This window comes from Prionailurus bengalensis, chromosome B1 (genome assembly GCF_016509475.1).
Source record: "Prionailurus bengalensis isolate Pbe53 chromosome B1, Fcat_Pben_1.1_paternal_pri, whole genome shotgun sequence".
Lineage (NCBI taxonomy): Eukaryota > Metazoa > Chordata > Mammalia > Carnivora > Felidae > Prionailurus > Prionailurus bengalensis.
In genome coordinates, this window is record NC_057344.1 from 206,119,895 (window position 1) to 206,179,863 (window position 59,969).

The 59,969-nt window shown below is 63.5% G+C and overlaps 4 protein-coding genes and 3 long non-coding RNA genes across 11 annotated transcripts; 3 read left to right on the forward strand and 4 right to left on the reverse strand.

The window, feature by feature from the left end:
* Positions 1-7,629: 7,629 nt before the first annotated feature.
* Positions 7,630-22,851, reverse strand: FGFRL1 (fibroblast growth factor receptor like 1). Of its 3 annotated transcripts, XM_043573217.1 has the most exons (8): positions 21,900-21,962; positions 21,523-21,631; positions 21,220-21,314; positions 11,100-11,372; positions 9,912-9,992; positions 9,535-9,816; positions 9,096-9,449; positions 7,630-8,981 (listed from the first exon to the last, which is right to left on the reverse strand). In XM_043573217.1, exons 3-8 carry the CDS (start codon positions 21,296-21,298, stop codon positions 8,539-8,541), a joined length of 1,512 nt encoding a protein of 503 aa, XP_043429152.1. In that variant the 5' UTR covers positions 21,299-21,314; positions 21,523-21,631; positions 21,900-21,962; the 3' UTR covers positions 7,630-8,538. The 3 variants fall into 3 exon arrangements, with proteins under 3 accessions (XP_043429152.1, XP_043429153.1, XP_043429154.1); XM_043573218.1 differs by lacking the exons at positions 21,523-21,631; positions 21,900-21,962 and adding an exon at positions 22,830-22,851; XM_043573219.1 differs by lacking the exon at positions 21,523-21,631 and having other exon boundaries at positions 21,900-22,000.
* A 448-nt stretch (positions 22,852-23,299) lies between these two features.
* On the reverse strand, positions 23,300-35,427 carry LOC122479155. 2 transcript variants are annotated; one of them, XR_006296243.1, is made up of 2 exons: positions 33,961-35,427; positions 23,300-24,089 (listed from the first exon to the last, which is right to left on the reverse strand). It is a non-coding gene; the product is annotated as an uncharacterized LOC122479155 (long non-coding RNA). The 2 variants fall into 2 exon arrangements; XR_006296242.1 differs by lacking the exon at positions 33,961-35,427 and adding an exon at positions 33,800-33,954.
* Positions 32,289-35,520, forward strand: LOC122479156. Its single transcript, XR_006296244.1, has 3 exons — positions 32,289-32,397; positions 32,534-32,695; positions 35,421-35,520. It is a non-coding gene; the product is annotated as an uncharacterized LOC122479156 (long non-coding RNA).
* A 3,518-nt stretch (positions 35,521-39,038) lies between these two features.
* Positions 39,039-54,137, reverse strand: IDUA (alpha-L-iduronidase). Of its 2 annotated transcripts, none has more exons than XM_043573214.1 (14): positions 53,866-54,137; positions 52,972-53,112; positions 42,633-42,718; positions 42,337-42,444; positions 41,969-42,064; positions 41,670-41,872; positions 41,380-41,559; positions 41,058-41,274; positions 40,523-40,735; positions 40,321-40,442; positions 40,119-40,244; positions 39,957-40,033; positions 39,449-39,549; positions 39,039-39,300 (listed from the first exon to the last, which is right to left on the reverse strand). In XM_043573214.1, the coding sequence occupies exons 1-14, from the start codon at positions 54,018-54,020 to the stop codon at positions 39,194-39,196; spliced, it is 1,932 nt and encodes a 643-aa protein (XP_043429149.1). In that variant the 5' UTR covers positions 54,021-54,137; the 3' UTR covers positions 39,039-39,193. The 2 variants fall into 2 exon arrangements, with proteins under 2 accessions (XP_043429149.1, XP_043429150.1); XM_043573215.1 differs by having other exon boundaries at positions 41,058-41,160; positions 53,866-54,112.
* LOC122479158 lies at positions 44,204-46,844 on the reverse strand. The gene is made up of 2 exons (XR_006296245.1): positions 44,590-46,844; positions 44,204-44,303 (listed from the first exon to the last, which is right to left on the reverse strand). It is a non-coding gene; the product is annotated as an uncharacterized LOC122479158 (long non-coding RNA).
* Positions 48,477-59,275, forward strand: LOC122479154 (sulfate anion transporter 1-like). Its single transcript, XM_043573220.1, is given in 3 exon segments — positions 48,477-49,962; positions 58,709-58,739; positions 58,742-59,275. Coding segments are annotated over 3 exon segments (702 nt in total). The 5' UTR covers positions 48,477-49,344; the 3' UTR covers positions 58,795-59,275.
* On the forward strand, positions 49,958-53,304 carry LOC122479152 (sulfate anion transporter 1-like). Its single transcript, XM_043573216.1, has one exon. It carries the CDS (start codon positions 50,577-50,579, stop codon positions 52,101-52,103), a length of 1,527 nt encoding a protein of 508 aa, XP_043429151.1. The 5' UTR covers positions 49,958-50,576; the 3' UTR covers positions 52,104-53,304.
* Positions 59,276-59,969: the final 694 nt, after the last annotated feature.

Genomic DNA, 59,969 nt, shown 5'->3' on the forward strand with positions numbered 1-59,969 from the left:
TGTGCCTCGTTCTGGGCCCGCTCCCTGGCCGGGCCACTGCCCTTGCCGGGCCCCGTAGGCAGTGCTCATGTCTGTAGCTACGGCTCCTCCAGCCTGCGAGGGCCCAGTGAGCAGAGGGCCGTGGGCACCAGCTACAGGCCCGGGAGCCTGGGAGTCTGTCCCGGGCCGTCCTCTCCAGCGGCCACCGCACGGCCACCGCACATCCAGGGACATCAGCCGGGATGTTCTTGGCCGTGCCCTCCGCATGCCTTTCCCTATGCAGACCCTGCCGGTCGCCAGGCCATGGCTCATGGCTGTCCATCCTCGCCCCCCCCGCCCCCGCCCCCAGCCTCAGTTCCCCATGGCCTGTGACGGCTGCTGGGCCAGGAGGAAAGCCCCTGTTGTCTGTCTACGGCCAGGTCTCCTGGGTCACTGGAGGAGAGGAGGGAGGCAGACACACTCTGGTGCCACACACCACGACATTCTGGGCCCCATCGCTGCTTCTCCCAGCAGCATTTAATGAGTGCCACTGTGTGCAGTTGTGGGCACCAGAACCACAGCCTTCCTGAGCCCGAGGTTGGGGGACGTCTGGCAGGGGACAGACAACCTAAGGCAGCCAGCACCCCTTCTCCCAGGAGGTTCCAGGGTCCTGGGGCTGCGCGCTGCCTCGACAGGCAGCCCGGCCCTGCTGGCCAGACACCCGCGCTTGGGACACTGGCGGGGCCGGGGGACGTGCTCCAAGGCCTCCCCCAGAACACCCGGGGCCAACGCTGACCGTGTCTGAGCCCCAACCAGAGGAGCCGGAGGGGAGGGGAGGCGGGGAGCCTGGCCACAGCCAGCTCGGCCGGCAGAGCCCGGGGCCCCGGGCACAGCACCACCCCGCCGGGCCGCACAGCCTCCGCGAGGCCTCGGGCGCCCTGCCACCAGCCCCCGCCCCACTGTTGGTTTAGCGCCACCACACCACCACCGTCAAAGGGGCTCTGTGGCTGCCCCGCGGAGCCGGGTGCCGATGGTCTTGGAGGGGCTCCAGGAACGAACAGTGGAGAACGGCTTCTAGAAGAGAGTGGAAACAAAATAGAGGAAAAACTGTGAAGGAATAAGGAATTCGCCTCTGCGGAGCCCTGCCCATCCCGCCCCCCTCCGTGCCCAAGGCTGAGTCAGAGCCCTGGGGTGGCGGCCAGGCGCGGGGTGGTGGGCGGTGCCTCCCCGGGGCCAGGCGGGGGTGGGGTTGTGCCCCGGGACTCCCACCTTCCTGCCCACACGTCAGAGGGTCAGAGCCAGACACCGGCTCACAGAGAGGCTCTGAGAGGGCAGGGGCTCGCGACCCCCAGAGCCCGTTGCCCCGTGCCCTCGGGGGCCTGCCCAAAGCTAGGGGGTCCCCAAGTTCCGGGGTGACCCCCCCAAACCAGGGCCCCGGGGCATGGCCCAGAGGAGGGTCCGGGCCAGGCAGTCGCAGCAGCCCTGGTGCCGCCCCAGTTGGGGGTCTTCCTGGGAGGCTGCTGGGTTGATGCTGGGAAGGGTCTGGGGGAACGGGGACAGTCATCCCAGGGAAGAGTCACACGGGTCTCCAGGAACCGGCAGAGGCTCATGGTTTTCCAGGAAGGTCGAGAATCTGGGTAGGACCCGCTGCCCCCACCCCCTTAACTCAAGCTTGGGGAGTTGGGCGCCCAGAGCCGGAGTCGGGCTTCCTCTCTTGCCAGGGCCTCCCCCTCCCCCCAGTAGCTCACCTGCTCTGTCTCCCTCCGGGGGCGGGGCGGGGGGGGTGGGGGGGGTACTGCCTTCCAGCAAAGACATCTGCCCACTGCCCAGCCTCCTCCATTCCCTCACCTCCCCTGCTCTGCCACCCTTGCCCCTCCCTTCAGGAAGCCCCCAGACCCTGCGCCCCCCAAGAGGCAGATGGAACCTCCTGGAGTCCTCAGCCCATGCGCACGGACCGAGACACCCCTTCCGGCTCCCCTTCCGGAGCCCAGGGCCCGGCTAGGCGGGAGCACAGCAGCTCGGCCTTCTCTAGGACCGCGCAACCCCCTTCCATGGCTCCCTGAGGGCCCAGCAAAACCCACCACCCACCCCACCCCCGCCCCTGCGATTCAGGAAAAGGCCGGCGCCCGCCCCTCCGGCCAGCTGTTGGCAGCTGTCACCACCTGCCGGCCGAGGGCCAGATGCCCCCCGCTCCCGGCTGTCGCAGGCAGTGGGAGTGGGCACACAGCTGTCTGGGGGTGTGGGAGCCTCAGGCCCCACCACTCCCTTACCTGGGGTTAGTGCAGACCCTTCGGGGGTCCCCGAGCCCCGCCTGGGATTGTGTGTTTCAGCTCAGCCACGGTGGGGGATAGACATCTGGCCCGGTCCGGTCCCCTCCCTGGAGTCACCCCCCACCCCCCCCCCCCCCCAGATCCCTCCACAGCACACTGCTCCCCCTTTGAGATGCCCGCCAGGCCAGTGCACTCCTCCCCGGGGCTTGGCTCTCCCCTCGGCCTTCCCGGAACCCCAAAGGTACGCTGCGGGCAGGGGTCACTGCAGCCTCTGGGGGTGAGCCCTCCCCGGCCAGAGGAGGGAGCAAGTCTCCAGCCAGCAGGCATGGCCAGCTGGACCCGGCCCGAGTGGGAGCGAGAGGTGATGCGTGTGCCCGGCGCAGATCCTCGGCTTCGGGGTTCCGGCTCCCAGGAAGCCTCGGGCCCCTGTGCGGGCCACAGGGCCCGACCCAAACACGCTGCCTTGTCCTCCCAGACGAACGGCAGACTCAAGACCCCCCCGAGAGGAACCAGGCGGCACCCTGAGAGGCAGACGTGTGCGGAGGGGCCCCTGACCCCAGAGCCTTGCTCTGTCCCAAGCTGATGCTGAATTTGTGCTGAGTCCCCACCCACCCACGCCCTGAGCTGACCGAGATTCCCAGGGTGGGGGCACAGGAAGCCTGGCTGGCAGGGGACACGTGGTAGACGGGCGGGGGCTAGTGCACGTCCTGGCTCAGCGGCTCCCGCCCGCAAAGCTTCGGTGCTAGGACACGAGCAGCCGGCCAGGCCTCAGCGGCTACAGCATCTGGGCCAGGCTGCTGCCCTGCAGAGGCAGTTTTGGGGGTGAGCTCCTGAGCCCACCGGGCGGGACCCCAGGCCGACCCCGACCCCGGGAAGTGCAGAGGACTGGGTCTGTGAGGCCGGGACAAGCCATCAGGAGTGGCTCCATGGGGTCTGGTCCTGGGTGGTCTCCAAGGAGGAGCCCAGGTGGGAGGCAGATTCAGTACTCCAGACCCCCTTGGGCCCGGGGCAGGCACCAGCTCCTCCCCAGGGTCCCAAAGCACAAGGGCCTGTGCAGGGTCGGGGGGGGGGGGGGGGTGGGGGGGGGGGTGGGTGCTGAGTCTCACGTGCAGGCAGCCGCGCTCCGGGCTCAGAGAGGTGGGGCTGTGCGGCTGCAGTGGATCTGTGGAGAGCTCAGCAGGGCAGACGTGGGGCGGGGGGCGGGGTGTGCCCTGGGTGGGGCCTCAGGAAGGACAGAACAGACCTTCACAAGGTCCAGCAGGCAGAGCTGGGCCATCAGTGCGGGAGGCTGGGGCTGCCCATGGGTCAGGCCCAGGCTGGGGAGCGGACACCTGAGGGACTGCACCAGGGGCCACGGTGAGGGGCTGGCCCAGAAGCCCCCACCAGGCCTCGTGAGCGTCCGTGTCATGGTGACCACACCTACCTGCGAGGGAGCCAGACAGCACGAGGGCTCGGTGCGGAGCCTGTGGCCCGGAGGCCTTGCGCATGTACGGCAGTCCCGCTAGGCCCCCAGACGCCCAGGGGGACGGGCCTTTCCCCCGGGGGTGGCCCTGCCTCCACCAGGTTGGGGGTGGGGGGGTGCGGCCGCCTGCAGACCAGGTCTGTCCCTCCTTCACTTCTGCGGCAAACCGGCCCTGCTCCACCCCAGGGAGCACTCGGACCCGCCCCCTGTTCCAGAGGCCACGCCCACCGGGAGCCCAGGGTGGGGGTTGGAGGTCCGGCAGCGAGCGGGGTCCTCCCTGGGTCCTGCCTGCCCACCAGGGCTGGCCACCGGCGACAGTGGGGATAGGGCCCCCCATCAACACCCCAGCCACCGCCCTGGGCAGGACCAGTACCCCTGAAGCAAATATTTCCTCAGAGACACCTCATGAGACCTAAAAATAAACCTTGGACCCGAGGACCCTACATCACCCAGGCCCCCCCAGGAGAGTTTCTAGGCCCCGGGTTCCCCCAGGCCTGGGTGGCCGTGTCCAGCTGGGCACATGCTGAGGTCAGCACAGGGCACAGAGGGCGCCCCTGCCCAACAGGCCCCACCCCCGCCCCAGGCCCCGCCCCTGCCCAACAGGTCCCACCCCCGTCCCGCCCCCAGGGCCAGCTCCCCCACGTGATGAGCAGCCTGCCCCCCCACCCCCACCCGGCCCTGGTCTCCTAGGACTCCCAGGAGGTTCTCACGCCCTGTGCTGGTGCCGAGTGTGGGGCAGGGTCTGCTCTCCTCCCCACAGCCCAGCTGGGGGACCCAGCTCCCTGAACAGCCTTGGCCCTGTCTGTACCTCACCTCGCAGCCGCCCCTGCCCCACAGGCCGGCCTGTCCCTGGGTGGCCTGGCCTTGTGCCCTGGGCCTGGGCCGACATGCAGCCCCTGGTGAGGCCGGCCCCTGCAGCGGGTCCGCGACCTCAGAAGCCCTACACAGCTCAGCCTCAGAGGCTGGCAGCCTGGCCGTCACCTGTGGGCCCCTGACCCTGAGCCCTGAGTCCCAAGCCAAGGCTGATCTGTCCCCATCCTGTGTCCTGACTGTATATCCCCATGTTCCCGACGCCTCTCCTGCGTCCCGGATCCTGCATTCCTGTCCCCGGTCCCCTGGCCTGACCCCAGGACAAGGCTCTGATCTCCTGCCAGGCCCTCCCGACCCATCCTTGTCAGCCTGAGGCCCCCACTCTGGACAGCTGTGGGATGAGACTCCCCTTTGAAGCCAGGATGGCGGGAAGCATGCGGGGGGGGGGGGGGGTCACACCCAAAGTGTTAGAGCGTGAGCTGCCCTTTCAAGGTCTCTGGCTTCACGGGAACTGGCTTATCACCACACAGGAACGGATCAGAGGGAAGGGTGCTGGTCCGGCTCAGTACTCAGGTCCCGCCTACCCAGTACACCGGCACCCCCACCCAGGATGCCGGGAGCGTCCTCCCGAAATGGCCCGTCAGAAGTCCTCATCCAGCCTGGCTCGGCCGGGGTCACTCTGAGGGTGTACCTGCCTGCAGACGGGGCCCCGGAGAGCCCCACAGAGCTGGGGGCACCAGGCATGGTGTTCTTGTAGTGGTCCCCATGGCTTTGGCAGTTGCCCACTGCCTTTCTGGCCGTGCAGGGGTGGGCAGAAGGGGCAGGGGAAGCCCGCTTCCGCACCCACCCCTTCTCTCTGTTCCCAGGGCCCCATCCTGGGTGGGGGACCCCATCCTTAGCACCAACCGAGTCTCCTCCGTCTGCATCAGGCTTGCGAGTCCCCAAAGGGCCATAGGACACCTGCAGAGACACAGGTGTGGGCTCGGCTGTAAGGGGAAGGGGGCGGAACGGCCAGGCTCCCAGAGAAGCCCACTGCTGGCCAGTCAGCAAACGTCTGCTTGATGAGGCCCGGCCCTGGGACCCCCGGGCTTGTGAGGCTGCGCCCTGTCTTTCACACACTCTGCAAGCCACAGCCCCTGCACCCGGGACCAGTGCCTACTGTCCCCAGCCCGCCCCCCCCCAACCTTGACCTACCGGTCTATCCCCACTGCTGTCCCATCGGCTGTCCCTGCATGGGAGAGGACACCAAATGGAGGGGACAGTAGCCAGGGTCAAGGGGCATCCAGGTGGGCACTGACGTCCTCCCAGGAGTGGTGCAACATAGAGCTGGAGGCAGCCCCGGGGCAGGGGAGGGGCGCCCATGGCGGGGGCTGGGGGTGGGCGAGGTGGCCCCCGAGAAAGGCATGGAGGGGGGGTCTGGAGCCACACGGTTGCCTCAAGAGCAGGCAGCTGAAAGGCCCCAGGTCATGGCGCACAGGAGATGTGGACATGGGCTTTGGGTTGACAGGGCGGGATCCCCTGCTCAGCCCAGCTTCCCCACGTGTCACAGAGCGAGCAGCCCATCAGTGCCTGCCTGGCCTCGGAAGCCCCGAAAGGGCCCTTGGGGTTGGGGAGCCCAGGGCTGCTGGTCCCCGTGAGAGGGGACAGCAGGGTCAGGCAGGTAGTTAGCCCTCAGAACTCCCTGGAGCAGATGACAAGGGCAGTTCCTTTGGGAGCCCCAGGCTGGGAAGCACATGGACACTTTTGGCGGTCCTGGGGGTTGCACCCTCACTGGTGCCAGGGTGGGACTACTCACCCCCACGGCCTGTGGGTGTCCCGTAGCCTGAGTTCTCCCCACCACCCAGGGTCCACTCTTTCCATGCCTCCCCTGCCCCCCCCCCGAAACCCACCCAGGTGACGGCCCCCACTGCCCCCCCCATCAGGGGAACATCTGTTGTCACCAGCTGTGGTTGTCTGAAGCCCCCACGGTTCCCCCCTGGTTGTTACAGCTGGGCTCCCACAGCTGGCTTCCCTCGGTCACCCAGAGGCCACTAGTCCTGCCCCAGCCTCCATCACTGCCTGTGAATCAGGATCAGCCCAGTGGGTCTTCCTTCAGGGCTAGGCTCCCTTGGGGACAGAAGGAGTGGGGTCCATCCTCGGGAGGCCAAGGGATTGGGTGACATCGAGGGCAGGAGGCCCCATCCTGCACTGTTGGGGTCGCAGTGGAGAAGGGCCAGAGGATGGGGCCTAGCCCTGGGATGCTGGAGAAGAGGGGCCCCAGAACCGCCTTTGGCTGGGGAAGGGGGAGGGGAGATGGGGCAGGCTTGGCCCTGACTTTGGGGGGGCCCAGCCGCAGGGAGCCGGCGGTACCTGGGCGGGGTGGCAGGTGCCCGGCCCGCAGGGCAGGGCAGAGTTTGCTCTTTGCTCTCTGTAGCACCTTGGACACCGGCGAGGCCTCGTTCCTCCTGCCACACCTTCCAAGGAGCACAAAGCACCTGACACGGGTGCCTTTTCCTAAGAAGGTACAGAAGCCCTGGGCCGGAGGCAGCGAATCCCAGCCTCAGTTTCCCCATCTGGAGAACGAGACCATTGTTCACAACCTGGCGGTGGCCGGCGGAATCGGGACTGTGCCCGATAGGCAGCGGGCACCCAGACGGAGGTGACGAGGCCCCGGCCCCCCAAGGCCACCAGCTGAACCCCCAGAGCATAAGCCAGAGGGTCACAGGGGCCACACTGGCAGAGGGGATGCTCCCCGGGCCAGGAATGCAGGACTCTAGCTCCCCAAGGAGGCACCTGCAGGCGTGAGGCAGTCAACGCTGCAGACACAGCAGCCAGAGTTCCGGTCGGGGGAGCTGGTGAGAGGCCCCAGGGACCCCACAGTGTCGGCCCGAGGGACCCCACAGTGTCGGCCCCAGGGACCCCACAGTGTCGGCCCCAGAGCCTCAGGCCAACTCGGGGACTCCCGAGAACCTTCTTTGCTCCTGCTTCTGCGGCCCAAGCCTGGTGCACAGACACACGTGCGTGAACACGGACACACGTGCACAGAGACGCAGACCTACACACACCTGCACACACTCAGACACACACCTGCACACATGCTCAGGCCCACAGACGTGCAGACACACACATGCCAAAGACAGAAACGCCAGCTTAGGGGAAAGGATGCACCTTTTCTTGTTTAACAAAATAAATTAAATATACGAAGCTTCAGCTCAAAATCTATATAAAATTACAGAGGTCTGGGGCTGCCACCGGCAGTGGGACATGGGTGTGTGGCCCCCCGAGGTCGGGCCATTCGGTTGGCCATCAGGCCAGGTGCATCCCGGCCCAGGGACAGGCCGGGTCTGTGGCGCCACCTTCCTTCCAGCATTAATATTATTATCTTAATTTCTTAAATATAAATATCGAGGGCCCTTATCTCTGGCAGTGTGAGGCCAGGCGGGGCAGGGTCACCCCGGGGCCGGGCTCCGGCCTCTCGGGACGCGGCGGGGACCGCTGTGCCTGACCTCCTGGCCCAGGGTCCCCGGGGCGGGGAGGGTGGGGAGGGGGACTCCCGGACACCCAGACGCGTGGTGGCAGAAATAGCCGCCCCCCCCCCCCCCCCCCCCCCCGCGGAGGCCTGGGCAGGGACGCAGGCGGCAGGCACAGGGCAGGGGGCGGGAAGTCTCGGTTCGCGAAGCCAGGGTGCCTCTCAGATCTCCTGCCAGGCGCGGGGAGGGGTGGCTTGACCGTGGTCCCTGTGAAATCCTCACAGGAGCCAAGGGATTCCTTCATCAACTAGCACGCTGCTACATGCACACTGCAAAGTTACAAACACGGGCCTTCCCCAAAGCGTCTCGGTCTGAGGGGGTGTGTGTGTGTGTGTGTGTGTGTCCAGAGCCAGGTCATACGTGTGTGTGTGTCCTACACACCGGGCACCCGGGGTGCTGGCCGCACCTCCTGCCTGTGGTCCGTCTCCCTCGGTGGCCCTGTCCCCCAGCCTGCCCACCTTGACCTCCACGTGCCCACCCCCACGGCACCGAGAGCTGCCGCGGGCCGGCGCCCCAGAGGTGTCGCCGTCTAGCACTGGTAGTGGATGTGCTGGTGCTGGTGAACCTTGCCCTCCACGTGAGAGTGCGTGTGCGTGTGCGTGTGCGTGTGCACGTCCGTGTAGAGCTTGGGGTAGAGTCTGGGACCGGCAGACGGGCCGGGGCCCAGCAGGTGTTGGGGCCCTGCCGGAGTCCCCAGCTCCTCACACGGCCCCACACCGGGGGCGGTGCCGAGGGCGGAGGGCACAGGAAGGTCCTTGTCCCCACCACGGTCGCGGGCAGTCGCGGGCAGACGGTGTGCGGGCAGAGGAGGGGCAGGCACGGGCGCACACGGCTTCTTCTTGGCCTGGCAGAGCCACAGGAGCACGGTGCCCAGGATGAAGACGGCGCCGGCCGGGATGCCGATAACCACGGGCCACGGCAAGCTAGCGGTCGAGGACGAGGGGGCCACGGGCGGCCCTGGTGGCTTGGGGTCTGCAAGAGGGACCGAGGAGGGGGGTGGGGAGGGGAACGGCGCCACGGGTCCCGGCGACAAGAGGCCGGCCCGCGGCACGGAGGGGCCCCGGGGCCGGGAGCAGGCGCACGCACCTGGCAGCACGGTGAGGAAGGCGCTGCGGAAGCTGTAGCCCATGGTGTTGGCGCCCAGGCAGATGTACATGCCCGCGTCGTCCTGGCGGGCGCGGGTGATGAGCAGCTTGTTGAGGTAGGAGCCGTCGGGCCGCGACCACACGTCGCCCGTGGGCAGCACCACGAACTTCTGGCCGCCCACATCGATGGTGGAGTTGTAGCGGCCCTCGGTGCCGTACTCCACGCGCTTCAGCCATTGGATCACCGGCTTCACGTCGCTGCGCACTTTGCACTGGAAGGACGTGGTGCCCCCGAAGTCCACCGTCGTGTTCACGGGGTGCGTGCCCGTGAGGACAGGCTTGGAGCGCGTCCGCTCTGCGCGAGGACACAGCGCGTCGGCACTCGCCCCGGGCACCGCCAGCTCCCCGCCACCCCCCCCCCCCCCGGGCCTGGCACTCACGGATCACGTCCACCTTGTAGGTTGCGTTGATGGCGCCCGCCCGGTTCGACACGCGACACGTGTACTTGCCGCTGTCCTCGGGACGCAGGTTTTTCAGGCTCAGCGTCCACTTCTTCCTGTGCTCGCCGGCCTCCAAGCCCGTCAAGGCCTGGTCATCCTTCATCCACATGATGTCGGGCCGTGGGTGCCCACTGGCCACGCACTTGAGGCGCACGGAGCTGCCCACCGGCCGCGCGATCACCCGGCGCCTCATCTTGGAGGGCTGTGTGAAGCGGGGCCGTGCTGCGGGACGGGGCGGCACCGAGGTCAGCAAGGCACCGGGCAGGCCAGCCCCCCACCCGCGCCCGAGGGGAAGGGAGACGCCGGCCCCATCTCACCCCACTGCTTGCCGGCCGGGTCCTCCTGGCCCCCAGAAGGGCCGTCGTGCCCCAGACGCTCCCTTCCCGGGCCAGTGTCATCTGCAGAGACGAGGGCACGTGAGAAGGGCCCCGGCCTTGGGCCCAGCTGGGAAAGCTCTAGAAACACAACTGGGAGCCCTTGGGAGCACACCCGCATCTCAGAATCCCAGAGACAGCTGGGAAGAGCGGCCCGCCCAGCCTACCCCCTGGGTGCAGGTGACCCCAACAGAGCTGGCCGCCCGCCCCCACCCCTCCGGCTCCGGGGGGTCTGCAAGGCCAGTGGGAGGAGGGGGCCAGCCCCGCCGGCAGCTGCAGTAACCCTAGCCCACATCAAGGCGCCGAGGCCTTGGTGAGCTGACATGGCTCACATACCACCTAGTCGTCCTCCCCTTTCAGAGGACAGTGGGGGGGACACGCACAGGGTTCCCATTCCACAGTCCGGAGCAGGGGCCCCGCGGGGGTGGGGCAGGCTGAGGAATGCCCCTCCCGTGACAGCCGCCTCCACCCAGCCCGGGACCTAGTGAGGGGGTGGCACAGGTCAGGCTCCCCCTTTGTGAGACGGCCGCCACGGCTCGGAGGGAGCCTGCCCTGGGGAGCCCCAGCCCCGGGGAGCCCCACCCCTGGGGCCCGTGGGGGCAGGGCCAGCCATGCGCCTGGTACATGTGTACCGGAGGGTGTGTCGCCGGGGACCCCGCCAGTCCCCAAGCCTGGGCCCCAGAGGCAAAAGAGAACAGAAGGCCCTGGGCGGCCCCTCTGAACTCTGAAATCTGAGCCTCAAAGTGAGAGCCGACACCCAGGGCCGTCAGCCCGCCCAGCCTGCCCTTCAGTGGGACCACCACCCTGGGGCTCCCCCACGCCCACTCCTGCCGCCCCCTAGCCAGCCTCAGTCTCCCGGTCAGCAGAACCTTTGGAAGGAGGGGGACTCCGAGGTACAGGCCTGAGAAGGAGCAGGGGCCCCGGGGCCGGGGGTGACGACAGAGATCAAGCCCCTGTCCTGGGCCCGGAGGAGGCAGGCAGGGACGGGTCTCATCCTGGGAGGCAGGGGGCTGAGCTCAGGCAGGGATGGGGCGGGGTGGGGCGGGGGGCCGGGGTGTGCTGACTCAGGGCTCACAGGGCGCAGCCCCGGCCCGGCCCGCCCCCACGCGCCCTGGCACGGCCACCACTGACCCATCACGATGAGGGTATAGTTGACGCTGAGGCTGCCGAAGCCGTTGGTGGCCTTGCACACGTAGGCGCCAGCATCGTCTCGCTCGACCTCCTTCACCTTCAGGCCCTGGGGCAGCACGCGGAAGCGGCTCCAGCCACCGTGGATTGTGCGGCCATCCTTGGTCCACATGGTGAGCGGTGGCGGGTCCCCCTCCACGGGGCACTGCAGCCTCACGGTGCGGCCCAGACGGGCCACCTGCCTCGAAACCACCTTGTCCGCCATCCTCGGGGGGCCTGCGGGCGGGCCAGAGGGCTCAGTCAGAGAGGAGGGGGCTGGCAGGTAGTCAGGGGTCCAGGCAGGCAGGGCTGCTGGGAGCCAGGGGAAGGGGGCCGTCCCCGTCGGATCCCCACCCAGGACTCCACACAGACACACCTGCCCGGCACAGACCCGGGGCGGCGGGGGCCTGAAGCCCGGGGCCCTGCTCCCAGGCCACAGCAGCTGGCGTTCACCCTGGACCCACCGCACGCCAAGCCCACGCCCACGGAGCTCCCAGGCTCTGGCTCACGCGCCCCCCCAGCACCCGTCACGTACGTTGTAGTCAAGATACAGGTTGGCTGGAGCGGGTCACCCAGGGCGCATGCTCGCAGGCGAGCGAGAGCGGCCCCTCACTGCCTCCCATACACAGCGAGTGTCCGCGCGTGCGGCCTGTGAGCGAGTCCATGCGGCACGAACAGGCGTGGCCGGTGGCCCACGTTTGCGCCCGTGTGTGCGTGGGCCCCGCCTGCCCGGGTCCGCCTGCAGGGCCGAAGGCTCTGCTGTTCCCAGTCACACCACACCGGGTGGCTCATCCCTGGGCGGGGGCGGGGAGGGGAGCAGGACCCCAAGGCCCTGGGGTCAGAGGGCGAGGAGCAAGGTGCCAGGCCTAAGTGCAAGGTTCCCGTCCGGTGGCAGCCACTGCCCACTGCGCCCCAACGGGAGAAGCCTGAGCTGTGGGCTGAGGCCATGGGGCCCCTGAGCAACGAGAAGGCCACCCTCACCCGTGAGTCTCGGGCCAGCTTCAGCACCTCTGTGCCCGAGTGCAGGGGTGGTGGGGGTGACCAGGATGCGGGGAAGGACGCTGCGGGTGTCCGAAAGAAGCAGGGCCGTCTCCTGGCCAACCCTCAGGTCCCCTGTCCCATGCCTGTGCCTCGAGCCTGGGCCAGTCTGCAGCCACAGGGGTGCCGGGCTCCGACAGTCACCCCACCCACCGTACCCGCCCCCCCCCCCAGACCAGGAGAGGCAGCCACAGGCACCCGGCTGCCCTTCCCAGCTCCGGAGACCCCACCCTCCAGCTGTGGGCAAGGGGCATTCACCCCACACTGTGGCCACTCGGGCCGGGAGGGCCAGCATCCCATCCCGGCCTCACGGAGGTGCCGGGAGGCGGCCGCTGCTCCGAGAGGCTATCGCCACGGGGCCTGAGGGCAGCATGTGTTTTTAATAAGCAGCTGGTATTCCCTCAACATGCAATTACCAGCTGGCTACCTCAGCGGCCTTTGCGTCCAGGACCCAAAGTGCTTCCGCGGGCTCTTTGGAGGCTCAAGCGGCGGCTTCCTGTCTGTCACCTCCCACCCCCAGGGGACCCTTGCAGAGCACAGCCCCTCACCACTGGTCTGCAGGTGCTGGGGGGCGGTGGGGGCTGGTTCCCATGTGGATAGACCAGGGTCCGGGCGGGGAGGGGTCCTGAGCTCCGACTCCAGCTTCGCTGGGGGGACGGGGGAAGTGGGGGACACAGCAACGCTGGGCCATTCCCTCTACGACTCCAAACAGAAAGGGGGCTAGAGGTTGTGGGCGCCGGCCTCCCCAGCCCCCACCCACAATCTCGCCCACGCCTGCTGCCACACGCCACCCACCAAGCCCACACCCAGACTTGCAGCAACACTTCTTCCCTGCACCCATATTCTGCCTCCACTGGGGTCCCCCTGCTCCTGCCGTGGGGCCCCTAACCGCGCACCGTGGGCCCCAGGCCATCTCAGCACTCCCAGCCAGCCCCCTCCTCACCAGAACCCCAGTATCCCTGGAAAGGGCGGGAAGAACAGGGAGGGCCCTGAGACCCGCCGCCCCCTAATTTCTCAACTGTCTGCGGGGCCCCCCAACCGCCCAGGGTCCCGGCCTCGTTCCCAGGCAGGCCCTGTCCGACACCTGTCACTCTTCAAAGGGGCCTCCCAGGCCGCACCACCCCCACCCCCCAGCCCCCCCGTGCCCTGGGCCTCGCAAGCTGACACCTGGGCACACAGACGTGTGCACACACAGACGCACGAACTGCCTGGAAAGTGCAGGGGGACAGAACACTGCCTGGCCTGAGGGGCAGTGTCCCTCTCCACCTCTGCCTGTCCAACCCCATCCTGGGGGCACGACATGGGGCTGGCCCGACACCTCCCGCCCTGGGAGGAACCTGCCTCAGTGACAGAGAAAGGACCCATCTGACAGTGGTTGAGGGGGTTGGGGGGGGGGTCCACCTCCAGCCCAGCCCCCTCTGCACCAGGCAGGAGTTTGACGAGCTGAGGGACCAGGCATCTACTGGGCCTCAGAGGCCACGGGCCCCCTTGGAAACTGTGGAGAGGGAGGAGGACAGAGCCAACTGCCAGACGGACCGGAAGTGTGGCCCCGAGGGCCGGCCCGCAAGCAGGACAGGGGACAGGCAGGCCGGCAGCCAGAGGCCCCAGCTGGAGCCAGCCTTATCCTAAAGCAAACAGCCCCCTTCCCCTCCCCCGGGCCAGCCCTGCCCCACCCCCACCTGAGCTCTACTGGACCCCAGGCCAGGCCTGCCCTGCCCCCTCCAAGCCCTGCCTTTGCGGAGACCCCAGCAGGCTCACAGGAGGGAGGCCCGCCCCCCCCCCCCCCAGATTCCTGGGAATTTTGGCCGCCAGCACCACGGCCACAGCTCTATATTTAGCCTGGGAAACACAAGCCCCCATTGTTCCACCTGGTCAGGGTGTCCAACCCACTCAGCCAGGGGGAAACTGAGGCAAGAGCTGAGAGAGATGGGCGCCTGGAGGGCATGTGGGTGGGGGAGGCAGCCGGTTTCCCGTCCCCTCCCAGGAGGAAAGCCTGACAGCTCCAGGGCAGCCTGGGGGCCCTGGCACCAAGGCCCTGGTCTCCTCTGGGGTCCTTCCAGCCAGCGTCAGCCCCTCCTCCCGTGAGCACCACCGCCAGAAGGCCCATCCCTGCACACGGCCCAAGCCACAGCCCTGGGAAGTTTGGAGCATGGGGAGGAGGTAGACGGTCACACGGGGCGGGCAGACACGGGGGTAAGAAGCGGCTGGGGCTGGGTCTCACCCCTCAAGGGGGCTGAACATCAAGGTGGTAGACAGGGTCACCACATCCCCCTTCCTCCCTCTATCTTCCCTGCCCTCCTCCCCCACAGCCGTGAAAACATGGCCAGGAACAGGGGTGCCCGGAGAGGCCAGGGTGCGGCAACCTGGACGGCCCCGCACATCCAGGCTTCCTAGCTGCCGTCCAGAACTCAGGTGTCAAGGGCACGTCCCTTCACACCATCTCCCCGACACGCCATCCCTCAAGATGCACAGGCTGTCCCCCGGATGCACAGGCTGTCCCCAGACGCACAGGCTGTCCCCCGGACACTGTCCCCCAGACACACAGGCTGTCCCCAGACGCACAGGCTGTCCCCAGACACTGTCCCTCAGATACACAGGCTGTCCCCCCAGGTGCTGTCCCCCAGACACACAGGCTGTCCCCCAGACACTGTCCCCCAGATGCACAGGCTGTCCCCCAGACGCACAGACTGTCTCCAGATGCACAGACTGTCCCCTGGACACTGTCTCCCAGAGGCACAGGCTGTCCCCAGATGCACAGGCTGTCCCCCAGACACTGTCCCCAAGACACACAGGCTGTCCCCAGACGCACAGGCTGTCCCCAGACACTGTCCCTCAGATACACAGGCTGTCCCCCAGATGCACAGGCTGTCCCCCCAGGTGCTGTCCCCCAGACACACAGGCTGTCCCCCAGATGCTGTCCCCCCACACATGCCGTCCCCCAGAAGCAACATCCCTCAGGTGCTGCCCCCCAAGATGCACACACTCTCCCCGCAGACAGTCCCCCAAGTACACACACACACAACCAGACACACTCCTACAGTGGACGCAGACCCCTCACCCCAGGATGCAGCACACCTTGGAGCACTGTGCACACACCCCGAAGCCCACACCCCCTTGCCCCATCCGGCTAGGAGCACCGCTCCCGCAGCTATAGCACCAGGAGGTCCCGCCATCACCCCAGACGACGCCTCTCCCATCCCGTGGGCCCCGGCAGGGCCAAAGGGGTGGGGGCGCTGGGAGGAACCGAGAGACAGGGACAGACCCTGACCGTTTTCACAGGCCCTCGGGGGCCGCCTGAAACTCAGCACGCACACCCGCCCAACCCTCACGGCCTGTGCGCTGCCTGCCCTCCTGTTACACCTTCCCAATCGAGCCCCGGAATGTCAAATACCGAGGTAGTGCAGTTAGTGTTTTGAAAAAGCACACGCGTGCAGAAGATTCTACGAGCCGATACACCTTCCCAACACCCCCCTTCCCTGCCCTCCCGCGGGGCCTGACATGCCCCTTTCGGGGTGGCCCGCCCTGGCCACGCCACCTGCACCACCCCCAAGCCCCCTGCTCTGTTCAGGTCCGTCTAGGGCCTCTAGAGCCTCTGCCTCTCCCCGCTGCCCACGGCACTTGTGATCTGCTGACCCCGAGCCCCCTCCGTGAGGAGCCGGGCCAGACGCCGCCCCTCCCAGGGCCCACATGCCAGGGAGGCTCACATCATCGCAGCCCCCAACCCCGCAGCCACGGACGCAGTGGCAGCGAGGGTGTGCCAGAACCACTTGGCCGGCACGCCACGGCCAGCTCCACTCCTGGTAGTCCCTGAGAAGCCCCAGAAATTTCCAGCCGGCAGGTAATTCTCTGGCTGGGGGGTAGGTGGTCGTCAGGCTGACCACACTGGCACTGGCTGCGAAGTGACTTCGGGCAGCCGCCAGCGGCCCCCGGAGGCCTCCCTCCTGGAGAGGTCAAGCGGCCCCAGAGGGAGGGCAGGGAAGGGAGGCAGGTCCTGCCCAGCCTGTCTGGACACCCGACACCAGGCAGGCCAGGTGGGCACTCTCTGCGAGACAGGGGCACCTGTGCCGTTCTCCCATGGGGAGCAAGCACCGGCAGGGGGGTGGCTGGGAGGGCCCGGACTCGGTGGCCCTGGGGCCAGTGCCCTCCCCAAGGAGGATACCAACAGGAGGGGCCACAGGTGAGGACCACCACACGGTGGACATGAGAGGCAGGGGCCAGCCTCTGCCCTGGCTCCGAGCCACTCGGGCACACACACGCACACACGTGCACACGCACACACAGGCCCCAGGGCGGCCCCTGGGGGCTGGACCCACAGGGTCTGTGCTGGAACCGGTAGGACCCGAAGGACAGGTGGTTGCCCCAGAAACCAGGCCATTCTGGGTGCAGCAAAGGGACAGACTGACCCACCGAGCAAGGAAGATGGCGGGGGTGCCCAGTCCACCCCACCAGGAGCACGAACTAAGGTGACAGGCTGGATGGGGCCCACCGGGTCTGTTCCCTTCCCTGGAATCCCCCCGGGGGGGCCTCCGGCAGACCCCCGGTTCCAGGGCTCCTCCTCTTTGCCACTCCCGGGGCACACACAAGGGCCACAGAGCATCACCCTGACAGTCCCGCTGCCCCGGGGGAACCCCGCGTAAACCGCCAACAGCTGGCGGCGACCGAGCCAGTGCCCAGACCCGCTGCCACAGAGCCCACCGCGGGGGCCCAGCCGGACACCCCGGTGGCTGTGTCCAGATCTCACCAAGCCCGCCGCCCAGACTCCAAGCCGACCCCTGCCCGAACCCGCCACCCATCCCCTCTCACAAAAACATCACTCGCCGAGAACCCGTACGGCATCACCACCTCCCCAGAAGGGCCCGGCCCCACCCCCAGCTGCCAAGGAACCAAGAAGGACCTTGTCCGCTGCGCCTCCCTCACATGCTGGCCCTGGACCCACAGGACAGGGTGACAGGACCAGAGGCCCAGACCACCCAAGGGGCCCTGCCCTGTGGGCTCCGACCCGCACGGCCTCGGAAGAGTGACAGGATGTCTCCCGTGGGCCAGAGGTTGGCCTTTGGGCAGAAGCAACGCTCCACCTACCGTGAGGGCTCAGGCATTAGAGAGCCCCACCCACCCAACAGCCCGGGCAAGCCCCAGCCAGAGAGCCCCACGCTGCCCTCCACACCCGCACTGCCCCCTCCCCCTGCCCACAGCCCTCAGCCCTCTTCTTGAGGACAGGCCAGAGGGCATGAAGCTTGGGCACGGTGGGACCCCTAGAGTCCCTGCAGGCCGCAGGGCGGGCCACCCACCTCTCAAGGAGCACACAGCATCCGGCGCCGGGTCCCAGAGCGAACCCCAAAGTCCCTGTGGGAGTGGGCGGGCCACCGCAGCAGCACAGAGGGGGGCCCAAAGTCCCTGGCCGGTGGCCCCCCTCTCCTGGGGCCCAGCCCTGTGGGGGCCAGAGGGCATCACTGCCCCGTGGGGTCCCAGGCCACAGTGCAGCACAGCTCTGTCCCCACCGCCTGCTGCCCCGGGCGCCATTATTTTTTCACAGTGCGGGGCTTGTGTGAATCTCTAACAAACTGGGGCAGGAAGAGAGCGATTGTTTCCTGCCCAGATGGCAAGCCCTGGGTGTCAGAGGCCTGAGGATGAGGCGCCCTCCTCGTCACAGCTGCCTCTGACATTGCAGGGACAGCTCCCAGAAGCCCCTACCCCACGCGGGTTCTCCCCGAGGGGGCCGGTCCTTGTGGGGCAAAGGCCTGCCAGCCCCCAGGCCTGCCCCCCGGCCACTCAGCGGAGACACGGAGTGTGGAGACCCCAGGACTCCCCACTGGGAGCAGGAAGGCCAGCGCCCTGCCCGGGTGGGAGAGCCCCCAGGCCACCCCCAGCTGCTCCCCCGGTCCTGGCCTATCCCGACAGATGCCCCCAACCCAGCTGCGCCAACGCACCCGCGGCCCCAAGACGTCCACCCCAGCCCACGTGACCTGCCCACCTCTGCCCACACCACACCCCTGCAGGCCTTCCCCCTCCTCACCCGGCCAGTGCCCACCTCTCCTTCCAGGCCGTGGTGCCTGTGCCTCACCCCATCCCCCTCCCCCAACCCCCTCCCCGCCTTCCTGGACTGTGGACTCCCGGCTGCCCAGGACAGTGGCCCCTGCTCTCTTGGGCCCCACAGGTGCTGGACACCTGTGGGGCTTGTGCAGGAGCACCCAGTGACCACCACGAGGAAAAGCAGATGGCAGGCAGGGTGGGCCGGCAGCACCGGATGGGGCATCTCTGGGGTCTGGGCACACCCTGCTCTCCACGTGCTGGCCCTGCCAGGGCTGTAGTCACTGGGAAGGCACAGAAGGCCAGCAGGTCAGCAGCAAGGGTCCGGGTCTGCAGGGCCACCGCCTGCCTCAACCCCCCCCCCCCCCCCCGCACCGTAAGCAGTGCCGGAACCCCAAGCCAGAGGCTGAGGCCACTGCCGGGAAAAACCAACATTTCCCCATGGCACTGGGCGGGGGCTGAAGGCCCATTGATTCCCGCACAATGAAGAAGGAGCCCGCGGTAGGAGTTTCCAGGCCCAGCTAAAGGCGACTTTGTTCGCAGCTCCCTCCTCCCCCCAGAGGGGACAGTGATTTATTTTCTCTTCCAGGAGTGGGGCCCGAGACATAAATGGGGCGGCTGGCCGACATCCCCCCTCACAGAGCCTGGGCCCCGCTCCGGTACATCTACCTCAGCTGGGGCTGCACACCGGCCAGCCGCTGCCTGGAGGGGCCGGGGGGGTGGGGGGAGGAGGCCCCCTGCGGCCTGGCCGGAGGCCAAGGTCAGCCGGTGCACACGCACGCCACCACAGCCATCCCGAGGCCCGCACGCCATCCCGCTGAACCACACACTGGCGGACCCTTCCCCAAACAGCCCTGAGGGTAAGAGGGCACTGTCCTCGTGGGGAGCTGCACCCGGCCGGCAGGCACCCAGGCCCTGGGGTCAGCACTCAGCTCACCCAGGGCACAGCAGCAAGGTCCAGAGGATGGGGAGTGACCTCAAGGGCTGGCTGCCTCATCCTTGGAAAAGCTCAAACGTGGCCACCCTTAAACGGTTTCTTCCAGCGCTGTTTGTGAAAAGGCACTTGGTTCTGAGCCTCTCAAGGTCCCGCTGTGAGAAACCCAAATCCTATCTTTCCTTGAATTTGGAAAAAGCTGTTTGAGACAGACCCACCAGGATTGTGAAACTTTCAGAAAAGGAAACTTTAAAAACACGAGCTGAGTCTAGAGACACAGTGACTCCAGAAAGCGTGACGCATGGGGAGAACGGCTTTCAGGAGCGGCCGGGGTCCCTCTGGGCTGGTCGGCCGGCCTGAAGGTCCGCCGCGCGGCCTGCTTAACCGCAAAGGAGGAAGCGCCCGGGGTGACCTTGCCCCTCAAGTCCAGGTCTGGAGGAGAGGCCAGCACGGTTCAGGGAAAGGGGCTCTCCCCAGCACCCTGCCCCCGATGCCACAGAGGACCCTGCCCTTGGAGAGTGGCTCTCAGCCCCTGCTGCTGCCTGGGCCCCGGCCGCTCCCGGACAGGGCTAGGCCCAGGGCTGGATCCCAGGCGCAGCCCCGAGGCCAAGGCTCAGGGGAACAGAGCCGGGTGTGGCCCCTCCGAGGGCCCCTTGGCACTGAGGCAGGCCCCGCTGCCCACTGCTGCCCACCATCCGCCACTCCGCCTCGGGCTCCGGCCAATGGCCAGCCCAGGCCAGCGGGCTCCAGGGCTCCCCGGCTCTGTAGCCAGAGGACAGGCAGGTGTGGGAACAAGGGGAGGCCACGCAGATAAAAGAGGAATCAGAGTCCAGGCCGCCGGCCACCGTGGGGGGTGGGGGGGCCTTGCCGGGCATGACCCGAGTGCCCGTGGTGGCCAGGACGCTGGCGGGCCCAGCCACGCCTGAGCAGCCCCCACCCTCAAGCCAGCCGGCCAGTCCCCGGCCGGGCAGGCGGGGGGGTGCTGTGGCATTAGGCCCACCTGGGCTGCCGCCTGCCACCCAACACCCAAACGTGCCCATATAAGGCCGGGTTGGGCTCGGTGTACCCGCTGGGTGGCGGGGGGAGGGGTGCGAAGCCTCAGAGGACTGGTGGACAGGGCAGGGACAATCCTGAGTGGTCAACACACCCAAAGGGCTGGCCTGGCCCAAGGTCCCGCCTAGCTGAGGGGAGGCCGGTGCGGAACATGGCGGGCAGGAGTCCGTGAACACGTATCTCCCATCATCCAACAGCCAAGGATGTCCCTTGCTGAGCGGTTGGGTGCGGGGGCAAAGGTCCCTCGGGAGACATTCCAGGCCTGCCTTCTTGGGCGTCAGGTGTGTGAGTGCGCATCTAAGTCCTGGCACGGCACACGCCGAAAGACAGTGTGCGGCCTGAAGCAGCGGGTCCTCCGGGCCTGCCTTGAGACAGGCCCCCACCCCCCACACCATGCCGCACCTCCAAGCTCCAGAGACTCAGCGCCCCCCCGCCGGCCCACACACCCCGCACCTTCCTGGGTTGGGCAAGCTCGGGGCACAGGGCTGGGTCACAAGTCCCAGACACCAACAAGGTCGCCTCTGCCCCCAAACCGCACCCTGGCCACTACGGGGGTCTCTGCAGATTCCGCTGTGGCCAAAGAGCCTGCTCCACAAAAGTCCCCAGAGTAACCAGCTGCCCTCAACTTCAGGGACACAGATGGGTGTGTGTGTGTGTGCCCTGAGGGGGACTGAGGCCAGAGCCTACTCAGCCAATCGGTGTGGGGCCCCACAGGTGAGCTGGGGGTGTTAGCATGCAGCCCCAAGGGTGAGCAGGGGGGGATCTGAGGGGGGAATTGGGGGACCCTACAGATGAGCTGAGGGGGGGGGCGGGCATGGTGAGCCGGGGATGCCCTGTGGGTGAGCTGGGGGCGCCCCATGGGCAGTGTTGGGTGGGGGACCCTGTCGGTCAAGAGACCCGCCAAGCTCTGGGCCAGTAGGGGCGGGGCGCAGGCACGCGCGCCAGCCGGGCACTGTGGCAGGGTTCAGGGCCGGGAGGGAAAGGGGCGGCGCTGGCGCAGGCCGGGGCGCCGGGCTGGGCGCCAGGACTCACCTCGGGCGGCGGCGGCCGGCGGGAGGGCCCCCAGCAGCAGCGGCGGCAGCAGGAGCAACAACGTGGGGCTGGGCGTCATCTTGGCCTGTGCGGACCTGGGGGTGTTGGGGGTCAGTCACTGGCAGGCGGGGTAGGGGTCGCCCCCCTCTAGACTAGGGCCCCGGGGCCGCCGGCACCCCGGTCCTGGGCCGCGGGTTCGGGGTGCGGGCCGCCCCGCCCTCCCTGCCAGCGCCCCGGGCGGAGGAAGCAGCGGCGGGGAGCTCCGTGGGTATCAAAGGCAGACAAAGGGTTTACACTAATTACCGGCCTCCCCCGCCGCCCCCCGTCTCCAAACACCGTCTGGATTCCTGGCGCTTGTAACTCGGGCCCTGCCCGCGGGACACACAACACCGGCGGCCGCGCAGATAATCGCCTGCGCCATTAGCGGACAAATTTGCGCTGGGTGGGGGGGGGGGGGGGCCCACGTGGGGTGCAGGGGCGGGGGCGGGGCGCGGACAGGACCACTGGCCCCGCAGGGGCGGCGGCGGCGCGTGCCGGTACCCCGCGGCCTCGCACCCGGGCGTCCGGCACTCCCCCCACCCCCCAGCCCCGGGCCGGATCGGGGACCCCGGACCCCAGTGCTCCCCAGTCGGCCCTCCCAGTCGGCCCCCCGGGGGTCACGGGCGCGCGCAGAGGCTCACCTCGGCGGGGGCGGGCGGGCAGCGGGGCTCAGGGCCGGGCCCGCGGGACGCGCTGCGTGGTCATCGCCGCCCCGGGCGCCGCACCCCCGGCGCCCCGCGCCCCCCGGGCCCGGCCTCGGGACGGGGCGGCGCTACCTGGGCGCGGGGCGGCTCGGGCCGGGGCCGGGGCCGGGGACCGGGGGCCGGGGACAGCGCGGGCGCGGGGGTGGGGTCCAGGGGCCGGAGGCCGGGGCCGGGGTCCCGGGGCGGCGGGGCGAGGGGCCCGGGGCGCCGCGCCGCGAGGCGTCCTTCCCTGCGGGGCTTTGTCAACTCTCCCCGAGCGAGCGCCGAGCCCGCCGCGCGCCCCGCCCCGACACAACTTCCGTCCAATCGGCGCGCCCCGGCTCGCCCCGCGCCCGCCCCGCGCCCGCCCCGCGCCCAAACTTTCCCCCAATCCTCGCGCGCGCGCCCCGCCCGCCGGGCTCGCGACCTTAACCCTCGCGGTGCGGGCGGCCTGCGGGCGGGGCGGGCTCCCCGGGGCGCGGCCCCGCCCCCAGCCCGAGCCCTCCGGCCGCCCCCTGCCGGCCCGACTCCGCCCAGCCCCCCCCAACCCCGCCATCGTCCCGCCCCCGGCCCAGCCACGCCACGCCCCCCCACGCCCCGCGCGTCTCCGCCGCCCCGGCCTGGCCCCTGCCACCCCGCCCCGCCCCGGCCGGCAGCTCCCCGCCCTGTCCCGCCGCGGCGCCCACCCCTTACCTGCACCCAACCGTGCCTGCGTCAGACGCCCACTGCCGGTGCTCTGGTGGGGCCCGCGGCCAACCCTGACCCCAGGAGGCGCGAACCGGACGGCCGCGGGGCTCTCTGAGAGATTCGAGACCCGGCTCTGACCCCACGGGGCTCTGGGAGGGGGGCACAGGTCTGGGGGATGTGGAGCTTCGAGGTTCAGCTTACCCAGCGGCCGTGAGCGAAGGCAGGTATGTTCTTGCCACCCACCTGGGGGCTTCAGGCCTGTCACCCACTATGATGGCAACAAGGACATTAACAATAACGATAGAGAACAGCGCACGACCCCCAGACCAGGCAGGGGTCTGCTGTCACCTGAAGCAGAGGAAGAAACGCCCGCATAGAGAAGGCAGGTAATTTATCCGAGATTTCCCAACCAGCAGTTGGCGCGTCCAGGACCGGAACCACGTGCTGTGGAGTCCAGCTTCCCTGGGGTTCTTTCTGCACACTGCCCGCCCCCCCCCCCACCCCGGCCCCTGCCTGGCCCTACGCCGCACCCTGCGCGCTCTGACCGCCACGCCTCCCCTGCCTGCACCCAGCACGTCTCTCTGACCCTTCTGCACACCGTCTCTGGCCTGTGACTGAGCCTCTGCCCCACTGTCACTTCGCTTGAATGGAGAAATCACCATTTTTCTATAAATTTTTTAAAATTTATTCGTTTATTTCTGAGTGAGAGAGAGAGAGAGAGCACGAGCGAGTGAGGGGCATAGAGACAGGGAGAGAGAATGCTGAGCCTGGAGTGGACTCGAGCTCACCCAACACAGGGCTCGAACTCGTGAGCAGTGAGATCACAGCCTGAGCCGAAGGCAGATGCTCAGCCGACTGAGCTACCCAGGTGCCCTGAAAAATCACGGTCACGGTGGTGCTCCACAGCAGCCTCTCGGTCCCCTCTGGACTTCCGTCCATGCTGTTGCATCAGGAACCCTGACTAAAGCAACCTCTATCCTCGAAGGAGTCCCCTCTTCCAGGAAGCCTTCCAGAAAAGATTGCAACTGCAGAGGGCTTGAAAACCAACATCCCCGAGGCAGAGGAGAGCTGGGTGAGGGAGTGCCAGCAGCCAGGGTTTGGAGCTATCAAGGCCCACACTGCCCACCCTTCCCAAGTGAGTGAGAAGGCAGGTTCCCAAATCCTGTCTCCGGACCAGGTAGGCACTTCGTGGGTGGGTGGAGGTGAGCCCAGCCCAACCCTGTCCGGCGTGCGCCCTGAGGGAAGGCCTCAAGGGCAGACCTGAGTAGGCTTCCGGCACTTGGACTCAGGCCCCGCAGGTGGGGAGGGAGCACGGAGAGCTGGTTCCAACCCGCCTGAGAAGGAGGGATTGGGCGGGGGGCTGGCACTGGGGGTACAGACAGGCGTTCCCGGACAAGACGGGCAGGCGGGCGGAGGGGTTCTCGGCTACTGCAAAGGCTGCCCTGGACTTCAGGAACAGGTCTGTGAGGAGACACAACCAGAGCGTGAAAGCTCCGACTGGCGTGTAGGCCACCAAAGGCAGGTGTGTGGAAAGGTGGCTGTGACGTCGGGGGAGGTCACACACAAGGAAGTAGGCTGAAGGCGCCGCAGTCAGTGCGGGTGTGAGGGCCAAGGTGGATGCTGGGAGGGGTTACAGGCCGATGAGCAGCCCCGGGTGGGGCGGCAGTCCAGGCAGGTGGGCGAGGAGGTGTGGCCGCCCAGTGGGTACTGGTAGGGCCCCAGAGAGCTGCTCTGGGGTTCGTCCCACGGGACACGCAGGGACACGCTGCCCCCTGGCGGGGGCACAGAACATGGTGGCCCCCTCTAAAGAGTACCCAGCTCTCCTTCCCAGCCTCGCCACTTCCACACCCCCAGGCCCACCTTTCGGGGCTCCCCAGGCAGGAGCCAGGGCTGCCTGAATGCCCAGCCCAGGCCACTTCCTCCAGGAAGCCCTCCCGCCGCCAAGCTCCCACTGCCCCTTCCTGACAGCTGCCCTGAAACACCAAACCTGTTTAAATCCTCCCCCTTTAAGACTGAGACTTAGGGCAATTGGCTAACCTCCCTGTCTCGGTCCCCCCGTCTACCATCTGGTCACACAGAGTGGCGGAGTTTCTGTCTCTCACCTGCCTGGCACAGGTGAACCCCCCAAAATATGTTGTTCTTCATAGTATCATTCAAGCATGACACAATGAGCCCCGGCCCTGTGCCAGGTTCTGTCAGGGGGCTAGAGATGTGGGGTTTTGCCAGGAGGATGAGGCCTCAGCCCTCACACACACGGCATCGTAACAGCAGGTGTAAGGACTGAGAAATGCGTCAGATGGTGGAAAGCGCTTGGCAGGGAATTGAAACCAGCTGATGTGCAGGCTTCTGCTTCTGCTCCAGATGAAGTAACAGGGACCAGATTCACATGCTCTTGCCCGAAACAGCAAAAAAAAAAAAAAAAAAAAAAAAAAAAAAAGAAATAAATATATGTGAAAAATAGCACCCAAAACACAGAGCATCACACAGCAAAGGATAATGATCCTTGAGAGATGGGACACGAGTGAGAAAGACTACAACCATCCCTGCTCCCCTGCTTGGAGAGGGTTTCCAGGGTTCAGGGTAGGCAGTGGGGACCCAGGCAGAGCCCCGAGGTCTCCCTCAGTTGAGGGCATGGAGTGAGGAGTCCCGGGAGGACAAGACGACCAGAGTTCACAGGGCAGAGTCCTGGAGAGGAAATAGCTGTGCAGAGAGGGAGAGATCCCCCAGAGATGCACAGAGGGTCAGCCTCCTGGCTTCAGCTGGCTGCAGGCTGGTACAAGAATTAGAAGGAAAACGCCCACCCAACTTAGAGGAAGAACCGTCCAGAAGGAGGCAAGCCCATAGATGGTGGGAATAGTGTCTGTGTCTGACAGCCAGAGTTGGGAACCTCCTAATTTAAGGGGCATCAGTTAAAGTAGAAAGAAGGGTTTTGCTTCAGTAGCAGAGAAAAATCAACCTTAGACTACATATAGTTGTGGTCCTGCCCAGCAAAGCTTAAAGACAAAACCCAAAAGGGTCACACAAGCTCCAAGTAACTTAACTGCATCCCAGAAACAAACATAAGGACATTTACAGAAATATAAAACTATCCAGCACCCGAAAAGGTAGAATACACAGTGTTTGACATGCAACCAAAAATAATTAGGCATGAAAAGAGGCAAGAAATTATAACCCATAATGAGGGAGAAAATCAATCAAAACTAACTCAGATGTGACAAAGATTTTAGAATTGGTAGGCGAGAACGTCCTTTACGCTCCCCGTGACCATATTCCACATGTTCGAGATGCTGGAGGGAAGCCTGAATATGTTAAGGACAGATATGGACGATTTTTTGAAAGCCTCAAATGGAACTTCTGGAAATGAAAATTACAATGTCTGAGATAAAGAATACGTTGAATGGGATTAATAGAATCTTGCACAAGAAACAAATTGTGAGCTTGAAGTCATAGCAATAAAGCCCATCCAAATGAAACACCAAGAGAAAAGTGACTGAAAAGGAAAATGAACTAATTGTCACTGAGCCACTGGGCAACTCCACAAAGGTGAGCTACCGGTGGAGTTGGAGTCTCAGAAGACAGGAGGTGGAAACAGGAAAGAAAATACATTTTAAGAAAATGGCCAGGTTTTTTTTTTTTTTTTACACATGTAATGAAAAACATAAGCCCACAGTTCCCAAAGCTCAACAAAACTTAAACACAAGAAACATGAAGAAAACTACATTAAAGCTGGTACATCATTCTCAAAATGCTAAAGAACGGTTAAAAAGAGAATAGTGTAAAAGTATCCAGGGGAGCCAAAACAATCTTGGAAAAGAAAACCAAAGCTGGAGGCATCACAATCCCGGGCTTCAAGCTGTGTTACAAAGTTGTAAGCATCAAGACAGGATGGTACTGGCACAAAAACAGATTAATGGAACAGAAGAGAGAACCCAGAAATGGACCCACAAACGTACGGCCAACTACTCTTCGACAAAGCAGGAAAGAACATCCAATGGAATCAAGACAGTCTCTTCAGCATGTGGTGCTGGGAAAACTGGACAGCGACATGCAGAAGAATGAACCTGGACCACTTTCTTGCACCAGACACAAAAAGAAACTCAAAATGGATGAAAGACCTAAACGTAAGACAGGAAGCCATCACAATCCTCGAGGAGAAAGCAGGCAACAACCTCTTCGACCTCAGTCACAGCAACTTCTTACTCAATACATCTCCAGAGGCAAGGGAAACAAAAGCAAAAATGAACTATTGGGACCTCCTCAAAATAAAAAGCTTCTGCACAGCGAAGGAAACAATCAGCAAAACTAAAATGCAACTGACAGAATGGGAGAAGATATTTGCAAATGACATATCAGATAAATGGTTAGGATCCAAAATCTACAAAGAACTTATCAAACTCAACACCCAAAAACCAAATAACCCAGTGAAGAAATGGGCAGAAGACACGAACACACTTCTCCAGAAGACATCCAGATGGCCAACAGACACATGAAAAGATGCTCAACATCACTCATCATCAGGGAAATACAAATCGAAACCACAATGAGATAGCACCTCACACCTGTCAGAATGGCTAACATTCACAACTCAGGCAACAACAGATGTTGGCGAGGATGCGGAGAAAGAGGATCTCTTTTGCATTGTTGGTGGAAATGCAAGCTGGTGCAGCCACTCTGGAAAACAGTATGGAGGGTCCTCAAAAAACTAAAAATAGAACTACCCGACGACCCAGCAATTGCACTACTAGGCATTTATCCAAGGGATACAGGTGTGCCGTTTCGAAGGGACGCATGCACCCCCATGTTTATAGCAGCACTATAGACAATAGCCAAAGTATGGAAAGGGCCCAAATGTCCATCGACGGATGAATGGATAAAGAAAATGTGGTGTATATATATACAACGGAGTATTACTCGGTGATCAAAAAGAATGAAATCTTGCCGTTTGCAACTACGTGGATGGAACTGGAGGGTATTATGCTAGTGAAATTAGTCAGAGAAACACAAAAATCATATGACTTCACTCATATGAGGACTTAAGGAGACAAAACAGATGAACATAAGGGAAGGGGAGCAAAAATAACATAAAAACAGGGAGGGGGACAAAACAGAAGAGACTCATAAATATGGAGAACAAACTGAGGGTTACTGGAGGTGTTGTGGGTGGGGGATGGGCCAAACAGGTAAGGGGCATTAAGGAGGGCACTTGTTGGGATGAGCACTGGGTGTTATACATAGGGCATGAATTTCTGGAATCTACTCTTGAAAGCATTGTTACACTATATGCTAACTTGGATGTAAATAAATAAATAAATCTTATTTTTAAAAAGGTATCCAGGGGAAATTTTTTATATACAGGAGCAAAGAAAAGGATGTTTTGTTGATGTCCTGTTGGGTGAACACAGTGTGTGCAGGAAGACAGTGGCGCAAGATCTTTACAGTACTGAAAACAAAACCTGCCAACCTTCATTCTTTACTGTCGATAATGTCATTGGGAACAAAGATGAAATGAGGACTTTTTCAGACATAAGGAGCTGGAAGAATTACTTACCAGCAAATCTATACTAGAAGAACTGTTAAAGGACATCCTCTGAGCAGCAGGAAGGTGGCACCGGATGGAAACCTGAACACACACACGCACACATGCACGCACATGCACACGGACACACACGTGCACACACACACACACACACACACACACACACACACTATTGATAATAATAAAGAGCACCCGAGATGGTAGCTTCATGAGTAATAATAAGAAATGTTTTTCTTATTATTTAAATCTCTTTAAAAGACAATTAGCTATTTATTATTTTTTTTGTAGGCTCCACATCCAATGTGGGGCTTGAACTCAAGACGCTGATATGAACAGTCACGTGCTCTACTGACTGAGCCAACCAGACACCGTGAGAATCAGCTGTTTAAAGCAAAAACAACAACAGTGTATTGTGGGGCTTGTATCATATGAAAAAGTAAAATATATGACCACAAAAGCACAAAGTCTGGGACGAAAAAGTGAAAATACAGTGTAACAGGGCTCTTTTACTACATAGAGACGGTATCATATCATTGACAGGAGACATTGCCAAGTTAAAAACATGCTGTATAAATCCCAAAGCAGTCACTAAAATAGTTGCACCTAATAAAGCAACAAAGGAGGGGTGCCTGGGTGGCTCAGTCGGTTAAGCGTGCGACTTCGGCTTGGGTCATGATCTTGCGGTTCGTGGGTTTGGGCCTCGCATCGGGCTCTGTGCTGACAGCTCAGAGCCTGGAGCCTGCTTTGGATTCTGTGTCTCCCTCTCTCTGCCCCTTCACCGCTCATGCTCTGTCTCTGTCTTTCTCTCAAAAATAAATAAACATTAAAAAAATTTTTTAAAGCAACAAAGGAGACAGATTGAATGAGGGTTTTATTGTTTGTTTGTTTGTTTGTTTACTTTTGAGAGAGAGATTGTGACCTGAGCTGAAGTCAGACACTTAACCGACTGAGCTACCCAGGCTCCCCGGAATGAGTTTTGTTTTTTTTTTTTAAGACAGAAAGTAGGAAAAGTGGGGAAAACAATAGACAAGACAAATAAAAGATAAATAGCATGATGATAGATTAAACCCAACCACATCAATAATCACACTAAATGTAAATGGCCTAAACATCCCAATTAAAAAGCAGAGGTTGCCAGATTGGGTAAAATAGCAAGATTCAACTTGGTGCTACCTATGTAAACGCACTTCACAGACACAAATCGGGGAAAGTAAAAGGGTGGGGAGAGTTATCCTATGCTGACGCTCATCAAAAGAAAGAAAACCCACAGTGAGAGTATCACCAGGGATAAATAGGTTCATTTTGCGATAACAAACTGATAACATCATCAAAACGACATAACAACCCTAAATGTGCATGAACCTAATGACAGATGATAAAAGTCCATGAAGCAAAAACTGATGGGGAAATGGGCAAATCCACAATTATACACAGAGTTCCACTCTCTTCTCCCAATATTAGATTCCACAAATGGGCACAAAATAATTAGGGACATAGAAGACTTGAAAAACACTGCCACCTAACTTGGCCTAATTAATATTTATAGGAGAGTCTTTCATTTTCTGGGCCCAGGTCTCAACATATATAAAATAATTCAAGTCATTAAAAGAATGCTCTCTGACCACACTACAATTATATTAAAAATCACTAACAGAAAGCTATCTGGAAAATTCGCAAATATTTGCAAACCAAATAATCTGCTTCTTAATTTCCCATGTATTGAAGAAAAAACAAAATGAAAATTAAAAATTATTTTACACTATGGGGCACCTGGGTGGCTCAGTCAGTTGGTCAACCGACTCTTGATTTTGGCTCAGGTCATGATCCCAGGGTCATGGGATCAAGCCCCACATTGGGCTCCATGCTGAGCATGGATCCTGCATGGAATTCTCTTTTCCTCTGACCCTTCACCCAGCTTGTGCTCGCTCTCTTTCTCTCAAAATAAGAAAATAAACTTAAAAAGTTATTTTTCCACAAAAGAGAACATGAAAATGCAACTTAAAAAGTTATTTTGAACAAAATGGAAATGAAAAGACAACATGTAAAAAAAAAAAACCTGTGGAATGCAGTTAAAGCAGTACTTAGGGAAATGTATACCACTACGCATGTATTTTAGAGAAGACATGATTCATTGACCTTAGCGTCCATCATGAGAACAGATGAAACCCAAAGTAGACAGAAAGAGAAATAATAAAGGTCACATTAGAAATCAGTGAAATAGAGGGGCGTCTGGGTGGCGCAGTCGGTTGAGCGTCCGACTTCGGCCAGGTCACGATCTCGCGGTCCGTGAGTTCGAGCCTTGCGTCAGGCTCTGGGCTGATGGCTCGGAGCCTGGAGCCTGTTTCCGATTCTGTGTCTCCCTCTGTCTCTGCCCCTCCCCCGTTCATGCTCTGTCTCTCTCTGTCCCAAAAATAAATAAAAAAACGTTGAAAAAAGAAAAAAGAAATCAATGAAATAGAAAAATAGAGAAAAATAATGAAACCAAAAGCTGTTTCTTTAAGAAAATCAGTAAAATCCATAACTCTCTTACAGATGGATCTGGAGTTAAAGAGAAATGAAACAGGAATTGATATCAGGAATGAGAGGGGCTACACCACTATGGGTCTAACACATGTTAATATAAAAACAGGAAATATTATTAATAACTTCACACCAACAAATTCGACACATTAGATGAAATGGAAAAATTCACTGAATATTAAAAACTGCCAGAGCTCATTCTACAAGAGATAGGGAGCCTGAGTATATCTATTAAACAATTTGAACTTATAGTTAAAAACCTTCCCACAAAGAAAACATCACACCCAGAGGACTTCACTGAGAAATTCTACAAAACATTTAGGGAAGGGGGAGCCTTGCTGCCTCAGTCAGCGGAGCGTGTGACTCCTGATCTCAGGGTGGTGAGTTCGAGCCCCACATTGGGTGTAGAGATTCCTAAAAACAAACAAAGAAACAAACAAACAAAAAGAAAAACAAACAAACATTTGGGGAGGAAACAAAACCCATTTCACAAAAATGCTACCAGAAAAGGGAAGAGAAGGAAACACCTCCCAACTCATTCCATGAAACCGGCAAGTATGAAAAGGGATAACATATGGTGATCAGGTGGGGTTGAGCCCAGAGACGCAGATTGACATTTGAAAATCCGTTAGTGTAATTTACCATATTCACTGAAAGAAAAGCCGTAAGATTATCCCGATAGATACAGAAAAAGCAATGGACAGAATCTAATACCTGTTCCCGATGGAAAAAAACTCTCAGCAAACTAACCCTGGAAAAGGCTTCTCCGGTCTGAAGAAACATTACTGTTGACCTCACACTTAATTATTAAAGACTAACGCTAAAGCTCGCTCTAAAATCGGAACAAGGCGGTGGGTTTGCTCTTTCCATTCTGCTATTCTACGTTGTACCTGGAGGTTCGAGCCAGTACGGATTGGAAAGAAATAAGTAAAATGGCCTTGATTTGTAAATGACATGATCGTCTATGTAGAAAATTCTATGTAATCTGCAAGAAAAAAGCCACTAGAACTAATATTCGCGCACTTTCCGAGGCGCAAGATCAACGTAGGCGTGTGCTGAACAGAGCTCCCCACACGGGTGACACGACCACTTTGGAAAACGGTTTAGCAAGCGTTTTCAGAGGTAAGCACACATCACGTCTAGTCTTGTGATCTGGTCATGCTACTCCCAGGTGTTTACCCGACAGAGAAGAAGGCGCGTGTCCGTACAAAGACTGGTGCACGGATGTGACAGCCCCAAACCGGAAACCACACAGATGTCCCACAAGTGAGTGGGCACCCGGACTGCCCCACACCCACAGGACGGGACCTAGTCAACAGTAGAATGAAACAGGTGTCTCAAGGGAAAGAAACGTTAGAAGTAAAGAGTGCACGTTGCATGATGGCATCTGTGTAACATTCTAGAACAGCCAGTGGCTCTGCGGGGACAGGGCAGGATCCGGGGACGGGGGAGGCGTGGGGACGTCTGGGGGTGATTGATGATGCTGTCTGGACTGTGGTCTTGGATGTAAATGTGCCAAAACGTATCCAATTGTACACTTTCGATAGTGCACATTATTGGTTCCGTTATGCTTCAGCAAAGGCGCTGTTTTAAAAGACAACCCAGGTTGACGTGCTGGAAGGACAGAGGAGAGCCCTCCACAGAGCGGTCGGGTCAGGACACGGCCGAGGGGACAGGCCTGCGGCACACGGACGCCGCATCAGTGTTTGTTGAGTGAGTACATGAATGCCCGACTCGGGGATGTAAATCGTTCTAGACGTCTTAACACGCGCGCAACCTCTTTGGTTTTGCTTTCCCTCCTGCCACTGCTCTCTCAACTTGAGAACACACTGGAGCTTTCCCTCAACAGAGCACAGGGCTGGCCTCCTTCCTGCATCTGTTCTGGAACCACTGTTTGGCCAGACCGGGACCCACTTACTCCTTCCTCTTCGAGGGACACCGGGGGTGCTACCTGTGACTCTCAGCCACAGACGGCGTACGGGGGGCGGCCCCACGCACATCCTTCTGAGAGGTGAGCTCGGAGGAGCAGCCCCTGGTCTAAGCCTTGACCTGGGAGCCCCTTCCCGGGGTTGGCTGTCCCCACAGAAGGGTCACCGGGTGTGGGCGTGTGACACCAGTCCTGCTTCACGGCGGGCTCTCCCAGGACGGGGCGAGAACTCCTGGGGCTGACCAACACTCCTGCTGAGAACCAGCCTCAGGCCCCTGCGTATGTGCACCCCTGGTCCCTGAGGGGATCCCCCGCCCCTGCCCCCGGCCTGGGCAGGCCAGGCCATCCTGAGCAGGGCCGACCGGTGGACAAGCCTCCCTCGTGGCGAAGCCCAGCTCACACTGTCATTGGCCCCGGGGTGTTCCTTCTCAGGCTTCTCTGTAGCTCTCCCCAAGGGTCGTGGTCTGGAGCGGGAGGCAGGAGCTGGGGACGGTGCTGGCATTCACGGCCCCCTCCCGCCTACCACACACGACGTCCCCTGGAGGGATGGCCATCGCGCCAGCCCGCCCGGGGCCCCTGTGTGGCCGGTGGGCGACGGGGCTCTGGCCCTCTGGCTGCTGAGTGGGGGTATCCACAGCCCAACTTGGCTCGGGCGGGGAGGGGCCGCTTGCAGAGGCCTTCTCCTCTGCCAACCCAGGTGGAGACCCTCGACCAGAAGGGTGTCGGGGAGACTTCTGGCCTGGTGTCAGGGTGCCTGGGCCACGCCCCAGTGGGCATGGCAGATGGTAACGTCTCGGTGCTGGGCCGGACAGTGGCACGCATGAACCCCGGCAGCCACACCCCGCACTCACCCAGCCTGGGAGGGGTGTGCATCCGTGCTGTCCCATCACGCCAGGGGCCAGGTTCCATCCACACCCTCCCACTGCCCAAGCTGCCCCAGCGCCCTCTTTGGGCTGTGAGCGAGGGCACCAGGCTCAGGGTGGCCCTCCTCTGCAGCCGCGCCACCCCTCCTGCGGCCCTCAACGGGGCCCCCCTCCCCTCCCCTCCCCCAGCAGGCCCACTGCCGGCCCCTCCCTGTGCTGGACTCCAAGTCATGCCTGGTTTGGTCTATGCACAAGCTGGGAGGAGTCCAAGGGCAAGGTTAGAGGCCTCGGGCCTGCGGGGCACCCCTCTCTTCCTCCCTCGCACCTGGAAGGGTAACACCCCTGCCTGGGGCTCCCTTGGGCTTTCTGCTTCCCGACCCGCCTCTGCAGCCGGTCCCTGCGTCGAAGCCGGAGTGCGCACGTCCTCCCTGCCGGGGCCCTGACCCACGGGGCCATCAGCACTGGCAGTGGCCCCAGGACACGGACCTTCCACACGGGCTCCTGGCACGAGGCGGCTCAGCTCTGAGGAGTTGGGGGTTGACCTTGTGGCTGGGAAGTGGCATCATGGGCACTCAGGCTCCCCGGGCACAGCGCAGGTGGAAGCAGAAAGGGAAGAAGGGAAACTGATCGGGGCCACGTGGGGCCGGGTCTCTGTGGCCACTGGGTGGCGCAAGGCTGGACTCGCGGAGGTCCCCGTTTGCTGAGGAGTAGCGTTTACAACCTGTAAACTGCTTGCAAACTGTCCCTCAGGAGGGACACCCGAGACTTGAGAAGGACATGGGGCCAAGGCCGCTGGGTCCTCTAGCCCAGGGCCATCAAGCCCTCGCCCGTCACATCTGTGCCCGGTCATCCCTCCGCCTCCAGAACCACGAGGAGGTGCGACCCTAACACGGCACCCCCCTCCCCCCCGGGGCGAGGAAGCCCGGGTCTCTGCGGCTGCCCTGACAGGAGCCCGAGAAGCCTCATGGCAGCGTATCTCGATCGGCACACAGGTGCGTGACGGTGCGGCCACGGGGACCGGGTGTGCGGAGCCGGCCCGAGCGCCTGGAGTGGAGGAGGCTGGCTGCCCACCGGCAACTACAGCGCCACCCGCCTCGGGACCTGCCGCTCGGGACCTGGGGTCCTGGCCGTGCCCGAGACGGGCCAGTGAGTCGGATCAAGTCCTGAGGGGCCCCGGGCGGCCCACACGTGGGTGTCTCTGAAGTGGCGGACTGCAGGCGTCTTCTGCAAACAAGAAGCGACCGGTTACGTGCAGGGCGCCAAGAGACGAAGCAGACGGGCAGCTTCCAAAGCACCTGCTCGGGGCATCTGCAGGCAGATGGTGTCTGGTGGGCCGTTCTCAGACACGACCAGTCACAGTGACGCTCCAGAGCCCTTGATGGAGGGGCAGGTCGGGTCCCCTAAAGGAAGAGCTCGTAACGCAGTTGCTGGCACGTGTCCCCAAGTGCATACGGGGCACTGTGACTGCTCTCAGACCTCTGGGGTTTACTGGATAATGGCCCTGGGATGATGCCAATACCATCACCTGAAAGCCATTACAGTGGCGGCGGGGGGCAGTAGAGGTGGCACTGGCCGAGTCCGTGAGCCCGAGGGCTCTGCAGACTCTGCCTTCAGGGCCTTCTGTAGTCCCCGGAACGTAGGGAGGGGGCGTTTCTATGTAACCAGTGGCCCGGCCATTGCGGAAGCCCCCAGGCCGGCCGCTCCCTGCCCAGCCCAGACCAGCACGGTTGTGCGACACCCGCAGAGATCGGTTCCGGCGTCAGACCCTTGGGAGCTGCCAGGGGGCGGATCCCTTCTGTGTTCACACAGCTTGCCGGATGCTGCCAGGACAGGTGACCACCACGTATCCTGTGGCGAGGCCGATCGTAGCTGAGAGTACGGAGAAAACCACATGTGGTTCCGTCACCTGATCCACGGCTAACCTGCATATGCTTTTCTGTCCTCAGCGAAGAAGAAAATCGTAACAGCCAGTTTTCGCACAACGCAGAGGCCAGCACGCTCCCACGGTGCACCTTGACGGCACCACCCCCGTCTTAGTCTGGCCCTGAAGAGGACACTGCCCGGCCGGGCGGCCGGCCGGCCGAACTTGGGCAAGTACCCTGCATGCCCTGGTAAGACCCGTGGTGACCACAGGGTGGGAAAGGCCAGGAGCTTCCAGGAAAACCTTCGGGAGCCGACGGTCTAGGAGATGCCGGCACGTCCTGTCTGAAGTAAGGGAATTCGCCGCGCCCGACAGCACCTGCTTCTGCGAGGCCCAGTGCTCGGTGACACTCTAGACTGGGGGTGCGGCACGCACCAGCACACGCAGTCTTCTCTAGCCGCTTTCCTGGGCATCGGGCAGCGTCGGCAAGAGAAGTCCCTGCAGCTCATCCAGGCAGGACACAGGCCACTCGCCACTTGGGTGGACGGCCCGTCGGGCCCACATTGCCGGTGGCAGGTGCCCACAGGAGAAAGCCCTCCAGCCCAGACTCCTAGCGCCCTAGGGCAAGGCCACTTCCTCCTGATCAAAATCAGTTATGCACTCGAGGGGGCGCCTGGCGGGCTCAGCCGGTGGAGCGTCCGCCTTCGGCTCAGGTCATGATCTCGCGGTTTGTGAGTTCCAGCCCCGCGTCGGGCTCTGTGCTGACCGCTCGGGGCCTGGAGCCTGCCTCGGAGTCTGTGTCTCCCTCTCTCTCGGCCCCTCCCCAACTCACTCTGTCTCTCAAAAATAAACATTGAAAAAAATTAATTATCCACTTGAAAAGCGGCCCTGAGCTGGGGCCGAAGTCTGGTCCCATCTCCCCAGTGGCCGTGTGACCCAAGTGCCCCCTGAGGACCAAGTGCGTGCAGTGTTCCGTCCCGAAGGAAAACTAGTAGGGACTGGCCCAGGAACAGCTGGAAGTCAGTGGAACAGACGGGAAGTGCCGGCCGCCCTTGCTCTCAGCCCACCGGGGCTTTACCGGGGAGGGGGCGGGGGGGGGTGGGTTCCTGCTGGCTGTTGGGATACGAGAACGTGCAGACACGGTTGTGGGCAAAGGCACACACGTACGGTGCCTCAGCGGGCCGAACCCAGCCCACGCACCGGGCCTGGCCCGGCTTCGCACAAGGTATCGTCCAGAGGGGCGGGAGGCTGGCCAGACTCCTGAAGCCCAAGACGGGAAACTTGAGGACGAGGTCCGGGGAGAAGCACGGAGGGAGGGTGTTGTGTCCCACGGACACACCTGCCTGGATCTGGGGGTGTCCCCGCACGCCTGGGACTCAGGCCTCCCTGCCACCCCAGTGCTATCCCCCCGAGCCCAGGCAGAGAGACTGCGTGTGGACCAGTCACGAGGACTCCCCGGCTCTCGGGAAGCCCAACCACAAATCCTCAAGGACCAAAGCTACCCGTCAGCGGGTCGGAGAATGGGGATGCGTGGGCCACCTGGTGGCAGCCTGACAACACGAAGTTGCAGTCACGGTGGGGACACCACGACCGGCAGAGGGTACGGCGGTGCCGTCCTGACTGCCCCGGAGCCACAGCCACCTCCAAAGGAGGGACTCCTCCGACCTCCGGCTTGAGCTGGGAGCTCAGGGCTGAGGTGCAAACTCTGTCCGTGTGCTGCTGTTCCACCAAAAGCCAGAACCCAGGGTTGGGGGGGCGGGGGCAGCCTCACTGCCCAGGGAATCTCAGCTCTTCCAGCTTGAAGGTCCTGGCATCCAAGGAAGGGCCTGGCCCACCGGGCGACTCAGTCCCCCTCCTGTAGGCCGGGAGCCCAGGGGCTCCATCGGGTCCTCAGACCACTGAACCAGCAGGTAGAGAAGACGCTGTTTTACTAGTGGGGGATGGGTGCCAACCACCAGGGGAAAATGGGGTAGGTGCTCATTGGGAGTTGAACCGTATGCCCCCCCCCACTTTTTTCCCCTTTACTTTTTATTTTTGAGAGAGAGAGAGGGAGGGAGGGAGAGAACACGCGCAAGCACGGGTGGAGGAGGGGCAGAGAGGGAGACACAGCATCCGAAGCAGGCTCCAGGCCCCGAGCTGTCAGCACAGAGCCCGACGCGGGGCTTGAACCCACGAACTGTGAGATCGTGACCTGAGCCGAAGTCGGACGCTCCACCGACTGAGCCACCCAGGCCCCACTATCCCCCCCAAATTCTTATGTTGAAGTTCGAACCCCAGCGTCTCAGAACAGAATTCTATCTGCAGGTGGGGCCTTTACAGAGGAGACTGCGATGAGGTCAATCCATGTGACTTATATCCTTCCAGGCAGGGAACACAAGGACACAGACACGTGCAGGAAGGAGGCAGCTGTGCACGAGCCCAGGAAAGAGGCCTCAAAGGAAGCAACCCTGCCCACACCTTGATGTCAGACTGGCCTCTGGGGCTGGGAGAGAACGCGTTTCTGCCGTTGGAGCCATGCGGGACTTTGTCACGCTCTGTCGTGACCACTGAGCTGGCTGAGACAGGTTTCATGAAAGGACGGGAAGACCATGCCTAGAACCCGGGGACTGCGCCTTGGGTGACAATAGCAGTCAGTGGGTAACGGTGCCCCACAGAGACACACGGACCGGGCCCCCCAGGCACTGAGGCACCCACGTGGGGCAAGAGGAACAGGTAGGGACTTTGGGGTTCAGAGGGATGGACAGTCATGCTGACTTCCCGCGATCGGGCAGTCGGGGGGACCTGGCGGCTCTTGGGTTTTGCGCGTGGACAGGGGACCGGCAGGTTTTGGAGAGCCAGAGGGGCTGAGTAGCTCTGGTCTTCCTCTGCCCTTCAGACCTCCCCCCGTCCTGAGCCCAACGTAGCCCCGGAGGGCAGCAGAGGAAGGGAGATCAGAGCCACCACACCCGCGCTCCTGCTCACAGGGCCCCCTCCCTGGCTGGCTGCGACCCCGGGCTGAAGGTCTCTGCTCCTTGCCAGGTGGCCTCTCCCCACCTTTCTGTCTCTGGACCGGTAAGACAGAGCCGGTAAGTCTCTGGAGCCCCCACCCGCTCCATCTGCCTGGGGCGGGGTATGGGTGTGGAAAGGGGTCCCGGGGTCCTGTACAACCTGTGCAGCTTCCCTGCCCACGCCACACCCCTGCAAATGGTCCCGGGTCATCCTGGTCTCAGCGTGCTGTTTCCTTCTGGGCTCAGGTATAGAACTGGGATGATCATGCCGGCAGGCGCAGCCTACAGGTGGCGCTGCAGACCCTTTCGGCCGCTGGCCACGGTTGGGGCCAGATAGCTTGGAAGCCCTACCCGACCTCCCACCTGGGGTTACAGGGGACAGCCTGTCCGGGCTCAGGAAGGAGGTCCCCTCCTGGGCTCCAACCTGACCCAGGCAGGACCCCTCCAAGCACAGCCTCAGCCCCTGTTCTGCAGAACGGGCCGGGGACAGCAATGGGGCCCCCATACCCAGCAGTGATGCCAGAGACCCCAGGCAGGCAGGGCAGCTGTCCTAATGGCAGCCGGACCTCGGTCCCCCTGTGCTCAGCGTGCTCCCCATCCTGGCTCCCGCGGTGGGGGAAAGCACTCTGGAAGAGGGGGCGGGAGGCGGGGAAGGCCTTGCTGGAGCCAGGCCCCGACTTGGCTGCACGCCCATCCACAAAGGCCAACCCCAAGACTGATGAGCAGAAAGGCACTTTAAGGAGGCGAGCAAGTCACAGGACAAGGTGAACAGAGCCAAGTGACGGCCGGCAGTGGTCCGGCCCGCCTCAGCTCCTGGCCGCCCGGGGTCACCGGTCAGCTCCAGCTCACAGTCACTGGGCAGCGGCAGCCCTTACGGGGCAGGGACCTCCACGTACTGCACAGGGTTCGAGAAGGGGCCTGGTCGGGCCCAGTAGTCCACCGCTCGAACCCGGTAGGAGCCAGATGTGACAGCTGTGTCTGAGGCAAACAAACACGCGTGTTCTCGAGTGGGTGCCTCCTTGAACCCGCCCCAGGTTCCTGGAGTCCCCTAACCCTGGCCTTTACGAAGCCCTGGACCCCACCCCAGGGAACACCGTGCCAAGGCCAGGGCGATGGGTGAACATACCTGGGCTGAACACAAAGAGGTTAAAGGTCGACGGCTTCCTGCTGACAGGAGCGTACCCCTCACCACCTGCAGAGAACTGGACCTCATACGTCCACAGGCACCTGGGAAGGTCAGTCAGGACCGGGGCTGGCGTCCAGGTGGGGCGAGTGTAGACACCGCAGAGTTACAGCCCTATTGCCTACAGCCCCTTTTCTGACTCCTCCCGGGTCCCTGTACTCTTCCCGCAACGATGACGGGCCAGCTCGATGAAGAGAAGGGACAGGAGCCCGACTGCCACCTGTAAATGTCCCCTGTGGGTACCCTGCTCCCCCATCAACAGGTGTGGCGTCTTGGGCCATTTGTGTGGTTGTGCGAACAGCGGTGGCCAGGGTGTGAGGGGCAGAGGGCTTGGAGGACCACAGCTGAGTGACCACGTGGGCACTGCAGCCTCCGGGGACCAGAGTGGAGGGCAGGGGGAGGATGAACAGAAGAGGGATTAGGGGTACCGGGAATGAACCCACTCACGCACTTGGAGACCACATGCTCATCTGACCAGACCAAGAGCACCTGCCCACTGGTCAGGGGCAGAGCCCGGAGCTGGGTCACCTGCAGGGAGAGAGGTGTCGTGACTGGGGGGTGGGGTTGGGGGGCTGGAGGGACCCGGGCAGTGGGGGAGGGGGCCGCCACTTGCCTGGCCTGGCGGCTTCTCTGGGCGTGCGCACACGTGCACCAGCAGGAGTGAGGGCAGTCGGAGCTCCGGGCGAAGCGTCAGGCGGCCGCTGGCAGGGAAGGGGCGCGGCGCTGTGGCCACTGGGTCCTAGGGGCAGGGACTGGTACTCGGGGCCTTGGGACCTTGGGAGCCTCCCTGCCCCGTTCCCACCCTGCCCTCGGACCTCGGCTGCGCGCATGTGCCGGAACTCCTCTGCCGAGGGGAAGACCGGCCGGCCGAGGCGCTGCCACTCGCCGTGAGGGCTGCAGAACCGGTTGTCCAGGTAGAGTGTGACGTAGACGAGGCCTGCGGAGCCAGACGCTGGGGCCACGCCTCGCCGGGCCCGCCCCCTCCAGAGCCACCCCTTCCCCGGGACCCCAGCTCACCCGGCCCCGAGGGCACCCCGTGCAGGCGCAGGGTCAAGGCGACGCTGCGGTTGGGGTGGGTGCGCGTGTCGTCGCTCGCGTAGACCAGCACCGTGGCGCGCCAGGCGTCAGCGGGGCTGGCCGGGCGGTGCGCGCTGGCCAGGACGCCCACCGTGTGGTTGCTGTCCAGCAGCGTCCCGCCCTGCCACACCTCGGCCCAGAGCTGCTCGCCGTCTAGGGGGCGGGGAGCGGGGCTGTCGCTAGGCAGCAGTCACAGCCCCTCTGCCCTCCCGGGGCCTCGCTTCCTGCCACTCAGCCTCCCGCCCCTCCCACTGCCACTAGGGGTCCCCCACCGGGAGGCGCCCCGCCGGCCACAGCCGCCGCTGCGGCCCAGCACGCTGGGGCGGGGAGCTGGACCGCTTGGGGCAAGAGCCGCCCCCACCCCCGGTAGGGCACGGTCACCACCAGGGCCTGGAACGACCCCCTGCCTAACCGAGCTCCGGCCCGGGAGCACCGGCAGCCCCGTGGGCGCGGGGAAGGCGGGGCGGGGGCTTACCCAGCAGGGCCAGCAGCGCCATGGCGGTGAGCACCGGCTTGCGCAGCAGCTGCACGTGCGGCGGGCGGGTGTTGTTGACCTGGAAGCGCGCCGTGAGCGTGCGCTGCGTGAAGGGGTGCGGGTGGTAACTCAGGAAGGCGTTGTCGTTGCTCAGCAGCGCGTAGCGCACGGGGGAGCTGCTGTTGGCCACCAGCAGGTTCTGGTGCTGCGCAATGACCTGCGGGGGTCCAGGGGGTCGGGATGTCCCAGGCCGCCGCCCCCCCGGAACCCGCCCTCCCGGTAAGGCCCGCCGCCCTGGGGGGAGGTCCTTGGACGGGCCTACCTTCACCACCAGGGCCGCGTAGGTCACGTCAGCCCTCCAGGGCTGCGGCAGGGACCAGCCCACTAGCGGGTCAGCTTCGTCGTTGTAAATGGGGGTGTCGGCGAACTTGGGGAAGAGCCGCTGGATCTGTTGCACGGCCGCCTGCTCCTGCTCCAGGATGTAGATGGAACTGCCCGCGCCCTAGGGAGGCGGGCCTCAGGACCTCTGGGGCCAGCTCAGGTGACTGCCGCTTAAGCGCGGGTAGGGCTGCGGCTGGCGGGGGTGCCCGGCCGGGGGCCCAGCGCTTGTACCTTCTTGTGGAGGGAGATGTAGTCCAGCCGCACGCCCAACTCCCCCGTGAAGAAGTTGGTGCCGTTGTGACAGTGGCCCAGGAGGCCCCAGCACAGCGGGGAGCGCGGCCAGGGGTGAAAAGAGTCCCCAGGGCCGCCCAGGCGCAGAGCGGGGCTGACGGCTCGCAGGCCTTCGGAGCAGGCGTCGTAGTAGTTCAGGAAGCCTGGGTGGGGGAGGGACCTCGGAATCCACATGCCAGCGCCTGAGGTGATGCTCCCGCCCCTTCTCGGCCCACGGGACCCCAGGAGGTGCCCCCCACCTTGCAAGGTCATGGACACGTTGTCAAAGTCGTGGTGGTCTGGCTCGTTCCACGTCTCGAAGTTCCACTTGGAAACGTGGGAGAGTCCGTACCTGTCTGCAGAGTGTCCCCACTGGCACACGTGCCCCCCAGGGGCAAGGCCAAGCCTGTCCCGACTCCCAGGGAGACGGGCCCACGGTCAGAGGCTTGGAGGCGCTGAAGACATCTCATTCCACGCGGGCCCACTGCACCCTGCCTGGCCTGCTGTCCCCATCCGGGGGCCCTGGCCCAGGGTTCGTGGCAGAGGCCAACAAGGCGGCCGGGGTGACGCGGGAGGAGCCTCCCCGGGAGCACCCCCCCTTTCCCGCTAAGGTCTGTGCCCTGCCCACCAACGTATCTCCTGGCCAGGAGGGAGACCAGCTCCTTCCACTCAAACACCTGCCGCTTGTCCTCAAAGTCGGTGAAGCGTCTGGAGGGGCTGCCCATCAGCTCAAAGCCTGCGACACAAGAAGGTGGCCGTCCTGCCGCCCGCCCGCCGCACGGCACCCGTGCTCCACCCCGCCTGGGCTCCACCGTGCCGGCACGGAGGCCAGCCTCCCCGGTGCCTCACCAGTGCGGACGCAGAGGAGCCGGGTGGCGGGGAGGGGGCAGGACTGGCAGACGGAGGGTGGGGCTGGCTGCTCACCTGGGAGGAGCTGGTTCTCTCGGAGAAGATCCAGGAACCCATCCAGATGGGTGAAGTTGTAGCTCAGGCCTTGCTCCACTGACCCCCTATACGAGGACACTCGATGTCAGCACAGAGAGAAGTGGGCCCCAGGCTGGAACCGAGGGCACGTGCACGCAGGCAGGGAGCCTGCAAGGCGCCACACAGGGCTCAGATCCAGACTCCTCAAGGGTCCCTGTCTTGGGAAAACGCCAACGACGGAAGCCTGCCAGTCATTGACAGCCTAGTATGAACTGGTGTGCCTGTGCCTGAACCCCATGCCCAAGCCTTTGGGCTCAGGCATGGCACGAGGCAGGCAGGTCTTTTGGAAAAGACACAACGGGACGGAGTAGGGGAGGACGAGGCACACTGAAGACAGCTGGCCGTGGACTGGGGAGCCGTGGGAGAAGAGCCCGGTAGGACCTGGTGGGTGCCATGCCTGTGTCTTGCATCACCTGGAGCTCAGGGCTCCAGAGTTGTCTCGACAGTACTCCTCTCCCCTCTCCCACACTCCGAGAGGCAACATGGGCAGTCAGAAGAGGGGGAAGGGCGGCCTCCCCCACGCCCCCACCCCCACCCCCCCACCCCCACCCCAGACCGGGGCCGAATTTCCTCCGGTTCACATTCTGACAGGGGACAGAAATCATCAGGCAACTATTTGAATCTTTAAGGACACATCAGATGTACCACGAGGGAGAAGTGACAGGGAGCCAAGGGTCAGGCAGGGAGGGCCTCTCTGAAGTAACGACCAAGCAATGAGGCAGGCCAGCAAGAATGCCTCGGGGAACAGATAGGCAGCACGTGCAAAGGTCTTGGGGTAGGAATAAAGTTGTGGTTGTCAAGCAGCAGGAAGCATCAAGTGTGCCTGGGGCAGAAGAGGGTGCGGGCTGTGACAGGTCACTGGAGGCCTTGTGCCCATGGTGAGGACGGGACTGACTCACAAGGAAATGGGGCCCCTTTCAGAGGTCCAAGTGGAGCACTGCCACGACTTTAAGACTTTTTTTTTAAGAGCAGTTTTTAATAAATGTTTTTCTAATGTTTATTCAGTTTTGAGAGAGACAGAGTTTGAGCAGGGGAGGGGCAGACACAGAATCCAAAGCAGGCTCCAGGCTCTGAACTGTCAGCACAGAGCGCGACGCGGGGCTCGAATTCAGGAGCCACGAGATCATGACCTGAGCGAAGTCGGACGCTTAACCTACTGAGCCACCCAGGAGCCCCTTAAGAGATCTAGGCTCACGGCAAACGTGAGGGAGGCACGGGGATGCCCCACGCCCCCTGCCCCCCCACAGCCTCCCCCGCGATCCACACCCCCACCAGCCGGTGCACCTGCTGGAGCTGATGCGTCGTCATCGCCCCGAGTCCACGGCAGGCTCACCCTTGGTGGTGCACGTCCCGCGGGTCTGGACGAGCGCATGATGGCAGGCGCCCACCACCCTGGCGCCACACGGAGCTGCTTCGCTGCCCTCAAAATGCCCCGGGCTCCAGCTGGTCACCCTCCCCGCCTCCCCCTGACAATCGATGACCCTTTTACTGTCCCTGTAGTTCTGCCTTGGTTTTGAAAGAGCCCCAGGCAGAGGTGTAGTGCCAGGACTGGGTCGTGGCCACAAAGGCAGCGGGAAGGACCTACAGCAGATTTTCGGGGCGGAGGGACGTCTGCTGATGAACAGGGGACATCTTACACAACGCTTCGGACTTCGCTTGAGCAGCTAGGTGGGCAGGGGTGCAGGTGGCAGAGGCAGGCAGGGGTGAGCCCACGCGGAGGCGGACATCCAGGGGTGGAGCTGGCATTGGAAGCCGGCGGCCTTTCGGTCAGGCGCAGTGGGGGTGGGGCAGCGCAGGAGCAAGCGCTGAGCCTGGGGTGGGCCTGGGCGGGGGCGGGGTGTTGCCTAGTGAGGAGCACAGGCAGGTGGGTGGCAGGGGCTCAGGTGTGAGAACACACCTGCTCTGTGGCTCCATCTGCGGGAGGGAGGTGCCAAATGTCAGGAGGGCCTGCACTGCGCCCTCTTGTGGCGGCCGGGCTTGTCCTGCGCGGTCGGCAGTCCGGCCAGGTGGGGGGTCACGACGCGATCCGGCCCTCGACAGCTTTTCATCTGTCAACCTCCCATCCCACGCCCCAGCCTGGCCGGCCCAGCGTCGTCTTCCCGGACACAGCCAACGCCCCCCCCCCCCCAACGTCCTTCCCTCCCCCACCCCTCACTTCGTACGAGGTCAAGGCCGAGCCGGGGTCTGGCTTCCGAAGCCCACCTGAGGGACCAAGTCCAGCCAACCACGCGGAAGTGCCCCCTGCCCGTCCTGGGCCCCGCACCCTGCCTCCCCTTGCCGGCTGGCCCCTCTGTGTAGGGGTGCGTCTTCCCACCAGGGGCTCAGCAGGATGAGCTTTTGGGCAGCGGGGATCACCTCCCTCACCCGTTTCTCCCGCATCCAAAGGTCACAGCCGGTAGCAAAGAAAACTAACAAGCAGTTGGGTAAAAATTAAATGCACACAGCAGACCGTTCCAAAGTCCCACTACTGTGGGGGAGGGGGCGTGGGCCACGGGTGGTGGGGTGACCCGGTGGAAAGTGAAGGCATATGCAGGGGCTCGGGGCTTTCTCTGCACACCCTAGCAGCGGTAATCCCGGCCTGCTGAGTTTACACTGGGTGGGGGGCACCGCGGGGCTCAGATCAATGCTGCTGCACTTGGTGTGGGGTGGGGGGGTGGGGGGTGGTACCCCGGGGGGAGCCCCAGCGGCAGAGGCATCCGTAGCCTGTCACCCTGAGTAGATATGAGTGTCCCCTTCTCCAGCCAGCCTCGGCAGCCAAGGATAATCTGGGGGCTAATACACCTGCCCCAGGGGCCAGAAGACCCGACCTCAGAGGCGACCCCTGGCCAACGAACCCCGGGGAACGGTCCTTAGGCCCCGCCTTCCGCACCTTGGTCTCCCTCTGCCCGGGCCCCGTTCAGAGAGAGGTTTGAGAAACCTAATTTAGGGAGGGGGCTGAGCAGCGAGGTGAAGCGTGCAGCCCACCCCAGCACTCCCCCTGCAGCGAGGCGCGGCTCTCGGAGGGCCCGGCCTCCACTCCGCGGCCCTCCGCAAGGGTCCGAACGTGGGCACGGGGGCCGGGCCTGCGGCGGCGGCACAAAGGCCTCATTCACGCACGCGGCGGCGGGCGGCGGCTCCGGGGGCCCCCGCGGCAGGGCCTGAGCGCGTGCGCCGGAGGCAGAGCTGCGCCGGGGCCGGTGAGTGCGCGGGGCGGGGGTGGGGGGGGGGCGCGGGGGCGGGGGGGCACGAGCGCGTGAGCGCGGGGCCGCGGCCGCGCGTGCTCGGCGGCGGGGGCGCGCGCTCCCGGCGCAGACGGACAGGAGGGGAGGGGAGCGAAGCGCACGGCCGGCCCCGGGCGGCTCGGAGGGGGAGATGCAGCGCGGATCCCCGGCGCACCTGCAGCCTCGGTCCGGAGATGGGGGTAGGGGGGTGTCAGGCTCCCGGCCAGCGCGGCAGAGGCCGCTTACTCTCCACCTTGCCACCTAGAACCTCGGGGCTCGCGGTAGGCGTGTCTTTAGGGAGAAGCTCGCGTCAGGTCTCCAGGGCCCCGGAGGTGGTCGGCCCCGCCTCTTCGCACTTAGGGTCAGGATGCAAGGTTTCCTTTCCAAAGGAGTGTGTTTGACCACTTGAAACGGTGATTTACGGGCAAATATTAAGGAAACAACCACGTGGCCCAGAGCTGGGCAGCGGTCCCCCGAGGGAGGTTCCTGCCGATCTGTACTAGACCCCACGGCCCCCGTCCCAGTGAGGTCTGCAGCTCCCTCCCGGCGCCCACCTTAGCGCCAGTGTGGGCGTCAGCAGCCCCTCTGGCAGGCAGGGGCCCGGAACCACAGGTCCCTCTGTGCCCCTCCAGACCCCAGGTGAAGGTCGCCGGCCTCAATGCACAAAGAAAACAGGCAGAGGGACCCGGTGGGGGCAGGGTTGGGGGTGGTGTCCTGAAATTCTCTCAAAGGTCACATGTGACCTCACTGTTATCTCCTCGCCTGATTTAGGCAGGCAGCCTGGGCAGGGGCTGCAGGGTTATGAGGTCCGATCCCTGCCACCAAGGCCAGCCCAAGGCCAGCCTCCATGTTGCATCTGACTGGACAGGGGCTCTGATGGGCCAAAAGAGCCCCTCCCTGAAATCTCTCCACCTGCCACGAATCTCACCCCAGAACCTCCAGAGACCCCTGCCCCCCCTTCCTAAGACAGAGGAAGGGCTCCTTCCTACATTAGGTCCCCACCCCAGGTACTCCCTTTCTTACACCAGCACCCAGGCCCCATCCCCCACCCCAGCATGCACACACGTGTATCTGCCCTGGCCTCCGCTGCTCTGTGCCTGAGTCCTCTGTGTCACACAGCCTGCGCTCTGTCCCCCATCTAGGGAGACCCCCAAGGGCGATGAGGCTCCCGCCTGGCAGGCCACCCAAGGAATTCTCCCTCTGCCCCCTTGCCAGTAGCTGGGACAGGAGATAAAGTTTATATGACCCCCTCAATAGCTACCCTCCTCTCTGCACCCTGAGGTGAACCTCATCTGCCCCAGGGAGGGGTCCGAAGCCCGGAACTGCCCTAGCTTGTCCCCCCCAGCCCAAAACACGGCTTCTGGTCTGGGCAAACAGCTCCCCACCAGGGGCCAAGCGGGTCCTGGGCTGGACTCTGGGGGGGTAGGTGGAGGGAAGACCCTCAGCTCTGTCCCAGGTAGACGGGAAAGCCCCCCGGGACGGGCCCTTCCCACGTAGCCCTTCAGCATGGCGGGAGGGGGGCTCCCCTTCACTGGGTGTAAAGGTGGGGAACCTGAGACTCAGAATCGTGTTAAAAACAGCTGTCCACCCTTCATGGGGCATGAGAGTAATCATTTAAAGGGATCGCCTTCACTCCAGCTCTCCCAGGCAGACCCCACCTGCCTCAGAGAGACTGGAGACGCGGCAAGGCCGGGCACCTGCCAGTCACCGGGGGTTGGACCCGCACCCCACGGCAAGAAGGGCAAACCTGGCTGGCAGTGTGTCCCGATGCCTGGCGGCACCCCCCCGCCCCGCCCACAGCAGTCCATGCGCATGTGCACACACATACTCAGCAACAGCCCCGCGCCTGCTTTCCACACGAGGCCACAGAACAGAGGCTGGGACACGGCTGCCCGGTGCCCGGCTGGCTCAGGTACACTTGGCCCGTGCTCCAGAGCAGACCAGAACCGTCTCATGGCAGAATAGGGAGGATGTCCAGGGATGGGATGAGGCGACCAGCCCCGACCCGGGTACCCCTCTCATCCTTGCCCATCCTTGGTCAGTCGTGCGACCATGGCAACGGGCCCCAGAGCTGCAGGCTCACGTCCCAGGGCTGGCTGGGCTCGCGCGCCTCCCGCCCCCCAAAGGACCCCAGGACCCACGCGCCCTGCGCAGCTCTTTGCTGCCCTCACCCACGCTGCCCCGTACCTGGAGCCCCATGGGGGGATGGGAGCTTACCAGAGGTGCACACACTCGCACCTACTTGTGAGCTGGGATTACAGTACAACTCCCTGGGTTAGCCACTCTGGTAACGCTCATCTGGGGGAAACCCATGACTCAGCAATCTTTGGGGTAAATAATTGAACCGCAAACCCAGTTTGGCTAAGCAGTCACGTGGTAACCACAGAGCGCGGCCCGCGGTGGGCGCCAGACCTGCCGCGGCCCAGCTCCTGGCTCCGGCTCTGCGTCAGAACCCGCCGTCCACACCTCCCCACCGGCTAACAAGCCAGAGAGCTCTGGACGTGCAGGCGGCCGGCAGAGTCGGGCCTTGGAGCCCTGACAAGCCAGGGGCCTCGCTACCCTCCCGCCCACCCAGCCTGTGAGGGGCTCCCCAGGTAAGAATCATCCCGGGGCCCCGCCGCAGGGCCGTGGAGCCCTCAAAGCCACAGCAGAGGCCGGCTCCCTGGGTGAAGGGGAGGGGCAGGACGATTCTCGGGTTTCCTCTCCGGCCCCTCAGGCACAAGGCAGATGCCATTTCAACTGTCCTCATGCCACACACCCAGACCCTGGGGGGCTTGGGGGGACCCTTGTGTGGTGAGGTCTCCACAGGAAGGAAACACGACTCATGACGTCCCCCTAGTGCTCACGGGGGGGCCGTGCCTGCCAGGCCGTCCTCCACCCCCCAGCGAAACTGCGGGCGGCGTGTCCTGGGCCAGCGAGTGAGAAGTCAAGGACGGGGCTGGGCCCCAGCAGGTGAGGTGCCCTTGGGACACAAGGGACAGTCCCAGACTTGCGCTCCATGGTGCACCTGTGTGGTCTGAGACCCAACCCAGGAGTGTGTCCCACAGTCCCAGGTGACGGGGCAGGTGACAGACGCCAGCCACCCCCACTTCCCTCCCGGCTGGCCTCGTCTAAGATCAGCCTCCCAAAGCGCGTCCCGGGAATTCTGCCACGAGGACCGGGGGGTATAGGGAGTGCTGCTGTGTGAGCAGCCCCTCCGGGAGCAAAGATCTGGGGTCTCCCTATCTTCAAGGTTCAACAGGGGGCACCAGGAGGCGCTCTTCCTCTAAGCCCCAGGGCCCATGGTGCAGCGGTGATGGGAGGGCCGCCGGAGGGACCCCGGGGACTTGGGTGGCGGAGAGGGGGGGCCTCTGGCGTGGACGTGGGCACGGGGAGGTGGGCCGGGAGCAGCGGAGCTGGGTCTGGCCACATGGGAGTCTGGGTCTCTGTGCCGCCCGCTGACCCCAGCAGGGATGCCCACCTCTGTTTCAGGTCTTCCCAGGATGGACGTGTCCCCCGACTGCACGCAGCAGGGCGGGGGGCTGGTGCTGGTCCGCCGGCGGCCCCCAGTGCCCCCGGGCCTGCGCGAGATGCTTAAAGCCAGGCTGTGGCGGGGCTGCACCTGCAGCACGCGCGGGGCCTGGGCGCTGGCGCAGGACCTGCTCCCCGCCACGCGCTGGCTGCGCCACTACCGCCCGCGGGAGGCCCTGGCGGGCGACGTCATGTCCGGGCTGGTCATCGGCATCATCCTGGTGCCGCAGGCCATCGCCTACTCGCTCCTGGCAGGGCTGCAGCCCATCTACAGTCTGTACACGTCCTTCTTTGCGAACCTCATCTACTTTCTCATGGGCACCTCGCGCCACGTGTCCATGGGAATCTTCAGCCTGCTCTGCCTCATGGTGGGCCAGGTGGTGGAACGCGAGCTGCTGCTGGCTGGCTTTGACCCTGCCCGGGACGGCCCGGGGTCCGGGGACAACGGCACCACCCTCAACGCCTCGGCCACACTGGTGCTCGGGCCACGGGACTGCGGGCAGGACTGCTACGCCGTCCGCGTCGCCACCGCCCTCACGCTGGTGGCTGGGATTTACCAGGTGAGGGGCTGACCGCACTGGGGTTCTGCAGAGCCTGGGCGCAGGTCCGGACCGCCCGCTCGGCCACTCAGAGCAGGCCCCTCACTCGCTCGCCACCCCCAGAAGGGCCAAGGCCAGGGCAGTGCGGGGTCAAGGCCTCAGAGGGCAGCGGGTTTAGCCAGCAAGGGCGGGGCGGGCATAGGCGCAGGTGGGCACGGGGTGGCGGCCCGGACGGGGCACCCGAGGGTCTGAGGGTGCCCGGGAACAGGGACCCTGTCCAGGGATGGCTGGCCGGGCACGGCCTGGCCTGCCCGCCCTGATTTCACACCCTCCCAAGGGCCGCAGGTCTCTGGGGAGAGGGGAACAGTGCCACCCGCAGGACAGGAGAAGGGAGCGGCTTTCCAGCACCTGGAGCCCGCACGTGTGAGAGAAGCAGAAGCGAGCGTGTAAGGGCCCACGTGCACCTCCGTGTCTGCCGTGCCTGTGTGTGCACGCGCGTGGGCAAGGGACTCCAGACAGAGTCCGTTCGGGAAAGCAGCAGCAGCGGCAGCGGCGAGAAGGGGTGTAGGGCTCTGTGCCGCGGCCGCCCCGTCGGCGGCACCGCTGCCCTGACCGCGCTCTGTCCGCAGGTCCTCATGGGCGTCCTCCGGCTGGGCTTCGTGTCCACCTACCTCTCACAGCCCCTGCTCGACGGCTTTGCCATGGGGGCCTCGGTGACCATCCTGACCTCCCAGCTGAAGCACCTGCTGGGCGTGAGGGTCCCACGGCACCAAGGGCCGGGCATGGTGGTCAGCACGTGGCTGAGCCTGCTGCGCGGCGCCGGCCAGGCCAACCTGTGCGACGTGCTCACCAGCGCCACGTGCCTGGCCGTGCTGCTGGCCGCTAAGGAGCTGTCGGACCGCTGCCGCCACCGCCTGAAGGTGCCGCTGCCCACGGAGCTGCTGGTCATCGTGGCGGCCACGCTGGCGTCCCACTTCGGACGGCTCCATGAGCGCTTTGGCTCCAGCGTGGCCGGCGACATCCCCACCGGGTTCGTGGCCCCCCGGCTGCCCGACCCCGGGCTGATGCGGCGCGTGGTGCTGGACGCCGTGCCCCTGGCGCTGGTGAGCTCCGCCTTCTCCGTGTCCCTGGCGGAGATGTTCGCCCGGAGCCACGGCTACTCCGTGCGAGCCAACCAGGAGCTGCTGGCCGTGGGCTGCTGTAACGTGCTGCCTGCCTTCTTCCACTGCTTCGCCACCAGCGCCGCCCTGTCCAAGAGCCTGGTGAAGACGGCCACCGGCTGCCACACGCAGCTGTCCAGCGTGGTCAGCGCCGCCGTGGTGCTGCTGGTGCTGCTGGTGCTGGCGCCGCTGTTCCGGGACCTGCAGCGGAGCGTGCTGGCCTGCGTCATCATCGTCAGCCTGCGCGGGGCCCTGCGCAAAGCGAGGGACGTCCCGCAGCTGTGGCGGCTCAGCCCGGCCGATGCGCTGGTCTGGGTGGCCACCGCGGCCACCTGTGTGCTGGTCAGCGTCGAGGCGGGGCTGCTGGCGGGCGTCCTCCTGTCCCTGCTCAGCCTGGCTGGCCGCACGCGACGCCCACGGGCCACCCTGCTCGCTCAGATTGGGGACTCGGGCTTCTACGAGGACGCCGCGGAGTTTGAGGGCCTGGTCCCTGAGCCGGGCGTGCACGTGTTCCGCTTCGCGGGGCCGCTCTACTACGCCAACAAGGACTTCTTCCTGCGCTCGCTCTATCGACTCACGGGGCTGGATGCGGGGACGGCGGCCACCACGAGGAAGGAGCGGGGCCCGGAGGCCAGGGTCAGCGAGGGAGACCCCGTCGAGGGCACGGACCCGGGCCCAGCCAGCAGCACGGCCGCACGGCTGGTGCCCCCGGCGGCCGGCTTCCACGCGGTGGTCATCGACTGCGCCCCGCTGCCGTTCCTGGACGCGGCCGGCGTGGCCGCGCTGCAGGACCTGCGCCGAGATTACAGGGCCCTGGGCATCGCGCTGCTCCTGGCCTGCTGCAGTCCCCCTGTGAGGGACACCCTGAGGAGAGGCGGGTTCCTCGGGGACGACACGGGGGACGCCGCCGAGGAGGGGCAGCTGTTCCACAGCGTGCACAGCGCCGTGCAGGTGGCCCGAGCCCGCCACGGGGAGCAGACGGCCACCGACTCCACCCTCTAGCGCGGCCGGTGCCCGACGCCAGCCTGACCGCCCTTCCGGGAGCCCCGGGCGGACAGCCTCACGCCATCGGTCACTGACATCAATGAGCACAGTCACCACTGCCCCCCCCCCCCCGCCGCCCCCGCCCCGAGACCGATGCTGTGCCCTGGAAGAACCAGGGAACACACAAAGGACTCGGACACTTGAACATCCAGGAACTACGCCTTTGAAACAAGCCACCACAGCCACCCCGGGCCCTGGTGCTGTGTGTACGCGGTGCTGCAGGGTCAGTCTGACGCTGGCTGTCACCGTCTCGTTTGAACAAGGGCCCGAGGCAATCACGAGGCCTCCCTTGGCCCGCCCGGCCCCAGTCCCACTGGCCACAGCGGGAGGGTCTGTGTCTCTGGGAGCCCTTCAAACACACACCCAAGTGCTCCTTACATCTCACACCTCGGCCAGGCTGAGCTTTGCAAGGCCAAAGGTGGGCGTGATCGACCCAAGTTCCGCTCAGCCCTTGGGCGGCGCTCCTGCAAAGCCTGACCTGAGGACACGGGGCACCAGGTGCGTGGACGCACGCTCTCCGGGGCTGGCTCCAGCCACGAAGCTGGCACAGCGGGACACCCACCTGACCCCGAGCCTCCAAGTCCTGTCCGGTGGGAAGCCAGCTGTGCCCAAACTCGGGGCTGCCCCGGGGAGCCCCCACGGCCCCGCGCGGCCTCCTCCACCGAGGACGTTTTGCCAGGAGGTGTCAGGGCAACAGGATACCCCCTCCGCTCTGCCCCCATCACGGCCCACACTGCACCACACTGTCCTCCCGGACGCTGCCTCCTCTCGGCCTTGGTCTTCGTCTCCAGTAAGGGGGCTCTGCCCAGCTGCCCCCATCACTCACCTGGCCGTGATGAGCTCCAGCAGCCAGTGGGTCCGGACCTGCTCGATGCCGCCGTGGGGGACAGCGCCCACGTAGGCCATGTTGAGATGCTGGTCCCAGCTGAGGTCATACTGGTCAGCCTGGCTGTGAGGCAGTGGGGGACTGGGGACAGAACAAGGGGGGATGGGCCATTAGTCCCCAGGGGCGGGGCGCCAGAACAGCCCCTGCAGCTACAAATCCAGGGCCCCAGCCTGCCCCGGGACAGCAGTCCCCAGCAGCTGGACCCTGGAGTGCCCGCCGATGAATTTTACTGTCCCTGAGGTAATAAAACGGCCCCTAACGCCAGGAATGCCACAGAGGCTCATGTTTATGGAAATGGGGGGCTCCCTGAGGAGAGGGGACCACATGCCAATACCCTGTTCCTTGTCTCGCCAGCCAGGTGATCTTGGTTACAAGAATGACACGGGGGGAAGGGGAGATAGGCAGACACGGAGAGGGGGATGGGGGTTGATAGGCCCCCTACAGGCGTGTGCGACTCCACTGGGGCTGCCCCCTTGGGAGGGGCCTGCGCCGCAGCCCCTCCTGCAGCCTGGCCTGCCCCCCAGCGGCCACCGGGCAAAATCAGCGAGCGTCCGCAGGCCTCCACCACACGGGGTACCCGCTCAGAAAAGCCCGGGGCGCACGCAAACACCGCGTGGCTCAGGCCGACAGAGGAAACCCCGGTCTGACTGCAGGACGGCTCCACGAGGAAGGAGGAGGCGGCCGTGGGCGCGGGAGCCCGAGTCCCTCCGATGCAACAAGGGGTCCAGGGAGATCGCGGGCGGGGAGCGCGTCCCCGGGCCTGGGAGAGGCGCGCGGCGGGATGCAGGCGACAGCGGCCTCTCGGGCCTCAGTTTCCCCGCGCGGAGCGCTCACCAAAAGCCGGTGCTCCTCCAGAAGGGCCGCAGGGGCCGCAGCGCTCGGGCCGCGTCCACGAGCACCAGGTGCGGGGCCTCGGCCAGGGCCGGGGGCGCGGCCAGCAGCGCGACCAGGAGCGCGAGCGGCGCGGCGCGGGAGCGCGGGGGCCGCATGGCCGAGCGCGGCGGGGCTGGGGGAGAGGCGCGCACGGTCCCTTAGGCCCGGCAGGTCCCCCGCGCTCCGGGAGCCGAGGTCGGCGCAGCGCAGGCCGGTTCCGCCTCCGGGTCGCACGCCACGTGACCGCCACCTTGGGGGCGGGGGCCGGGGCGCCGGGCCGGGTCCGGGTGGGTCCTCGGAATCTGGGCGCGGGGGGGAGCGGGGGGGGAGCGGGGGGGAGGGGGGGCGCGGGGCCGACGAGCGGGCGGGGATTAGAGGGCCGGGCCGCCGCGGTGGGGGTCCCCGCCCGGCTCCAGCCCCGGGCATCCCCGCACGCCGCCCCTTCCCGGCTGGGTCCGTCCCGGGTGCCGGTGCGGGTTCCCGCTCGTCGGCTGTGCGCGGGCGCCTCCTGCAAGCGCGCCCCGCCGTCCGGGGGCTCCGGTGTAAGCCGTTGTCTTGGTCGTGCTTCGGGGGATCGCCCCGGAGGCCGGGAAGTGGCCTAATGCGCGGGTCAGGCGGCCGCTTGACGGCTCAGACTTACGATGGCCGGACAGTGGGCACGGGTGGTCAGACGTGGGGCACATCTGGCAGGTGAGCGCTAGGACCTCCGATGGATTGGATGCAGGGGCGGGAGGAAGGAGCAGAGTCGAAGGTGACTCCCTGGGGCTTCGGCTTGGCACCGCGGGGCGCCCGGGTGGCTCAGGTCACGATCTCACAGCCTCTGGGGTGAGGTGAGGTCGAGCCCCGCGCCGGGCTCTGTGCTCACAGCTCGGAGCCCGGAGCCTGCTTCGGATTCTGTGTCTCCCGCTCTCTCTGCCCCTCCCCCACTCTCTCTGGTTTTCTCTCTCTCAAAAATAAATAGACATTAAAAGAATTAAAAAAAAAAAAAAGGAGGAGCAGGTGTGGTCAGGGGATAAGCTGCCTGCGAGGAGCCAAGTGAACATTTCGAGCAGACAGCTGGGTGATCGGGCCTGGGTGTGGGGCAGGTGGCCTTGAGGCGTTAACGTTTACACTTTAAGCTGTACACGTGCCCTGGGCAAGTCAGACAGCACTGCATCTCCAAACACCAGAAGTCTCACCACACGGGAAGACCCCTGTGCTGACACCACCCTCCCTCCATCCACAGAGCCCAAGGTACCAGTCCCTTCGGTTGGTGGCACAAAGTACATCTGAAGAGAAAAGAGCTGGCGATCTTTTTTTTTTTTTTTAATATTCATTCATTTTTGAGAGACAGAGAGAGAGAGCATGCGCACAGGTGGGGGGCAGGCAGAGAGAGACGGGGGACAGAGGATCCGAAAGGAGGTCCGCGCTGTCAGCACAGGGCCCGACGCGGGGCTCGAACCCATCAACTATAAGATCATGACCTGAGCGGAAGTCGGACGCTCAACCGAGTGAGCCACCCAGGCGCCCCAAGAGCTGGTGATCTTCTAAAAGTGAGGGAGGATAGCCAGCTACAAAATCAAGACGTGCCGCGAAGCCCGAGAGGAAAGGCACGAAGGAAGCAGAGCCCGAACACGTGGTGACGGAGTGCTGAAGCCAGAGACGGACGACGTGCCCCCAGAGCACACGGACTTTTCAACAGGAGCCACCGAAGCCAGCGGACAAGGAGTCCCGGAAATAAACCAGTGGCAAGCTGGAGTCTGAATCCGGCAAGAAGTGCACTTCAAAAGAGGTCAAATAAAGACGTTTTGGAGAAATGAGCTCTGCGGACGCTGGCCGCCACCGGCCCTCACTCGAGGAAACAGTACCTGGCGTCCGTCCTTCAAGCGGGAGAACGGCCCGGCCCGGCCCAGAGGCAGAGGACGGGTGTGCAGGATACAGATCTCACGGGGAGCGGTTTGCAAAACGGTAACGTGACATCTGGGGCTTCGACACGGCAGAGAATTGAAGCGCCCGACGGTAGCGCGGAAGTCGTGAGCGGAACAGACGCGCCGTGAGCCTAACGTGTCCACGGGCCTAACCCCCAGGGCCTCCGAGGGCGACCTTACGCGGTGAAGGCACTCGCAGGTGTGATTAAGCTAAGGATCTTGAGGTGGGGAGATGATCCGGGATGATCCGGACGGGCCCTACGCGTCACCACGGCGTCCTCGCGAGGGGGGCCGAGGGGGATCTGACAGGGAGGAGGCCGCGCAAAGACCTCAGAAGAGAGAGGCGGTCAGATTGTTCTTAAGTGTGTGCTCGGGGCGTGTCGTCACTGCTGTGCCGAGACGGGGGAATGATGGCCGTGAGGGAAGAAGTTCACGCTCCCGTCCCGAGAAGCAGGAGGCCAGACGCGTGGTTCGGCGCCACACAGAGACACGAGGGCGGGGAGAGATCAGTGAGGGGCCTCACACGATGCGTCTCCATTGCACAGACGCTGGACGCTTCCCTCGGTGCAGGGAAGGGCGGCGGGGAAGCTGTTAAAGTCGGCGTGAGTTGGGCAAAGGGCCCTTAAGGAAGGGAGCTGAAGGCCCGGGGCGAGACAGTGACTGACTGGGGTCCATTTATCGGACTGGGATACGCAAGAGTGAGGAGCCCGCTACGTGTCTCGGCGAGAGCGGCTCTGTGGAAGGCCTCGGGGATGTGACAAGCGACCTGTGTCTCTGTTACCGTGTTAGTGACGCCTGTGACTCCAAAGGGGATGAGTACGTCTTGGCAGCAGTCGTGTCGTGGCCTCGGCATACCCGGAGACGTGTGGGAGTTTGGGTGGTGTTTTCGGCATCTGTGAGGCACGGGACGCCAGGCTTCTTCACTCCGAAGGGGACGGTTCTCAGGCAGCGGCCTGACGGTGCAGAGTCAGTGTGGACACGGGCCGTCGTTGGCCAGAGCGTCCGCTGCTGAGACAACCGCGTGGAGTCTGGCCAAGGGATCGGCCCTCGGGTCCCGTCCCCGCTCCGGGACGCCCTGGCAGCCGCGCTCCCCCGGGCGCCACCGCACACGGTGGCCCGTGGCCCGCCGGCTCCCGAGGGGCTCCCGGGCCGCCGGGGGTCTGGGGAGGAACGTGCTGCCGGCGAACCGTGAACGGGACCGAGAGCTGCTGGCCCCTGCGTCCTAGGGACTCTGTCCCGGGAGTCCCCCCGGAGGAGAGCGCAGGCTGCGTCAGGGCCTGCGGGCCCCCGGGCAGCCTGGAGGGGGCACGGGGTCCTTCCGGGTGTGGAAGCGGCTGCGGCCGATGGGCCGCTGAGACGGGCACAGATCCGACGTCTCGGGAAACAGCACGGCGTTGACCCCAACGGTCGGGCTGTGGCACCGGCTCGTGCACATCTACTGTCAGCTGCCCTCAGGTTTTCCAGGTGAAACAACAGGCAAATTTGGGCCTGTATTTTCTCCCCTTATGTGGTTTTTTTCTTTCTTTTCTCCCCACCGCCCCCCCCCCCCGTTTTAGGCTTTTCATTCCTGCATCAGGGGGAAGCGGAGGAAGGGCCTGTGGGGGCCTCCCCTGGGCGGGCCTCAACTGCAGCGGCTCCCCTCCCCCCTGCTTCTCCTCTTCAGAACCTTATTTTTCCTCTTTTTTACAAATAGTTTTTATTCAAAGCATGTTTTTAACATTTATTTATCCTTGAGAAAGAGACAGAGACAGAGGGCAAGCAGGGGAGGGGAGAGGGACAGACAGAGAGGGAGACACAGAATCCGAAGCAGGCTCCTCCGGGCTCTGAGCCGTCAGCACAGAGCCCGACGCGGGGCTCGAACCCACGAACCGTGAGATCGTGACCTGAGGCGAAGTCGGACGCTTAACCGACGGAGCCCCCCAGGTGCCCCTTTTCTCGTAAACAAGATCTGGCTTGTATCTCTGGGCAGGTAAAACCTTTTTCCCCCTGACTGTTTTTGCTTACTTTCTCCATTCTCGATGCTCTGGCATTTGGGCCTTGGGCCTGGAGAGGGTGCCCCTCCTGGGGCTAGTCAGTTCCTGGAGAGGGCCTTCGCCGCAGACGGACCAAGCCAAGCCCGCACCCCCACACGCCCTTCATCTCTCTCACGCGCCAAACCAACAGCCCCTCCCCAAAGCCACCCCATGGCCAGATGCCGGACACCCAGGGACCACCGCTGTAGCCTAGGCCTGACGAAATGGTTCAAACTACCCAATCCTAAACTTAGTCCCTGAGCCTGCTGCCCACCCGTCCCTTCCCGCGAGAACCCCGGTGAACGGCAGTTGTTTCCATTTCTGTCCCCTTCTCATATCTGATTAAAACGAATCCCGGGAACAAATTTCAGAGCAAAGATGCCACACTTTGATGACGGAGGAAGGGGTCATGAGCACAGGAACGCAAGGAACACAGCTCTAGAAGGTGGCGAAGGCCCGCCGTCGTCCTCTGTGGGGGGCGTGGTCCCGCCCACCCCTTGAGCACACGCAGCGGGCTTCTGCTGTCAGATCTGGACTGTGGAGCCACCACGGGAGGCAGCGCGGCACGGGCCAAAGACGGACAGGCACCAGAGGGGCACAGCAGGTCCACACAACGGCATGGATTCACACAGGGCCTTGGTCACATGGTCGTATGATTTTGTAAAGCTTGCTAAAGGGAGATACTATGAGCACAGCAGTTCCCACACTGCCTCAGGCTCCCCGGTCACTTCCCCTGTCACCGGGGTGGTTCGGGGTGGGTGGGTGGGGGGGGCTTTTCAGGATCCGGTCAAGGGGAAGCTGAGCTGTGAAAACACGAGTCGGGGTTTGGCAGAGTATATGTATGTCCTTCCTAGTCACTTCCTCGCACGGCAAAGTTAATGCCAGGTACCCTGGCACAGAAAACACTTCCAGGAACACCCTGGCAATTAACCAAAAGGAGTGAATCACACGGACTTTTGGAGCGGGATTAAACGTTCCGCTGATTTAACAGGAAATGCTGACATCAAGATAACGTAGAACCCTAACAGCCAGTGGGACGAGGACATGATGGAAGGCGGTTCATCGGATCCGTAAGGGCTTTTGAGATTAGTCACAACACAAGAAAGTGCACTGTCCCAAGACTTTCCAGCTTGTAAATGAAACTTGTCAAAGTTCTCTCCAAATGTGTGGTCGTAACAATGGATATGAGCTGCGGGTAATGAGTTGTCAAGTGAGGACTTTTGTAAAAGAGAAGTCATCATTTTGTTTTCAATCTGCTGCGTTAGAGACACTGAGTTCTCCTTCTCTTTTGTCCTCGGAAAGTAATATCTCAAAGTTTTATGAGACAATAGAAGCACGTGGGGGGCTCCGTCAGTCGAGCATCTGACTTCGGCTCAGGTCACGATCTCACAGTTGTGAGTTCGAGCCTCTCATCAGGCTTACCGCGGTCAGTACGGAGCCCGCTTCAGATCCTCTGCCCGACCCCCCGGCCCCTCCCCTGCTCGTGCTCTCTCTCTCAGAAATAAAAAATAAACATAAAAAAAGGAAGAGACAATAAAAAATGTAGATGATAAATGTATCATAGTGGAGTGCCATGCAGTTATGAATAAAAATTGTACTTTCTGGATTTGGGGATGTTTGTGCTATTGTCAATTTTTTAAAAGAGTATTATTTTTTCTCTCATTCTGAATAGATACGTGTCTACTTGTATCATAATTTGCATTCTTTCCTAAAGGGAGAGGCTGTCCCAGACCCGGACAGGCTCAGCACCATGCTCCCCAGGGGGCGGTCAGGGGACCCTGCCTCGCCCACACTGCCTGGGCAGGGGCTGGCCTGCCGCCTTGGGAGAGGCAAACGCTTCCGGAGCCGGGAGCATCTCCGTGGCCTGAGGGCAGGCGGGTGCTTGAACAGAACACAGAGGCCCTCACCAGAAAGAAAAGGCTCGTCGGTGGGACGAGGCGAAAACTTAAGAAGGCCTACTGACCCACAGCCACCAGTGAAGGAGTGACAAGCCCATCCTGGCGTGGGGGAGGCGGAGCTGACGCGGTCAAGCTTCGATATTCGCGGATGCTCCAGTCATGATTCCCCTGCTCGCGGACGCGCGTTGGTAACCCCACGACTAACCCTGCCGGCGCTTTCCGGCCATCCGGGGACGGGCACCGCACAG

What these genes read in the sequence shown, in the direction of transcription:
- FGFRL1 (XM_043573218.1), bottom strand. Translation starts at nt 21,298, where the DNA reads ATGACGCCCAGCCCCACGTTGTTGCTCCTGCTGCCGCCGCTGCTGCTG. An exon ending in GCCGGCCGCCGCCGCCCGAG is followed by an intron (nt 11,373 to 21,219) that starts GTGAGTCCTGGC and finishes GCCCGCCCGCAG; the next exon opens with GCCCCCCGAGGATGGCGGAC. An exon ending in CCCGGCCGGCAAGCAGTGGG is followed by an intron (nt 9,817 to 9,911) that starts GTGAGATGGGGC and finishes CCCGTCCCGCAG; the next exon opens with CACGGCCCCGCTTCACACAG.
- LOC122479152 (XM_043573216.1), top strand. Translation starts at nt 50,577, where the DNA reads ATGGGCGTCCTCCGGCTGGGCTTCGTGTCCACCTACCTCTCACAGCCC.
- IDUA (XM_043573214.1), bottom strand. Translation starts at nt 54,020, where the DNA reads ATGCGGCCCCCGCGCTCCCGCGCCGCGCCGCTCGCGCTCCTGGTCGCG. An exon ending in TGGAGGAGCACCGGCTTTTG is followed by an intron (nt 53,113 to 53,865) that starts GTGAGCGCTCCG and finishes TTCTGTCCCCAG; the next exon opens with TCCCCCACTGCCTCACAGCC. An exon ending in GGCACATGCGCGCAGCCGAG is followed by an intron (nt 40,245 to 40,320) that starts GTCCGAGGGCAG and finishes CCCTGCCCCTAG; the next exon opens with GACCCAGTGGCCACAGCGCC.